Consider the following 72,089-nt stretch of genomic DNA (forward strand, 5'->3'; position numbering starts at 1 on the left):
GTCCAAGGGGCACAGACTTGATCAGATGTGGCAGACAACTGATTTAGCCATTCACCGCTAGATCTGGCTGGACCACATAAAGCATTGTCGGGTCCTACTCTTATCTGTCAAAACTGCTCACTATTCCAGGAATGCAACGATAACCCCCGGCTACTATTCTCTACCGCTAACTGTCTTCTTAAACCCCTCTCTCCTGTCTTTACAACACTCACCTGCAACAACAAGTGAGAGGAGCTCATGGACTCCTTTGTCTCAAAGATTGAGACCATCCAATCAGCTGCCTCTCCCAGTTCCCTTCCTTCCCCTAATCCACTGGGCCAAACTTCCACTGAGGTTCTCCTCTTCCCTAGCCCTGAACTCGCATCTCCCTCCAGTTTCTCTCTGATCTTCCCTCTTGACCTCTCCACGCTCATCTTGTCCAAGAGACCCACTTCCTGCTCCCTCGACCCTATTCCTACTGAATTGCTGACCACCCAACTTCCTTTTCTGGCTCCCATGTTAGCCGACATTGCTAATGGTTCTCTCTCCTCGGGTACTGCCCCCTATCCTGCAAATCTGCCGTCATCTCTCCTCTCAAAAAATCAACTCTTGACCCCACTGTGCTTGCAAGTTAAGACCCCATCTCCAAACTCCCTTTCCTCTCCAAAGTCCTTGAACATGTTGTCACCTCCCAAATCCGTGTCCATCTTTCCCAGAACTCTAGATTTGAATCCCTTCAATCTGGTTTCTGCCCCTGCCACAGTACCAAAACGGCTCTCATCAAAGCCACAACTGGCATTCTTTGTGACTGTGACAAAGGTAAACTATCCTTCCTCATCTTTCTTGATCTGTCTGCAGCCTTTGGCACGGTTGCCCACTCCATCCTCCTCCAACGCATCTCCCCCATCGTCCAGCTGGATGGGAATGCACTCGCCAGGTTCCATTCTTATCTATCTAATCATAGCCAGAAAATCACCTGCAATGGCTTCTCTTCCTATTCCCACATTGTTATCTCAGGTGTCCCTCAAGATCTATCCTTGGACACCTCCTATTTCTCATCTATATGCTGCCCCTTGGCAACATCATCCGAAAACATAGCATCAGTTTCCACATGTACACTGATGACACACAGCTTTACCTCACCATCACTTCTCTCGACCCCTCCACTCTCTCTAAATTGTCAGATTGCTTGTCCGACATCCAGCACTGGATGAGCAAATATTTTTGCCAATTAAATATTGAGAAGACTTTGGTCCCCGCCACAAACTGCGCTCCTGAGCCACTGACTCCATCACTCTCCCTAGCATCTGTCTGATGCTGAACCAGACTGTTCGGAACTTTGGTATCATATTTGACCCTGAAATTAGCTTTTGACCACATATCCACTGCAAAACTAAACCCACCTATTTCCATCTCTGTAACATCGCCCGTCTCCGCCCTTGCTTCAGCTCATCTGCTGCTGAAACCCTCATTCATGACTTTGTTACCTCTAGACTTGACTACTCCAACGCACTTCTGGAATGCCTCCCACATTCCACCCTACCTAAACTTGCGGTCTTCCAAAATTCGGCAGCCCGTGTCCTAACTCACACCAAGCCCCATTAACTCATCACCCCTTTGCTCTCTGACCTACATTGACTCCCGGTTAAGCATAGCCTTGATTTCAAATCCATCCATGGCCTTGCCCCTCCCTATCTCTGTAATCTCGTTCAGCCTCATGAATACGTGGCTTGAGAAGTGGTGCAGAAGGGAGGGATTCAAATTCCTGGGACATTGGAACCGGTTCTGGGAGCTGGGACCAGTACAAACCGGAAGGTCTGCACCTAGGCAGGACTGGAACCAATGTCCTACAAGGAGTGTTTGCGAGTGCTGTTGGGGAGGATGGGGGGGGGGGGTTGGGAACCTATGCAGGGAGACAGAGGGAAATAAAATGGAGGCAGAAGCAAAAGATAGAAAGGAGAATAGTAAAAGTGGAGGGCAGAGAAACCCAATGCAAAAAATAAAAAGGGCCACATTACAGCAAAATTCTAAAGGGGCAAAGTGTGTTAAAAAGGTAAGCCTGAAGGCTCTGTGCCTCAATGCGAGGAGTATTCAGAATAAGGTGGATGAATTAACTGCACAGATAGCAGTTAACGGATATGATGTAATTGGCATCATGGAGACATGGCTCCAGGGTGACCAAGGCTGGGAACTCAACATCTAGGGGTATTCAACATTTAGGAAGGATAGACAGAGAGGAAAAGGAGGCGGGGTGGCATTGCTGGTTAAAGAGGAAATTAATGCAATAGTAAGGAGGGACACTAGCTTGGATGATGTGGAATCGGTATGGGTGGAGCTGCGGAATACCAAAATGCAGAAAACGCAAGTGGGAGTTGTGTACAGACCACCAAACACTAGTAGTGAGGTTGGCGACAGCATCAAACAAGAAATAAGGGATGCGTGCAATAAAGGTACAGCAGTTATCATGGGCGACTTTAATCTCCATATAGATTGGGCTAACCAAACTGGTAGCAATACGGTGGAGGAGGATTTCCTGGAGTGTATTAGGGATGGTTTTCGAGACCAATATGTCGAAGAACCAAATAGAGGGCTGGCCATCCTAGACTGGGTGATGTGTAATGAGAAGGGACTAATTGACAAAATTGTTGTGCGAGGCCCCTTGGGGAAGAGTGACCATAATATGGTAGAATTCTTTATTAAGATGGAGAGTGACACAGTTAAGTCAGAAACTAGGGTCCTGAACTTAAGGAAAGGTAACTTTGACGGTATGAGGCGTGAATTGGCGAGAATAGACTGGCAAATGATACTTAAAGGGTTGATGGTGGATAGGCAATGGCAAACATTTAAAGATCACATGGATGAACTTCAACAATTGTACATCCCTGTCTGGAGTAAAAATAAAATGGGGAAGGTGACTCAACTGTGGCTAACAAGGGAAATTAAGGATAGTGTTAAATCCAAGGAAGAGGCATATAACTTGGCCAGAAAAAGCAGCAAACCTAAGGACTGGGAGAAATTTAGAATTCAGCAGAGGGGACTAAGGGTTTAATTAAGAGGGGTAAAATAGAGTACGAGAGGAAGCTTGCAGGGAACATAAAAACAGACTGCAAAAACTTCTATAGATATGTGAAGAGAAAAGGATTAGTGAAGACAAACGTAGGTCCCTTGCAGTCAGATTCAGGTGAATTTATAATGGGGAACAAAGAAATGTCAGACCAATTGAACAAATACTTTCGTTCTGTCTCCACGAAGGAAGACACAAATAACCTTCCGGATGTACTAGGGGACCGAGGGTCTAGAGAGAAGGAGGAACTGAAGGATATCCTTATTAGACGGGAAATTGTGTTAGGGAAATTGATGGGATTGTAGGCCGATAAATCCCCGGGGCCTGATAGTCTGCATCCCAGAGTACTTAAGGAAGTGATCCTGGAAATAAGGGATGCATTGGTGATCATTTTCCAACAGTCTATCGACTCTGGATCAGTTCCTGTGGACTGGAGGATAGCTAATGTAACACCACTTTGTAAAAAAGGAGGGAGAGAGAAAACGGTTAATTATCAACTGGTTAGCCTGACATCAGTAGTGAGGAAAATGTTGGAATCAATCATTAAGGATGAAATAGCAGCGCATTTGGAAAGCAGTGACAGGATTGGTCCAAGTAAGCATGGATTTATGAAAGGGAAATCATGCTTGACGAATCTTCTGTAAATTTTTGAGGATGTAACTAGCAGAGTGGACAAGGGAAAACCAGTGGATGTGGTGTATGTAGACGCTCAAAAGGCTGTTGACAAGGTCCCACACAAGAGATTGGTGTGCAAAATCAAAGCACATGGTATTGGGGGTAATGTACAGACATGGATAGAGAACTGGCAGACAGGAAGCAGAGAGTCAGGATAAACGGGTCCTTTTCAGAATGGCAGGCAGTGACTAGTGGAGTGTCGCAGGGCTCAGTGCTGGGACCCCAGCACTTTACAATATACATCAATGATTTAGATGAAGGAATTGAGTGCAATATCTCCAAGTTTGCAGATGACACTAAACTTAGTGGCGGTGTGAGCCGTGAGGAGGACGCTAAGAGGCTGCAGGGTGATTTGGACAGGTTAGGTGAGTGGGCAAATGCATGGCAGATGCAGTATAATGTGGATAAATGTGAGGTTATCCACTTTGGGGGCAAAAACTCGAAGGCAGAATTTTATCTGAATGGCGGCAGATTAGGAAAAGGGGAGGTGCAACGAGATCTGGGTGTCATGGTTCATTAGTCATTGAAAGTTGGCATGTAGGTACAGCAGGCAGTGAAGAAGGCAAATGGTATGTATTGTGTTCCTAACTCAGATAAGACTGCACACAGGGAGATTAAAATAACAGTGACCTCAGTCTTTATTAAGACACCCCAGAGTGAAGAACAGGTCTTAGTGGCAGGCTTATATACATTGCTCCCAAGGGATGCTGGGATCCATTGGGACTTCAGGGGATTCGCTCCCTGGTGACAGAACATGAGAGTGCATGCTTTACAGATACACAACATCACTCCCCGCAAAATCAAAGTGAAAATTACTTATAAGGTGAGGCGATCGGGAGCCTTTCTTTCACTGGTGGACCGCCTCGGTACAAATGTCTGTTCTGGTGTGTTGGCTGTGCCCTCGTTGGGCTGGCATGTTGTTGGCCCTGCAGGGCTGCTGGGTGAGCCTGGCCTTGCTGGGCTGTTGGGCGTGATGGGTTCGATTTCCTGGTCCGGGGTGGTGCCGTTGATCCTTTGGGTGTGTGTTGTGGGCTCGAAAAAGGTGGTGTCTGCTGTGGGTTGTTCAGGGCAGTCTGTGAACCGCAGCCTTGTTTGGTCCAGGTGCTTTTTGCAAATTTGTCCATTGTCTAGTTTGACGACAAACACCCTACTCCCTTCTTTAGCTATCATCGTGCCCGTGATCCACTTGGGACCATGTCCATAGTTTAGCACATAAACAGGGTCATTCAGATCAATTTCCCATGACACAGTGGCATGAACATCGTTTACATTTTGTTGCTGCCGCCTGCTCTCTACCTGATCATGCAGGTCGGGGTGAAAGTCTGTTTTTGAGTCTCCTTTTCATGAGTAGCTCAGCTGGGGGCACCCCTGTGAGTGAGTGGGGTCTCGTGCGATAGCTGAGCAGTACTCGGGACAGGCGGGTTTGGAGTGAGCCTTCTGTAACTCGTTTAAGGCTCTCTTTGATTGTTTGTACTGTCCGCTCTGCCTGCCCATTCGATTTAACCGGGGCCGAGGTGACATGTTTGCGGGTCATGAATTCTTTAAATTCGGCACTGGTGAAACATGGCCCGTTGTCACTGACCAGTATGTCAGGCAGGCCGTGGATGGCAAACATGGCCCTCAGGCTTTCAATGGTGGTGGTGGCAGTGCTTCCCGAAATTATTTCACATTCAATCCATTTTGAAAAAGTATCTACCACCACCAGGAACATTTTACCGAGAAACGGGCCCACATAGTCGACATGGATCCTTGACCATGGTCTGGAGGGCCAGGACCACAAACTTAGTGGTGCCTCTCTGGGCGCGTTGCTCAACTGAGCACACACGCTGCATTGCCGTACACAGGACTCTAAGTCAGAGTCGATACCGGGCCACCACACGTGGGATCTGGCTATTGCTTTCGTCATTACTATACCCTGGTGTGCGCTGTGGAGATCCGAGATGAAGGTCTCCCTGCCCTTTTTGGGTAGCACTACGCGATTACCCCACAACAGGCAGTCAGCCTGAATGGACAGCTCGTCCGTTCGCAGCTGGAACGGCTTGATTGGCTCTTGCATTTCAATGGGGATGCTAGCCCAGCTCCCATGCAGTACACAGTTTTTTACGAGGGATAGCAGAAGATCTTGGCTGGTCCAAGTCCTAATCTGGCGGGCCATGACAGGTGATTTATCATTTTCAAACGCTTCCATGACCATCAACAAGTCTGCGGGCTGTGCCACCATCAAAGGTTTGCAGGCTGCGCCATTTCCACCCCCGTGGTGGGCAATGGTAGCCGACTGAGAGCATCCGCACAGCTCTCGGTGCCTGGCCTGTGGCAGATGGTAAAGTTATACGCTGATAGTGCGAGTGCCCACCTTTGTATGCGGGCTGAGGCATTAGTATTTATCCCCTTGTTTTCAGCGAACAGGGATATGAGGGGCTTGTGATTGGTTTCCAGCTCAAATTTGAGGCCAAACAGGTACTGATGCATTTTCTTTACCCCGAACACACACACTAATGCCTCTTTCTCAATCATGTTGTAGGCCCTCTTAGCCTTCGACAAGCTCCTGGAGGCATAGGCGACAGGTTGCAACTTCCCTGCAACATTAGCTTGTTGTAATACACACCCGACTCCGTACGACGACGCATCGCATGCTAGCACAAGTCTTTTACACGGGTTATACAATACAAGCAGCTTGTTGGAGCATAAAATGTTTCTGGCTTTCTCAAAAGCAATTACTTGTTTTTTTCCCCATACCCAGTTCTCACCTTTATGCAATAACACATGTAGGGGCTATAAGAGGATGCTTTACCCCGGTAGGAAGTGACCAAAATAGTTGAGGAGTCCCAGGAACGACCTCAGCTCCATGACGTTCTGTGGCCTGGGCGCATTCCTGATAGCCTCTGTCTTGGCGCCTGTGGGCCGAATGCCGTCCGCCGCAATCTTTCCACCCAAAAACTCCACTTCTGTTGCCATGAGGACGGATTTCGACCTCATCAGGCGCAGCCCTACACGATCCAGTCGCTGGAGGACCTCCTCCAGGCTTTGTCGGTGCTCGACGGTGTCCCGACCCGTGATCAATATGTTGTCCTGAAAAACCACCGTGTGTGGTACCGACTTGAGTAGGCTTTCCATGTTTTACTGGAAGATCGCTGCAGCTGACCGAATTCCAAATGGGCATCTGTTGTAGATGAACAGTCCCTTGTGCGTGTTGATGCAGGTGAGGCCCTTCGAAGACTCTGCCAGCTCCTGCGTCGAAGGCCGAAGTCAGGTCGAGCTTGGTGAACGTCTTGCCTCCTGCCAGTGTCGCAAATAGGTCATCTGCTTTAGGTAGCGGGTCCTGTAGCGAGAAACGATTAATAGTTACTTTATAATCGCCGCAAATCCTAACCGTGCCATCACTTTTGAGTACTGGAAGAATCGGGCTGGCCCACTCGCTGAATTCCACTGGAGAGATGATGCCCTCGCGTTGCCTCACTGTCCAGCTCGATTTCCACTCTCTCCCTCATCATGTGAGATACCGCTCGCACCTTGTGGTGAATGGGTCGTGCCTCTAGGAAGTTTCCAATGCCTGGCTCAAAAAAGGAAGGAAATTTGTTATGAACCTGGGTACATGAGGCCTCATCGACATGTGATAGCGCTCGGATGTCATCCCAGTTCCAGCGGATTTTGCCCAGCCAGCTCCTTCCAAGCAGTGTGGGGCCATCGCCTGGGACAATCCAGAGTGGCAGTTCATGCACCGTGCCCTCGTAGGTGACCTTGACCATGGTGCTGCCCAGGACAGTGATAAGCTCTTTGGTGTATGTTGTCAGTTTCATGTGGATGGGGCTCAGGGCTAATCTGAGTGCCTTGTTGCACAACAGTCTCTCAAACTTCTTTTTATTCATGATGGATTGGCTAGCACCAGTATCCAGTTCCATGGCTACGGGTAAGCCATTCAATTTTACATTTAGCATTATAGGTGGACATTTTGTCAAAAATGTGTGCATCCCGTGTACTTCAGCATCTGCCTCCTCTCTCTGAGACTCAAAATTGCTTTGATCCACCATGGACCGATCTTCCTCTGCCATGTGGTGGTTAGCAGGTTTTGCGGAGCTTGCAGCTCGTATGCAAGCTCATTGGAGGTGCCCCATTGTTCCACAGCTCTTGGAAACATACCCTTTGAAGCAGCATGACTAAGCTGAATGGAAGCCTCAACAATGCCAACAAGGTGTGAATTGCCTGGCATTCATCCTTTGTTGTGGACTCTGAGTCATCTGTGTTACCTGAGGCTTGCTGGCAGTTACAGACTCGTAGTTTCTGCCCTGTACATTTCTGCTCGCAAACACAGCTCCAGTTAATTGATAAACATTGCTAGCACTTGTGTGCTGAGAGATTTGTTTGGTGTTATCACTGGTGAACATAAACGCCTGTGCTATCGCAATGGCCTTACTGAGAGTCGGTGTCTCTACAGTCAAAAGTTTTCGTAGGATGGTCTCATGGCCAATGCCCAGTACAAAAACGTCTCTGAGCATTTGCTCCAGGTAGCCATCAAACTCATATTGGCCTGCAAATCGCCTTAGTTCAGCGACGTAGCTCGCCACTTCCTGACCTTCAGATCGTTGGCACATGTAGAACCGATAACTCGCCATCAGCACGCTCTCCCTCAAGTTAAGATGCTCCCGAACCACTGTACACAGCTCCTCATATGACTCATCTGTGGGTTTCACTGGAGCCAGAAGATTCTTCATGAGGCTGTAGGCCGGTGCCCCACAGACCGTGAGGAGGACCGCTCTCCTTTTTGCAGCACTTCCTTCTCTGTCCAGCTCGTTGGCTACAAAGTACTAGTCTAGCCATTCGACATAGGCTTCCCAGTCCTCACCCTCTGAGAAATTCTCCAGGATGCCCAGTTTGCTGCATGTTTGCGTTGAATTCGTATACTCGTCACCAGTTATTGTGTTCCTAATACAACTGAGACTGCACACAGGGAGGTTAAAGTAACAGTGACCTCAGTCTTTATTAAGACACTCCAAAGTTAGGAACAGGCCTTAGGGGCCGGCTTATATACAGTGCTCCCAAGGGATGCTGGGATCTCTTGGGACTTCAGGGAATGCACTCCCTGGTGGTGGAACATGGGAGTGCATGCTTTACAGATACACAACAGCCTTCATAGCTAGGGGCTTTGAGTATAGAAGCAGGAAGGTCTTACTGCATTTATACAGGGCCTTGGTGAGACCTCACCTGGAATATTGTGTTCAGTTTTGATCTCCTAATCTGAGGAAGGACATTCTTGCTATTGAGGGAGTGCAGCGAAGGTTCACCAAACTGATTCCAGGGATGGCAGTACTGACATATGAGGAGAGACTGGATCAACTGGTCCTTTATACACTGAAGTTTAGAAGAATGAGAGGGTATCTCATAGAAACGTATAAGATTCTGACGGGATTGGACATGTTAGATGCGGGAAGAATGTTCCCGATGTTGGGAAAGTCCAGAACCGGGGACACAGTCTTAGGATAAGGGGTAGGCCATTTAGGACTGAGATGAGGAGAGTTGTTAACCTGTGGAATTCCCTGTCGCAGAGAGTTGTTGATGCCAGTTCATTGGGTATATTCGAGAGGGAATTATATATGGCCCTTATGGCTAAAGGGATCAAGGGGTACGGAGAGAAAGCAGGAAAGAGTTACTGAGGGAATGATCAGCCAAGATCTTATTGAATGGTGGCGCAGGCTCGAAGGGCCGAGTGGCCTACTCCCGTACCTATTTTCTATTTGTGTTCCTCAAATTCTGCCCTCTTGAACTTCCCTGTTTATAATTGCTCAACTATTGGAGGCCGTGCCTTCAGCTGCCTAGGCCCCAAACTTTGGAACTCCATCCTTGAACTTCTCCACCTCTCTACCTCTTGTTCCTCCTTTAAGACTCTCCTTAAAAGCTATCTTTTGGACCAAGCTTTTGGTCATCTGCTATAATGTCTTCTTATGTGGCTCGGTGTCAAATTTATTTGTTTTGTCATAACACTCCTGTGAAGCGCCTTGCGACGTTTTACTATATTAAAGGCGCTATATAAATACAAACTGTTGTTGTTGTAGTACCATAGGATCTTTTCCATCCACCTGAGAGGTCAGACAGGGCCTCAATTGAATATCTCATTCAAAAGACGGCACCTCCTATGATGCAACTCTCCCTCAGTGAAGCCTACTGTGTCTGTACCTTCACTTAAAGGTGTCTTAGGTTACATATGCATTTCACAACATACATTTCATTTCTTTTTTATTTCTCATCTATACTATTTCAAAAAAGTATATTTTTATTTTTTCAGAAACTAAGTGCTTGACTTTGTGGTCAGAGGCTTCCCACGGGCGGATGCCTCGGACCGGCAAAAAATCTACGAACTTACCTTCTACCTCGGGATCCACGGATACTCGTGTTCCTGGGCCTCTATGCATAGGCCTGCATAGAGGCCCATGTATCCCAAGGGCGCATGCAGTTCACAAGCACCCCTGGGATTACGTGGGCCGGCCCAACCAATGAAAGAAGGGGATCCCCATTCAGGCCTTACTCCTGCTTTTACCAGGCTTAAGACTGTCACGGATAGTTGCTGGGCAGAAGATGGGCAAATAGCCCAACTCTCTGGCCTTTTCCCTGGGGATGCAGATGATCTGTCAAGAGGAATCAATAATTTTGACAGATCGCAAGTTCAGGGTTTTAACGCATACGCAGCGCATGGGGCCGCAAATTAGGCCCAATATAAAATGAGGAATGGTTTGTTTTACAAGAACAGTTTTAGTTATTTACTATTTTGCACAGAACCATTACAGGATACCTTTGATTTCTAGTCAGTGTTACACATTACTGTCTGTTTCAGAGTCACCATTAAAACAAGGAGACCAGTTGCTTGCTAGGATTACCTTCTTCATTGAAAACCCACAGTCTTTTTTAAAAAAACTTTTGAAACTGCTTTACTTTTAGGCCTGCCTTTAGACTTTGTCTTTTTTTATCACATAACCTAGCAAGTGCCAATTAGAGGCCACACTCCTTTCACAGAAAAGCTAAAGTTGGAGAGCCAGTCATCTTGGGCCACTTATACCTCTGAACTGTACCCCCCACACAAGTTCCATATCGAGTCTTTCTTAGCAATTGTCATTCTTTGATCCTGGTACATTGTTTTCCTTTCAGGTCTTCTTTCAATCAGTATTATTTGATTTGAAATAACAATCTTTTGTTGCATGTCTTAACCGTGACTTAGTTGGTAGCACTCTCCCTTCTGAGCCAGAAGGCTGTGCAGAGATGTTGAGTGTGTAATCCATATTTTTGTGCAGTCCTGGAGCAGTGATGCACTGTTAGAGGTACGGTCCATTGGATGAGGCATTAAACCGAGTTCACATGATTCCAGATTTTGAAGAAGAGCGGGGGAGTTCGTCCCAGTGTCCTTACCAATATCTAGCCTTAACGATCATCACTAAAAAAAACAGATGATATGGTCATTATCGCATTGCTGTTTGTGGGAACTTGCTGTGCGCAAATTGGCTGTCAAATTTCCTAATTATAATAGTCACTAAACTTCAAAGGCTACATCACAGGCTGTAAAGCGCTTTGGGACATTGTGAGGTTATGACAGGTAAATACAGATCTGTTTTATCTCTTTTTTATTTCTTTAAGTATAGATTATTTGTGCTTTCTATTTCTTTAAGTTTAGATTCTTTGTGCTTTCTACTATATATTAGCATGTGTTTCTATTCTGGCTTCTCTTTACTTGTGTTATTCTACTCATTTATTTTCTTTTCCACTTTTGTTCTTTATATTTTTTATTTGTTCATGGGATGTGAGCGTAACTGACAAGGCCAGCATTTATTGCCCATCCCTAATTGCCCTTGAGAAGGTGGTGGTGAGTTGCTTTCTTGAACTGCTGCAGTCCTTGTGGTGCAGGTACTTCCATAGGGCCATTAGGGAGGGAGTTCCAGAATTTTGATCCAGTGACGATGAAGAAATGGTGATATATTTTGAAGTCAGGATGGTGTGTGACTTGGAGGGAAACTTGGAGGTGATGGCATTCCCATGCACTTGTCCTTCTAGGCCGTAGAGGTCGGGGGTTTGGGAGATGCTGCTGAAGAAGCCTTGGTGAATTGCTGAATTGCATCTTGTGAATGGTACACACTGCATTCATCATTCTTTTGGCCGAGTTTATACTTTCTTTTCTATTTCTTTTTTTTATTCAACATTCATTGAGTAACCTAGGTAAACAGCCAAAGCCTACAGAGCCGGATTTTCAAAACAGTAAAATGGACAACGCAATGATTCAGGAAGCAGCAATTAAGTGGTGTTAAACTCAGGATTGATAAAGTTGTAGATTACAGGAGTGAAGGAAATTTGACAGACGTGTCAGCTTGGCACAGTCGGAAGCCCATTACAGAAGGACACATAATCTAAGCTGGCATTTCTGTGCCTTACCAAGGGAGTGATGTTTTGTCAGAGATGCTGTCTTTTAGAGGAAATGTTAAACCAAGGAAGGCCCATCTACCTACTCAGATGGAGATAAATTATACCATGTGCAGTATTCGAGGAAGAACAGTAAATTCACCTGAAACACTGGTCAATTGACTCCCTGAACCATCACCATCTTATTGTACACAAATTAGCTGCTGTGTTTCCCGATATCAAGTGACTGGACTTCAAATAAGAATGGGTTGTAAAGGGCCTTGGGACATCCTGAGGATGTGTTAAGGTGCTGTATGGATCCAAACTCTTCCATTTGTTTCATAGTTCTAGGAGAGAATGGGTTCGAGTAGGAAACAGTGTGACAAACCTTGGTTCAATCAGGAATGATACAGGTAAGAGAAAGAGAGCAGAATAGAATCATAGAAATTTACACAAGGAATGAGGTCAGTTCAGCCCATCGTGTCCGCGCCGGCCGACAAAGAGCTATCCAGCCCACTTTCCAGATCTTAGTCCGTAGCCCTGTAGTGTTACGGCACTTCAAGTGCACATCCTACATGTGGTGAGGGTTTCTGCCTCTACCACCCTTTCAGGCAGTGAGTTCCAGACCTCCACCACCCTCTGGGTGAAGGAATTTCCTCTCAAATCCCTTCTAAACCTCCTTCCAATTACTTTAAATCTATGCCCCCTAGTTGTTGACCCCTCTGCTAAGGGAAATAAATCCTTCCTATCCACTCTATCTAGGCCTCTCATAATTTTATATAACTCAATACGGTCTGCCCTCAGCCTCCTCTGTTCCAAAGAAAACAACCCCAGCCTATCCAATTTTTCCTCATAGCTAAAATTCTCCAGTCCAAACAACATCCTCCTAAATCTCCTCTGTACTCTCTCTAGTGCAATCACATCTTTCCTGTAATGTGGTGACCAGAACCGCACGCAGTACTCTAGCTGTGGCCAAACGAGTGTTTTATACAGATCTAACATAACCTCTCTTCTCTTGTATTCTATGCCTTGGTTAATAAAGGCAAGCATTCCATATGCCTTCTTAACCACCTTATCTATCTGGCCTGCTACCTTCAGGGGTCTGTGGACCTGCACTGCAAGGTCCCTTTGTTCCTTTAAACTTCTCAGTGTCCTACCATTTAATGTGTACGCCCTTGCCTTGTTAGCCCTCCCCAATTGTATTAACTCACACTTCTCTGATTGAATTCCATTTGCTCCTGTTCTGCCCACCTGACCAATTAATTGATATCTTCCTGCAGTCTACAGTTTTCCTCTTCATTATCAACCACACAGCCGATTTTAGTTTCATCTGCAAACTTCTTAATCATACCCCCTACATTGATGCATACCACAAAAAGCAAGGGACCTTGACTGAGCTCTGTGGAACCCCACTGGTTACAGCCTTCCAGTCTCAAAAACACCCATCAACCATTACCCTTTGCTTCCTGCCTCTTTGCCTTGGATCCCATGGGTCTTTACTTTCATGACCAGTCTGCCATGTGGGGCCTGATCAAAAGACTTGCTAAAATCCATATACACTACATCATATGCACTACCTTCATCGACCCTCCTTGTTACTTCCTCAAAAAATTCAATCAAGTTAGTCAGACACAACCTTCCCTTAAAAAATCCATGTTGACGGCACTTGATTAATCTGTGTCTTTCTAAATGAAGATTTATCCTGTCCTGCAGAATTTTTCCAATAATTTTCCCACCAGCAAGATTATGCTGACTGGCCTGTAATTACTTGGTCTATCCCTTTCTCCCTTTTCCCACAAAGGTACACTGTTAGCCGTCCTCCAGCCCTCCGGCACCACACCTGTTGCCAGAGTGGATTGGAAAATGATGGTCAGAACCTCTGCCATTTCCTCTTTTGCTTCTCTTAACAGCCTAGGATGCATTTCATCTGGGCTTGGGGATTTATCCATTATCAAACTGTATATGACAGTATAAATGCATTTTAGAAAGTAAAAGAAAGGTAATCCCAGAGGAGCAATAACAATAGTGTACAGGTAGAGCATCTGAAATCCGGAAACCTCGGGACCGAGGCCGTTCCGGATTTCCGACGTCTCGAATCTGGAAACGCCTGGGCTGAGGTAAGTGGTGGGGGGGGTGGGGGGGGTTAATAGACTTCAGATCTGTACTCAACACTATGCAGAAGCTACTAGGAAGAATAATCCACCCTTGAAATATCAACGTTTTTCCATGACTTCTCAGGGAAGCAGTTCTCCAACTTTGCAGAGAAGAACAAGCAGAATGCTGTTGCTTGCTTTGGTGTGATTCATCACAAGAGACTGAGGCTGTCTAAGTGATCCCATGGCCCGCAGCCAGACCACTTGGTGGATATTCGAGAGATGATGAACCAGGCTGAAGGGCAACACAAGGAGCCGGTGCGAACCACTGAAGGACTTCCTCCCATTGGAGAATAAATATCAGCACTAGACCAAGATCTGCTTATGCTCATAGCCATCACGTTGGCAACAATGAACTGTTTGGCAGTGCGGAGTGGGGGTGGGTGGGGGTGGGGGTTCCGGGCAGCGGCGGAGGGGGGGGGGGAGAGGTCCAGGCGGCGGCGGCGGTGGAGGAATCCGTCGACGGAGCGGGCGGGGGACGGCGGCAGTTCCAGATTTCAGAACATTTTCCGGATTCTGGACCACCCCACCAAGGATCGGCCCAGTGTCCGGATTCCGGAACATTCCAAATTTCGGAACTCCAGATTTCAGACGCTCAACCTGTATAGATAAAAAAACACAAAGAAATAACAAAGGTTACCATGGAGAGAGAGAGAAGCCGAAAACTGGAGGTGAGGGAAGCAGTACCTATGAGGTGACAAGATTTGACATCTATCCTATCTACAACTGTGAAAAAGGAGCAGGCATCCTCCCCAGATATGAAGCAGTATTGAAATTTTGGAAGGATTTGGGATTCATAGAGAATTTAAAGTTGCTGATGGTAAAATAAGTACCTCGCATGAAAGAAGAAACCAAGCTTCTTGGACCATCTTTAGTGGATGAGATGTAGGGGTTTCATCTGAGGTCAGAGAAGATAATAGGAACATAAGAACATAAGAAATAGGAACAGGAGTAGGCCATACGGCCCCTCGAGCCTGCTCCGCCATTCATTAAGATCATGGCTGATCTGATCATGGACTCAGCTCCACTTCCCTGCCCGCTCCCCATAACCGCTTATCCCCTTATCATTTAAGAAACTGTCTATTTCTGTCTTAAATTTATTCAATGTCCCAGCTTCCACAGCTCTCAACCCTCTGAGAGAAGAAATTTCTCCTCATCTCAGTTTTAAATGGGTGGCCCCTTATTCTAAGATCATGCCCTCTAGTTCTAGTCTCCCCCATCAATGTAAACATCCTCTCTGCCTCCACCTTTTCAAGCCCCCTCATAATCTTATACGTTTCGATAAGATCACCTCTCGTTCTTCTGAATTCCAATGAGGAGAGGCCCAACCTACTCAACCTTTCCTCAAATTCAACCCCCTCATCTCCGGAATCAACCTAGTGAACCTTCTCTGAACTGTCTCCAAAGCAAATATATCCTTTCGTAAATATGGAAACCAAAACTGCACGCAGTATTCCAGGTGTGGCCTCATCAATACCCTGTATAACTGTAGCAAGACTTCCCTGCTTTTATACTCAATCCGCTTTGCAATAAAGGCCAAGATTCCATTGGCCTTCCTGATCACTTGCTGTACCTGCATACTAACCTTTTGTGTTTCATGCACAAGTACCCCCAGGTCCCACTGTACTGCAGCACTTTACAATCTTTCTCCATTTAAATAATAACTTGCTCTTTGATAATGAAGCTAAGAATATTCATAGATGAAAGATGACTAGGGTGGAGGCACCAAAGTTTTTCAGTGATTTCAATCTTTACCTCAGCTCCCATTGACCTCTCTCTTCCAAATGTACCATCTCTTGACATTGCTAAACCTCTCCCTCCATTTAAACTGCCTTCCACCTCACAATCTCCTGATCTCCTATGGCCCCTCCTACTACTGTGGTATTAATCATCAAAAAGGCAATCCCCGACCACTTTTTGTATTCATTACCACCTACATCCCCCAAGCCTCGTTCAACTACCCTTCTTTCAGATTGTATCTAATAGTATGATAATGCAATCCGCGCTGCAACAATAGTACTAACCCTTGTAATCTGATGTGGATGTTGTGTCTTTTGCACATGCCCTCCTCACGTGCAATTTTCCAGCCTTTAGTCGATGCACTGAGAAACATTGAGTGAGACAAAGCCTGATGCGAATCATTCAGCCACTTTGTTTTAAAAGCAGCAAGTGTGAATACAGATGGGGCCAAAATGGTCCCCCCCGTCTGAAATGGGGCACACGCACCACATTTGACCGTCCGTTACCGCCGATATGGATGCGGTGTTAATAAGATAGAAATTGCCTATTTTCATGGCCAAAACGGAGCGGAATGTTAATTCCCGGTGGTAAATGCTGGTTTCAGCGGTGTGCCTGTGGAGTAGAGTCTGGAACTCAAAATTCCCCTCCTGTCCATTGGATGCAAACCATCAAGCTAACGATGCAGCTGCTCCCTGGCCTTCTTAAAGGGCATGTTTTGCAGTTGTGCCTTCAGTTCGTCTTGACCTTTCTTTGCACAGGATGGCCGCTGTCCTGGAAGCTCAGAATGCTCTCATGCACTCTGGGCAACAGGGCACGGAGGATCTGACTGCTGTCATCAATGATGGCTTCCAGAGTGTGGCTGCTCTCAAGCAGTGTCAGCTGGAGGCTAAGCGACATCTGATTGCTGCCATTGCAGCTGGATCTCACCACGGTGCACCGGGGGCCGAACGATGCCAGCACACCCCGCCAACCAGTACTCCAGCAGCTTGGTGGGGGAGGTGGGGTGCTGCCCCGGGGGACTGGCGCTGGCTCATCAGAGCAGGATACTGATGGTGCCTCTCTGGTTCACATCAGCACTGAGCCGAGAGCTGCCACTGCGCAATTGCTACCAACCATGGCTTCGCCCCAGACACTTCCTCCTGAAGGCACGCAGGAGGATGCGGCCCAGTTTTCAGCCGGCTCTTCCAGGGCCAGAGCTGGTCGAGGGCGTCCGAGAAGGACATCTGTAGCTTCCTCGACAGACACACAGCAGCCATCCCAAAGCCATGAGACAGCCACAGGGGAGACACTGCGGCGTACTGTAAGGATAGGTTTGCATAAGAGGGGTAATAAGGAGTTGGACAAGGGCGATAATGGATTACATGAGTGTTTTTGAGACCCATTGTTTGGCTTGTAATAAATTTTTATTTAGTTTTTGGAATTTGTGACCAGATCTCTCATTGCAGTGTGCAGGAATGATGTGAGAGGGCTCACAGGTTGGCCCACCATAATGGGCAGATGCAGGCTCAACTGGGCATTGAGTTATGTGAATAGGGCAGCTTTGAGACGGCTGTGTGCTTCCTTTGCAGGGTTAGAATGGGGACGCCGCCTCCTGCGTGGCTGCCCTCCCGCTTCAAGCTCCTCCTCATGGGCCTCCTCTTCCTGTGCCTCATCCTTCTCCTCCTCCTGCACAGGTGCCACTGCTGCCTCGTCCTCCAATGGCTGTGCCCTCATGATGGCCAGGTTGTGGTGCATGCAGCACAACACCACGAATATGGAGACACACTCAAGCGAGCACTGCAGCACAACCCCTGAACAGTCCAGGCAACGGAACCTCTGTTGAGAATGACAATTGTGTGTTCGATGATGGCCCTGGTGGCCATCAGATTCTCATTGTACGCGACCTTCCCATCAGTTTTCGAGTTGCGCAGAGGAGTTATGAGCCAAGTGCTCAGTGCGTAGCCCTTATCATCCAGGAGCCAGCCGCAATCTTCATCGGGCCAGTGAAAAGGCGTGGCGCACCACTCTGGCGCAGTATGAATGAGTCGTGGCTGCTGCCAGGATACCAGGCATCCTCGTGCAGAATCTTGCGGTTGTGGTCGCAAACGAGTTGTACGTTGAGGGACAGGAAGTCCTTGCGGTATCTGAATTGCTCTGCAGCCTGGTGGGGTGCCCTGAGACCGACATGGGTGCAGTCAATGACCCCCTGGGCCCTGGGGAAGTGCGCAATGTGCATGAATGCAGTCTGGTGCTCCAATTGCTTCTCCCTGGTCATGGAGAAGGAGATGTAATCGGCCCTCCTCCTATAAAGAGCATGTGTGACCTCCCGTATTGCTGTGTGGGCTGCAAACTGCGAAATTCACCGGAGTTTAGAAGAATGAGAGGAGATCTCATTGAAACATATAAAATTCTGACGGGATTGGACAGGTTAGATGCAGGAAGTTTTTGTTTTACATACCGCGCCTTTAATCATCGCCCCGGTTGCATCTGGCCACCCGATCCACGCCTCCTGCAGCTACCAGTGTTTTCGCCCGGTGCGCTAATGGGGCCGATGCGCACACCAATGACATCACGATCTCCGGACGCAGGAGTTTGGGGCACAACGCTGTAGTACTGTCGTTAAACTCCCACCCAATATGGAGGGAGTCGATGTCAGCACTGCTCCCAGTCACAGAGGCATTTGCACCCAATTTCGAGCCCCGTATGTCAGAACACGACGAAAGGTCATTGACCTGAAACGTTAACTCTGTTTCTTTCTCCACAAATGCTGCCTGACCTGCTGAGTATTTTGAGCATTTTCTGTTTCTATTTCAGATTACCAGCATCCGCAGTATTATGCTTTTATATTATAAACCATACTCCCTGCCCCTATTGTTCAGTCATTTACTTGATTTTGACATTACCTTTCTTTCTACACAACTAAACTGCAAAAAGTGGCCTTCTGCATTTTAGCCTCCAGCTCTGGGCTCCAGTCAACAACAATCAGTTTGTTTAAACCTGACTACCCAAGTGTCTCTTTTATTTTACACTCTGAGTATGCACTGGAAGTAGCGGACAGGGCCTCTGACTCCTTCACCATTCAATGATTTGTGAATAGGCCTGTCAACCACACTGACTACCTCATCTACCAAGTTTATATTCACAGCACACACATCATGCTAGGCTCACATAGCTCTTTCAAAGAGCCGGCATGATGGGCCTCCTTCTCCAAGTGCTGTATGATTCCATGATTCTACATGAAAAGAATTATCAACATCTTAATGGGTATATTTGGTTTGTTATGTCATTGAATACAGAATGACAAATTGCTTGATGTTCCCAATTGTCGTACACAATAAAAAGGATAATTGCTCAATTAACACATCAAATTCCCCTGTCTTAGTACTACAACCTGCGGTTTTCTTCATACGGCTGTGCTAATTAACTTTGTTTTCAACCACAACCCTTAAATATATATCATTACTAAATGATCAAAATTTCCAAAATTTGTTAGTCTTGTTTGACCCCAGGCTATGTTTCTGATCCTATATCCCCTCCAAGTCCCACTCTTGTCCTTTCTAAACCTGTCCCTCCATATAAACTGCCTTCCACCTCACAGTCTCCTGATCTCCTTTGGTCCCCCTATTACTGTGGTATTGGTCCCAAGTGTCAGCTGTGGCTCTGTTGACAGCACCCTCGCCGTTGAGTGGGTTCAAATCCCACTCCAGAGACTAGAGCGGGTAAATCTAGGTTGGCACTCCCAGTGCAATACTGAGGGAGTGCTGCACTGTCAGAGGTGCCATCTTTCAGATGAGATCTTAAACCGATGCCCCGTCTGCTTTCTCGGGTGGATGTAAAAGATCTCATTGCATTATTTTGAAGAAGAGAAGAGTTATCCCTGCCAATGTTTATCCCTCCATCAACATTACTAAAACAGATTATTTGGTCATTATCACATTGCTGTTTGTGGGACCTTACTATGCGCAAATTGGCTGCTGCATTTCTTACATTACAACATGACTACACTTCAAAAGTAAATCATTGGCTGTAAAGCATTTGGAACGTTTAGTGGTTGTGAAAGGTGCTATATAAATGCAAGTCTTTTTTTTCTTTCACTCACCCTCTGTTCTCACTGACCTATATTAGCTCCCAGTCCCCCAAAGCATCAAACTTAAAATTCTTGTCCTTATCTTTAAATCTCTCAATTACCTCCACACAACTCCACACCTTCCTTTAGAACTATAGCTGTCCACCCAACCTTTATGTTTCTCTGACTCTTGTGCATTCCTCCTTTCTTCACCCCAGCACTGAAGGCCATCAGCCACATAGGTCATACTCTCTGAAATTACCTCCCAAAACCTCGCCACTTTTCTCTCTTCCTTTCAGACCCTACTTTAAAACCAATTTTTTGACCAAGCTTTTGGTCACTCCTCTTAATAGCTTCTTCTTTGGCATGGTCCATTTTCTTCCCTTCTCTGTGAATCAACATGTTAAAGTGGCTGTATAAATTCAAGTTGTCAATGTTGTATTCATTCTTCTTTATTAATGTAGTGCTTTACCATTATATTATCTCTTTTTACAACTCACCCGTTATATTTTTATTATAGATTCGCTTATTTGTATGAACAAAATGGTCACTGCTACTCTGATTGGCTCTCCATTATCACATGACCTATTGCTGATTGGTCCCCTTGGAGGATAAGCCACACCCTGAATTTTCTCTGGAATGTGTAACTGGAACCGCCCAGCCCAAGTTCTGACTGACCTTGCAAATTATAATTTGATCCATTCTGACTTCAGAAACCAGAGAGGACAGATCGCGAACCAGGTTCTAGCCGAAGTCCCTTATCCCAGCGCAAGTGCAAGACCTTACCCCCCACCCCCCCGCCACCCTCCACCCCCACCATAGGTGGAGCATTGTGTGTGGTTCATGGATTGTTAACAGGTTTAATGGTTATGAAGTGAATAGTGAGTGTAGTGACTTCTGGATTTCATCCATTCCAACGATGTCCCTTGTAACACACGCACCGAGCTTTCCGAGAAATCGGGTGTGGGTGTAAAAGGGGTTGGAAGAACGTGATCCGTCTTCCCTGAGTTTCCTGTCTCCCCATCCTCCCCGTGTCTCTTTCTGCCCCCCCCCCCCCACCACTGCCGTGTTCCTCTCTCCCTCCCTGTGTCCCTCTCTTTCCCCCCTCCCATGTCCCTCTCTTCCCCCGTGGCCCTCTCTCCTCCCATCCCCCCCACCTCGTGTCTCCCTTTCTCCCCGGCTGCCGCCCGCCGACTCTCTCCCCCCGCCGACTCTCTCCCCCCGCCTCCGCCACCCGCCGGCTCGCTCTCCTCGTCACCCGTAGGCTCAGAGGAACAAACGTGGTCAATTGCGGGGCCCCACTTCTAGTTCCGGGCACGGGGGGGAGGCAGAGTCCAGAGGACGCAGGCGCAGTAGGAACAGAAAAGCGTTAGTACAACTAGTCAGTCCGTTTTATTATATACCTTGGGGCTGGATTTTCGGTGGGCTTGCACCTCTGTTAGCGCCCTGAAGGGTGTCTAAAGGGTGTAAAGGGTGACGAAAAGCTCACCGCCAGGCGGCCAGCTTTTACCACCTGACCGGCAAATTAGGCTCAGGATTTCTGGCGGCGCAGAAACTTACCGCCCCGCCCTGTAGTTTCATTCAGATCATGATGTCATTCGTCATGCAACATTCTGCTAGTGCACCGGTTGCAAGATTAGGTGCTAACGCCGCATTGAACATCCACCCCAAGTGATGCCTGAAAAACCACGCGGTCCCACGGTCGAGTAGGTGCTATTTGCTGCGTGTTTAAATTGGGGGAGGAGGATCCTAAATTGGAGGTCACATTGACTGCAATGTTTGCACACAGCATGCTGCGTGAAGCTCAGACTTTAAAGCTTTATCTGCCATTACAGTGTCCTTACAACTTCAGTGAAATAATTTAATGGGGACATTACGAGTAAGTCAACATATCCTGCTCCATGCTATGGCAAGATAGAGATAGAAGGGCTCTTGGCCATGTCGGCCCATGGATGAGGAGAGGCCGAAGACGTCTGGGGAGGAGGGCTTAACCCCCACGGGTTTACAGGCACCAAAGCTCATACCTCCAGATCTCTGAGGAGCAATGTGTGAGAAGGCTGCGCATCTGAAAGGAAGTGCTGACAGGGATATGCCATCTCCTACAGGCAGACCTGCAGCCTTACAGCGACAACAGCACTGCACTGCCATCGCAGTGAGGTTGACTGTGGCTTTGGCCTTCTATGCCTTCGGCTCTTTCCAGGCAGCAGCAGGTGACATATGCAGCATCTCTCAACACGCTGCACATCTCTATTTTCGCCACATCAAAAAGACTCTGTATGCCTGCAGAATGCACTTCATTATGTTCCCAATGAGCAGGGAGAGCCAGAATGAGCGAGCATGTGGGGGGGGGATTGCAGGCTGCCCGAGGGTTCAATGAGCCATTTATTGCAAACACGTGGCCCTGCGAGCACCATTACACAACGCAAAGATATTCAGAAATCGAAAGGGATACCACTCCCTAAATGTGCAACTGATGTGTGACCACACACCATGCATCCTCACAGTCAATGCTCGCTTTCTAGGGAGCACACATGATGCTTTCATCCTGCGTGAGAGCACTGTGTCATGATTGTTTCGGCCAACATGGGAACAGCATGATTAACTGCTCGGGGACAAAGATACGGCCTAGCAACCTGGTTTATGACCCCACTCTGCAACCCCACCACAGAAGCCGAGCAGCGCTACATTGAGAGCCATGCAGCCACCCGCAACCTCATCAAAAATTGCGGTGCTCAAGCTGCATGCTACACAACTTGGCCCGTGTGGATTGTAGTCCCACTTCAGGAGGAGGGGGACAAGGAACAGGAGCCTGGTGAGGCCCCGAATGGCCAGCCACATCATCCATGGGGTAGGCAGTATGGAGATGCTGCCAGACCAAGAGCCGCTTATCAGCAGCTCATAATGGATCAGTTCTCTTGAATGGAGGAAGTTGAGAGATGCAGCTAATACTGGCCGCGCTATGTGCTACCATAATGGCACATCTCCGGTGAAGATTGCAATGATACAGAAGACGACAATGGCAAATGTTTAAAGTAACATTTTACTGAAACAAAGAAACAACCTCCCCCAAAAAAAAACAAAATACAACGTACTGTTGCAACGCACTCAAGAACAATGAAAGACAGCAATGTACCTTAACTATTGCATGTTCCCAAAATAGTCATTAATCCGATTTGACCTGAGCTTTCCCCATCTTTACCCCCCCATCCCCCCGCCCCCTTCCATGCCTACTGTTCCTCCTCAATGAGGCCTCAGTGCCTACAGAAAGGCTGCTTGAGGGCTGCCGTGTGTGTGGGCCAGACAGTACGGACGGCCTACAAGGGCGCCCTGGACCAACTCTAGGCCTGGAAGGCTCGGCTGCGGACTCCTCTGCCTCAGCATCGGTGGTGGCAGTCTGTGATGGCTTGGGTGTGGATCGCGTTAGGTGCAAGGTCGAAGTGGTAGTTGTGGGAGCCAGAATGCTATCTTTTTGAGGAAGGACCACACCTTCCATTTCCAGGGGACCACTGTCAGTCACTCGGGGCTGAGCCTCAGCATCTGGAGTACGATGTATGACCACAACCTGCGGGCCTGCTTCGGACCTATCACTTGCCCTTTGGACAATGGGGACCACAGAGTGGACGGCAGCAGTCAGTGATCACATGGCATCACTTAGCTGTTGCATGGCTTGTGCCTGCGATGCAATCGCTGCTGCCACATCACCCACACCATGTGCCATCCCCTCTGGGGCTCCACTATCGCTGCTAGAGCCCATCTGCCTCTGTGAGTGGCCAAGGATGGGCTCGCTGGATTCCTCAGATGCACGGGCAATGTGTGAGGCTGCCTCTGTCACACTCACAGCAAGTGCGTCGATGCTCTGCGGGACCCTACCCAATGCACCATGAATATGCCACCAAGTTCAGGTCCATGTCTGCCTGTCTCTGAGCAGGACTACTGGGCTGACTCATGCTCTAGGGAGCCGGCCTCCGCTGGGTGTTGCTCTAGGTCACTGGGGCCAGGAGCCTCAGAGTCATCAAAGCCATCAAATGAGACGTTGTCCCCCGATGTTGTGCCCCCACTCGGTGGGACCCCACTCAGGGACCACACTGTCGCCCCCTCTCTCATCATCTCCCCCGTCCCCAACTGTCAATGGCTCATGGGAAGGCTGCTGTGCTTCTGCTGGTCATCTGTAAGCACAAAGCAACAGACATGTGGTTAGCAGCAGGGGAGGGGGCAGGCTGATAAGAGGAAGGTGGCTATGGACATCTATATGTAAAGGGACTAGGCCACTTGGTATTAGGGGTCAAGGAACTCACATGTATTGTAAAAGCCATTCACATACCGTCATTACCTGTAGGGGGCTCGGCCTCACCACTGGCCACTGCGTGAACTGGGGTTCCCATGAGATGTGACACTCACCGCTCCACCTTGGTGAGGTTCTGCACATCAGGCTCTCTGCCTCCAGTCTGCTGCTGCTCCCAGTGATTATGCGATAACTTGGCCTACAATAAGAGCAAGAAGAAGGGTTGGTGGGGGGCCTGCCCCGTCCACCTCCATGGCACGAACCTGGTATTGCAGTACTTCCAGGAACGGTGCAGCTTTGGCTCTCGGCCTTTTGGCTAAGAGCAAAATCATTGGCGCAGAGTGATCCTTGTTTGGGCCCAAGGTGACCTTTGGCATTTATGATCTGACAAGTTGATCTGACAAAGAATTGGAAAGATTGGCAACGAATAAAACATTAAAAAAAAAGAAGGGTTGAGTAAGTGTGCAGCTCCTCTTGTGCCACATGTGCCTTCCATAGTAGAATAATTGCTACTGTCTGGAAGTGCAAATGTATTGATGATCATCTGCATGGCTGCGGACTGAGCATGTGGAAAAACTGTGAGGAGGTGAAAGCCAGGGAACATTATGGCTCAGGGTGATGTTTGGGTAATGCATATTAAACAGTGGAAGAGGAGTGCGTGGAGGGGTCACAATGATTAGGGGACAAGCGGGTCCGCACCACCCTAATGCGCAGGGCATGGATGATGAACTGAGCCTCTAGCTCTCAGGTGGCTTCACCAACCCACACCATGGCCTGGAACACATAGAGAAGGGGCAGCTCTGTCAAAGACTTTACATTGTATGATACAGTGATCTTGCAACCATGGCAGGGGCCCATAAATGTAAAGAGTCGTCACTCTAACAACACTCATGGGGTTGTTAAACTTCTTGCGGCATTAGGTGGCAGTTCCAGCCACTGTGTCTGCCGCTGACACCTCCAGCGCTATCTCCCTCCAAATGCTTCTGAACATCCTTGAACATCCTTCCTCCCACTAGATGCAGTGCAGGCCATCTCCTGTCAATGGTCTGAACTAAGGCCTCAGCTGCCATTGCAGAGAAGCTGCGTGCTCTCCGGCGTCCCTCCTGCTGCGCCATGTTTCCACTCTGAGCAAAGTGGGCCGGTGGATCTGCGCATGCACAAACAAAATCGACGCGCCCTAAAATTTTGTCTGGGCCCGGGAAGCTTTGAGCGCGGCTGCGCATGCGCAAAGTCTAGAGCGTTTTTTGCGCCACAGTTTTTGGCTGGGACGGCCAAACACAGGTGTGTAACGCCTGATTTAGTACCCCCAATTATTGAACCTCAGTTTTGGACTAATTTTACGGATGGAGGCGCAAACTTTTTCCAGGCGCTATCTGGACGTTAAAAGTTGTATCCTTTGTATGGTGTGACTATGTATTGAAATGCTGGTAGTTATTTTTCTTAAATTGAAAATAAACCAGTAAAATTTCATTAAACTGGCTTGATTCCAAAGCCATGCAGGGAATTCTTAAGTGGAACTGACTTCATAAGACTTCCATTTTATTCTTCTTTTCATCCACAATGTTTGGAGGACAGAGCTTCTCTCAGTTTTAGGTTGCATTTAGTATTTAGCAGTTGTTGAGCTTGTCAGATTGTGGCTTTCTTTCAGTGCTTTATTAATATTCACAGATGTGGATTTATTCACAGTAATGAGGAGATAGCTCCTAATTTGACAGGTGGGCATTAGCCTTGCGTTAGACCCCTCAAGGCTGACTCAAGGGGGTCTGAATTCACTTTACAGGAAGGAGAGCCAAAAGACAGGCTCTGACAGATGCAGATTTATGTAATCCTCGCTCTGCAATATTTTTCTGGCAGTGCAGTCATGAAATTGTATCCCAGACAATAAATTTCTTCCAAATAAATATTGAATATACCTTTTTGACAAATGAACTCGACTCAAATAAATGCTGTTACCAAGGTCAGGTGTTTTATTCTAAGGCCTGTATTAAGCTTAGGGCTCTACAGCTCAGAGTTTGAGAAGACCTGACAGTAATGCCTGTAGTTCATTTAATTATAAAATCCCTTTCAGCGTTACTTTCATTTTTGTATTTTCATTTATTTCACAGAATATATTTAAATGTAAATTTGGTGCATTTACTGTCAATATAGCTACAGCGCAGATTCAGGCAGACACTGTTCTGCAGCAGTGGACAGAGAGCTGATATAAAACACGAGGCAATATCTGTCCCTTTCTAAAGGTGACTTATTCCTGCTGAGACCTGCAGGATAACCATTAGTGGCAGGGTATGCAGTACAGAATCTGTTACCATGCAGCCTATAAGAACATGTAAAATGCATAACCCATCGAGCATCTGTTTATATCTAGCAGATGCCTATAATCAATGGGGCCGACTTTCGCCGCTGTCCCGCCTGCAGCTGCCGAGGTCCCGCCAGAAATGATTGTTTTCTGGGCAATTCCTCTGGAACCGTCCATCTGCTGTCGAGGTTCCGCCCGGTGGGAACTTGATGTGGAAGGGTTCCGCCCATGTCACACCATCCCGCCCACTAATGCCGGATGTCTGTAAACGGCCATTTTGATGCTTTTTCTTGACCTCCCATCAACCTGCCGCCCGCCAGAAGGACCACTCTGGAAAAGCAGGTCTGAGCTGGGCAGCAGTCGGCCAGCAATCGCATATCGGGCGGGAGGGAGGGAGAAAGAGGTGCAGTGCAATGGGGCAGCACTCGCACATCAGGTGGGAGGGAGGGAGAGGGAGAGCGGTGGAGTATATTGGGACAGCTCTGGCACATCAGCTGGGAGGGAGTGCTGGTGGCCATCACATCATGCCAGCCAGTCGGATTCTGCACCATATCAGTGGGACTGCTGGAAAGAAGTTAGGTCAATGTAGCATTGCTTTCTTGCTGATGGTGATGTTTAAATTGGATGTGATAAAACCGACTGAAATGTGTCTAAGCTAATGGAGGCTTTTTTGTTGCACCTTGTTAAAAGTCCTCCATTGAGAAGGCCAATGGTGAAGGGAAAATTATTATGAGTGACTGAAAAGTGTTCAGCATCTCACATGTTGTACATCCAAGCTGATTCATTAATTGCCTCGCACAATGTACTGCAATGTAACTGATGACCATGTCATCTCAGGAGTGGCACTCCTCCATGTTTGTCCTCGCAAAAAGAGGGTTGAAGTGCAAGTCTTAAGGTCTGCCCTGCAACTTGGTAAACTAGAGTAATTGAATGGCAGCCTTCCTGCATTCATTGTCGTCTTGCGATGGCCTGATGACAGGACCCATCATACACTGCAGTCAGATGTGGATGGGAAGATATTCCTGATGAAGCAGATGATCTGAGGGACAGATGTGTGGTTGGCGCAACGCACCACACTTGACTTTAAAATAACACACGCACAAACAGAGGGTCAACAATGTAAGCGTATTTACAAGTGCACAATGACAATTTTACATAACATTATGACATCTACAGACATTTACACGAAGAAACAACACCGACTCCTCCAACTGGCACCAGCACCGCTCTTTCCCACCCTTGCAGCGATGCCTCTTCCTCCCCACGCCTACACAACGGCGTGGCACTCCCTGCCCTTCACCACCTCATGAGGTTGTGCAGGAGAGCAGCAGGATGTGTGTAGACATGTGCATATCGGTGAGAACATAGGGTGCGGGACCGAAGACGGCGGGATCTCCTGCTCCTCCACACCTGTCTGCCTTGAGGGTGTGAGGTCGGAGGCTTGCACCATATGTGCAGAAGCCATCTCCTGCCTTATGGCCTCAACACTTTCTGATGTGCGCTCCAATACAGTGAGGAGGCACTCCATTCTTGGATCATGCTGCTGATTGATTGTAGCAATGCTGGCAACTATCCCAGCCATGGTCTGTTGCATCTCATGACATACCTCCATGCTGGTGGTTGATAGCTGCACCATTTGGCTCAATAGAGTGAACCGTCCTGCATCCGCAGATGGTTGTTCGCTGCTGGGGCCTTGCTTCCCTTTGAGTCACGGACTCTGTGCTTGCTTGAGTGGAGTCTGTTGGAAACCCCAGGAAATATGAGCCTGATGCCGAGGTTCTGCAAACACTTGGCTGACTTGGCAGAGGGCTGATGTCAGGCGCTTCCGGATCCTCCAAGGGAAGGGGCACAAATATGGGCCCTTCTCCTTCCTCTCTCTCCTGTTCAGCTTGGTGCTGGGTAGCGAAGGTGAGAGCAACGGGCATGGGTGATGTGGGCTGGGGGTGCAGGAAGTATCCGGTGTCCTCGGATGTGGAGAACATCGGGGTGGGAGATGCTGGGGTGTGACAGCTTCTGTGAAGGCCAGAGGTTGATGGTCTCCCATGATCCGTGGTGTCCAAGTCGGCATCTGCAAGTAAAGAACAACATTTCAGTCTGTGGCAGAGAGGGGGGTGGGCTGGGAAGAGGTGGTAGTGTAAGTGAGTTGTGAGCCGTTCCATCTCACATTATGCCAGCAAGGAGTTCCATCTCTACATGTCCACACCAACAAAGTCTGCGTTCAACCGCGAGTGCCTTAACATTGCAAGTATCTTAACATTGCAAGTACTTACATACCATGACCGTCACTGATACCAGAGATGAATGTAGCCTTACCCTGCAGTAGCACCAGATCTGCAGAAACGTTTGTGGTTGGAATGCGGCGATGACCCACCAATGCCAACGCACGCTCCTCCAGCCTGGTCAATCCACCACATCTTGTGGGCCCCCTCCGGTCGCACTCAGGCTTGCCTGTTTGGCTGCTTGTTTTCTCTGCTCAAAGAAACACTGCAGCCTTTATCCCCTTTGCTCATGCCCCCCACACACACTCCCGCACACACACACATCTGGCGTACAACTTTTTTGGCCTTGGAAAGGAGGGACGAATACATTTGCGCTCACTTTAGCTGCCGCCACTAAATCGTTCCAACATTTGCGGCATTGATCCCCATCCCACTCGACGTTGCCCAAAATGCACTGACCATCTGACCTACGTCCATCCAAAGATGTTGGAATTGGGTTGGTGGAGGCTTGCCACACCCATCCCGGGTGAGTTCACTGTACCTGCGCTCCACCTCTGTCACTAGTTCCTCCAACTGCTGTTCATTGAACCACGGAGCTTGGGCCAGGTTCTGCCAGTCTTCATTGACGATTTCTGCCCACTCATCCTCTATGATGAGAGGAATGGCTGCTTAAGAGTCTGGGTATAAATTTGTCACACTGCCCCCTCTGCAACTCAGACTGGCCCCTCTCCAATGCCACCTCTGCTCTCTAACCTCCAACTCTCTCTCCTCTCTCCTCTTTTCTCTCTCCTCTCTCATTCCTCCTCTCCCCTCCCTTCTCTTTCCTCTCTCTCCTCTCCCCTCACAGGTGCAATTAAGTGCTCTCCAAATATGACCATGAGCACTTCCACAATTTGCCTGTAAGGGCCACAAAAAGTCTCATCAACTAAAATACAAAAAAAAGGCCGAAATCCCACGCATGCGCAGTGGAGGCCCTCCGAAAATACCCGAGTGGAGAGACCTCCACCTGACACATTCTAATGATGTTTGCTGCTGAGTCCCACTCACGCCCACTCCCACCCGCTCCTGCCCACCGACTGACGCCTGCTGCCACTCCCACTGTCACCCACACGTCGATGAAATCGGCTCCCAATGGGACCCGGCGGCAGCGGGCACCAAAAACGGACCACCCGCCCAGTGGCCGCTGGGAAATGGGCGGTCACCAAAGTCGGCACCCATGTGTACATGTTTAAATGACATAGCATCCTGGCAGAGTGGAACATTTTATTTCTTGTCACTTTATTTGAAGGCTAAGACATTTATATCAAGGTAGGTAGTATCTCACACGTTTTACTTTGGGGACGAATAATATATCACATAAAAAGTTTAATGGAAGCACTCCCAAAATTTATCAGAAACGAGTTTCAATGGTGCACTTCTTATTTCTGTTTTGGTCTTTTTCTTCTCAATTTTCTTTCCATTGCACCTTATTTAATCTCTATGGCAGCTTAGTGTTCACGCTATTTCACGTGCCATTGGAAGTTCATAGATTACAACAATACTCTTGAGCACATCATGCGTTCTGAATCCAAACAATCTTGGCTCCAGTGATATTCTAATGGATCTGAAGAAGACAGAGGCCTTTCTATCCATACTGAGGTTGGATGGAAGGGAACATTAAGACTGAATTCAGCAAGAACTGTTAATATAAAACAATATTTAGTGTTAATTATAATGTCACAAAATATGATATGAGTGTAGAATAAACTGTCCCTCCTAATCCTTGGTCATTTGCTCTGAGTGCAGTGTTGTTCCATCATGATTTTTTATTAAATTGCACCAAGCAGCTGCATATAAAGACTAAACAAACAATTAGTCAAGAATATTGCAAGAAGAAGGAACTTGGATTCATATAGCAATTTTCAAGTCCACAGCATATCCTGACACAATTTAAAACCAATAGATTATTTTTGAAGTGTAGTCAAATGAAGTTATACAGGCAAATGCAGCTGCCAATTTGTGCACAGCAAGACTCCAAAAGCAGCAGTGAGGTGAGTGACCAGGTAATCTATTTTTGGTGGTGTTGGTTAAGGGAGGTATATTGGCCAAGACATTGGGAAAACACACCACTGTTCTTCAAGAATGGCAGATAGGACCTTGGTTTAATGTTTCATCAGAAAGACTGCACTACCAACAACACAGCACCTTCTCAGAATTGGACTTAAGTGCCACCCTAGGTTATGTGCCTAAGTCTGCAGTAGGGCTTGAACTCATAAGCTTCTAACTCAGAAGTAAGAGTGCCACCAACTGAGCCAATCAACTGATGATCTAAATAATCTCGCTTTGTGGACTGATTGCCTTGTCAGCATCAACTCATCGAAATAACTTTATGTTGGATGTGAATTTCAGATGTTTAACCATTATCTAGTATACTGTCAGCATAATGAATGGTGTGATTAATGCTACAGAGGTTAATTAGAGATTATTTTATATAACCATGGTGAATATCAATTTTTAGTGGACTGTAGAGTTATGTAATTTTGAAACTGAACATTAATAGTTAATAACTTATATTAACACTAATTATATTCAATAGTTTTCATGTAATCATCTTTACGTGAGCATTATTTAATATTTCAGTATGGTTACAATGGAGATACTGTTCATCAATATATAATTTAATTATTTACTTATTGTGTAAAGAGTAATTACAACAAAATATTGCCCCTTTTCATTAATAAAAATGTTATAACCAATCAAGAACAATGCAATGTTTGCAAATAACTGAATTCCAATTATTAATCTTTTCTCTTCAGTGAAAGCCGATTTCCTTTTTTATTAGACAAAATATTTATGAGACTAATCAAATTTTATATATCTACTAGTTGGTCTGCTGGGATGTTAGGCGCAGACACTTTTTAAAAATGACACTTGCCTTCCTGTAATTCTGTCAAAGCTTGTCTCACTTTAATTCTTCTTGTCTCCCTCTCTCAGTAGCACAAGCTTCCACTCTTTTTGCCTCTCTTTTCAACTCTCTCTCAATTTTTCTCAGTGTTATCTCTGCATCTCTCAATGTTTCTTTCTCTCCCATTCTCTGTACGACTCTTCTTCATTGGTGGCTTTCTCTTCAGTGTATCTCCAACTTTCCCCAACACGTTACCTTTTTTCTGTGAACTGAACTAGGTTTAGCGACCAAATAGGAAGTTTTGACAACGCTCTCAGAGTGAGCAATTTTGCTATCAATCTTAAAAAAATAGTATTTAATTGCCACGCCCCAAATATGTGGGACACTTCAAAAAATGTTTGGGGTAATTGTACTGGGATAGTCTTTGCGATTGACAGCAAAACTTTCAGATGCGACGTTAAGGCCCCATCTGCTCTCTCAAATGGACAAAAAAGATCCCATAGTATTATTTTGAGGAAGAGAAGGGGAGATATCCCGGTGTTCTGGTCAATATTTATCCCTAATCCAACATCACTAAAACAGATTATCTCGTTATTATCACATTGCTGCTTGCTATGTGCAAAGTGGCTGCAGCTTTTCCGACATTACAACGGTGACTACACTTCAAAAAGTACTTCATTGCTGTAAAGTGCTTTGGGATGTCCTGTGGTCATGAAAGGTACTATATAAATGCAAGTATTTCTTTCTTTCTAAGACTAGCCATTCACAAAGCAAGATATGACTTCCTATTTGCAAGCCTTGCCCCTTCCCCCATTTAGTTTCTGCCTTAATCCTATATCCATAATCTTTCCTAGTGATCTCCCATGTGGTACCCTGTTAAAGGCTTTCCAAAACTCCACATATACTACATCCACATGTACTACATCCACTGCATTTTCCCAACCTACCACTCTGTTGGTTCCTCAAATAATTATCTGAGGTTTGTCAAACACAATTATCGTTTTACAAATCCATGCTGGCTACTTCTCAGTTTTCTCTTTGTCTTGATACATGATAATTGCATCCTTAAAGACACTAAGATTTTTCTTAACACAACTGTTAAGCTGACTGGCTTGTAAATATTCATATTAGTTATTTTCTAGTTCTGTTTCCTTGGCACTCTCATATCCTCTGGCACTCAATAGAGCCCTGAAATATAATTTCTAGGGCCTTTGCAATTTACTTCCTTATCTGCCTCAGGATCTGAGGAAGTATGCATCATTTGTAGAACTTTGGTCATTTCTCCACTCAGATAGAGACTTAACTATTTCTCAGAAAGTGATTTATGCTTTTACGCTTCATCAAGTATTTCTCTCATGCTCAGCGCCAAGATCACTCCCATACGTGAACCTTCTTGAAATCTGGAAAAAGCTGTTGAAATAAAGAAAGACTTGCATTTATATAGTGCCTTTCATGACCACTGGACATCTCAAAGTGCTTTGCAGCCAATGAAGTACTTCTTGGAGTGCAGTTACTGTTGTAATGTGGAAAACGCAGCAGCCCATTTTCGCACAGCAAGCTCCCACAAACAGCAATGTGATAATAACCAGATCATCTATTTTTGTTATGTTGATTGAGGGATAAAATATTGGGCAGGACACCAGGGATAACTCCCGTGCTCTTCTTCAAAATAATGCCATGGAATCTTTTACATCCACCTGAGAGAGCAGACGGGTCTCGGTTTAACATCTCATCCGACAATGCAGCACTCCCTCAATACTGCACTGGAGTGTCAACCTAAATTTATGTACTTAAGTCACTGGAATGGGACTTGAACCCACAACCTTCTGGCACAGAGGTGAGTGCGCTACCCACTGAGCCACAGCTGACACTTGAGGCTGTCAAAGCTGAGATTAATAGTTTTTTGTGCAGTAAGAGCTATGGTAGATGTTAAGATACAGATCAGCCATCATCTAATTGAATGGTGGAACAGACTTGAGGGATTGAACAGCCTACTCCTGTTATTATGTTGCTATGTTCCTCACTCACTACAAACCAAAATATGACTTCTGACACACAATATCTGATAATATAGCACTGCTCAAACATAAACCCTTGTTATTTAATGACTGAACTGACACAACACCTCACCTGGTTCCAAATCTTCAGACAGTGGCAGAATAGACACTCTATCAAACCATATGACCAAGGCTAAACTGAAAACCATATATATAAAAATTAAAATATCGACCCTAGTGTAAAATAAAAGCAGCAGGAGTTACTGGATTCCAGGGGGCCGAAATTCAGCCCCTCCAAAACTTTTTCGTGGTTCGGCCGCCCCATTTTCAGCTCCAAAAGTGAAAAAATGTGTCCCAGCACCAAGGAACCCTTCCAAAGTGGATTTTTCAGTGGTGTGATTGCCTTAAGTGGAGCGTAATGACCACAGAGAAATTCAGCATACAGATAAGGGTTTCTAACGAGCCAATTGCCAGGGTTTGCAGCAAGCCCCTGAGGGGGGGAAGGAGTTTGAAAAGAATTGGGAAGGATTTTGGAAGGAGTTTGGAAGGATGGCTGGTGTAAGAGATGCAATAAGAACCAACAAGTTCACTGATCTGGAGCTGGAGATACTGATAGATGGTGTGGAGGACAGAAGAAGAATACTGTTCCTGACGTGGAGAGACCTGGCAGACAGGCAGTACATAATGCATGGTGGGAGATTGCAGGAGAGGTGCCAGGCCCCTCTATATATCAGAGGACACCCGTGCAGTGCAGTAAGAGGTTCAATGACATCATCCGGCTTATGAAAGTGAGTACCTCTTCCATCAACTACTGACCTTGCATCTGCAAGACTCTCCTTCAACATGCTCTTAATTCCCATGCTCACTGTTTAGTCACTCAAGCTGCATCTCATTGTTCACGCCTCTATACATATATGTGTGTGTTCTCGCAATCGATGCTCCCTTTCATCTCACACTTAAAGCTATATGTCACATACAAACACTTGTGCACTCATTTCTCATGCGTCATCACAGTGGTACTCACCAAACATGCTTTCTTTTGCAGGACAAGCTGGCTCACAATAGAGCTGAGAAAATGATGACCGGGGGTGGAGAAGCGGAGACACAGGTGCTCACAACTGCAGAGTGGTCAGGCATTGGTCGGCGGCCATGCTGCATTCCCTGTGGCTAACGGTCATGCTGATGCTGATGTGGGTAAGTGAAGGCCCTCCTTGAATGACTCTGTAATTCAATGCGTCAGCACCTACTGTTCCTTATCTTCATGGAAGACTGCAAGTTGCATCCTCCATGCCTTCGTCCCCCACTTTCCCCTTACGGCAGCCCTTCTCCCATTTATGCTTGCAGATGAAACACTACCAAGACACACACCTGTGAAACCACATACAGATCTAAACGTAGGCTGTCTGATATCTCCCCAAGCAGTGATGAGGACACTGAGGTCTCCAGTGATGAAGGGATGATATTCAGCACTTCCCGGCTCATGCCAAGAGATAATGAGGAAGAGGACGATGAGGAAGAGACAGATAGCACAAGCACATCGCTGCTTCCACCCACACGCAACAGCTCAGATACTGGTGGGTGGTAAGTGGGGTGGCACTGGTTATTGCACCGGTGCCTAGTGGGCGGCAGCATGGTGAGGTGTCTAGGCAACCTCAGGTGCCACCTCTCCGGGGAGCGAGTCCACACCAGAGTTCTGTGGAGTTCTATTGCCCATTGATATTGCGGCTTTTGAGATAAGGGTGGAGGCCATGCATTCGGAGATGTTGGGGGCACTGACAAGGGTGCCAGAGAACCTGTGGCAAGTGGTCACGAGTGTGGCGGAATCCACCTCCCGAATACTCGACAGCTCTGCACACACCATGGAGTCCATCATTGCCAGTGTACAGGCGATGGTGGACTCCCAGAGCGTCCATGCAGATCCACCTGTGAAGCAACCTGCAGGTGATGTGGCAGCTGCCAGGTTGGCACAGGCACGAGGGAACGAGCGCATCGGTGCTGCATTGGAGAGGATGGCCACGGCACCGGAAGTGGAGAATGCTTTTATGCACTCTGGCCAATAGGCCACGGAACGCCTTAGTGCTGCCATGGAACGTCAAGCCGCTGCCATCACTGGTGGATTTGAGACTCTGGTTACTCTCAGGCAGTCTCAGCTCGATGCCACCAGACAGCTCAGTGTTGCGTTTGCAGCTGGGTCCATCAGGGGCCACGGGGGACCCTCAAGTCTTGCGCCACAACACTGACCTGACCTCCCTCAGCTTGGTGGTGGTCACCATGTGCCACCCCCCGAGCAGTGGTGCAGGCTCCTTGGACCAGGATCCTGATGATGTGCTCTCTCAGGATCACAACATTCCTGGCCCCAGACCTCCCACTCCGCGAGTGCCTCTACGCACGGTTCCACCCGAGCCAAGCCAGACTGCAGCCTCCCAGCTGTAGGTCCCAGACAACAACCACAGCAGCCACCCTGGACCCATGATGCAGCCATGGGGATGATACTCAGGCATAGTATTAAGGTAGTCACGTGTTAGAGGTAAAAAATGATGAGAGTATTATTATATTGTTTATGTTCTGTTTTTGCACTGATTTGGATAATTTGATAATTTTTTATTTTTGGCACATAGATCTGGCCAGGTGTTTAAGTTGGGAGTGGGCAATTGTGCGTGAAGGTACTCATTGCGTTGGCCATTGAAAGTGGGACCTGAAGGGTCATGTGTGGATGGGATTATCTGAAGTGAGCAGCTATGAGATGCAGCTGCACCTCCCTTCCAAGGTTTCGATGGGGATGACGCCTCCTAGCTCTGGGGCAATGGGGATCCTCCTCCTCCTCCTATCCCTCCTCCTCAGGTGGTACTGCTGGTTTGACCTCCAGCGGCTGTCCCCTCATGATGGCCAGATGGTGCAGCATGCAGCAAACCACGATGATTATGGAGGCCCATTGAGGAAAATACTGCAAGGCGCCACCAGAGCAGTCCAGGCACCGGAAACTCTGCTTAAGGAAAACTATGCAGTGCTCGATGATGCACCTGGTGGCAGAATGAGTGTCATTGTAGGCATTTTAGGACACAAAAGGACATAGACAGGCTAAGTGAGTGGGCACAAATTTGGCAGATGGAGTATAATGTTGGAAAGTGTGAGGTCATGCACTTTGGCAGAAAAAAATCAAAGAGCAAGTTATTATTTAAATGGAGAAAGATTGCAAAGTAAAGCGGGACCTGGGGGTCCTTGTGCATGAAACACAAAAGGTTAGTATGCAGGTACAGCAAGTGATCAGGAAGGCTAATGGAATCTGAGCCTTTATTGCAAAGGGGTTGGAGTATAAAAGCTGGGAAGTCTTGCTACAGTCATACAGGGTATTGATGAGGCCACACCAGTAATATTGCGTACAGTTTTGGTTTCCATATTTACGAAAGGATATACTTGCTATGGAGGCAGTTCAGAGAAGGTTCAGTAGGTTGATTCCAGAGATGAGGGGGTTGACCTATGAGGAAAATTTGAGTAGGTTGGGCCTCTACTCATTGGAATTCAGAAGATTGAGAGGTGATCTTATCAAAACGTATAAGATTATGAAGGGGCTTGACAAGATGGATGCAGAGAGAATGTTTCCACTGATGGGAGAGACTAGAACTAGGGGGCATAATCTTAGAATAAGGGGCCATCCATTTAAAACTGAGATGAGGAGAAATTTATTTTCTCAGAGGGTTGTACATCTGTGGAATTCGCTGCCTCAGAGAGCTGTGGAAGCTGGGACATTGAATAAATTTAAGATAGAGATAGACAGTTTCTTAACCGATAAGGGAATAAGGGGTTATGGGGAATGGGCAGGGAAATGGAGCTGAGTCCATGATTGGATCATCCAAGATCGTATTAAATGGCAGAGCAGGCTCGAGGGGCCGTATGGCCTACTCCTGCTCCTATTTCTTATGTTTTTATGTTCCTATGCTCTGACGCTGCCCTGGGGTTCCGCAGTGGAGTGAGCAGCCAAGTTGACAGGGGATATCCCTTGTCCCCAAACAACCAACTACAATCCTGATTTGGGTCAGTGAAGATGGCAGGCACACTGGTCTGCCACAGAATAATGAATCATGGCTGCTGCCTGAGTGCCTCGCATCAACTGCCAGGATCTGACACTGGTGATCACACACGAGCTGCACTTTCAGTGAGTGGAAGGCTTTGGGGTTGACAAAGATCCTGGGATGATGATGTGGCGCCCTCCGCCCAACGTGTGTGCAGTCAATGGCACCCTGCACCCTCAGGAAGCCGGCAATTCGGGAAAACCGGCCTGCCGCTCCACCTGTTTCTCTCTTATCATCGGGAAGGAGATGTACTTGACCCTTCTCCTGTACAGTGCATCTGTGACTTGCTGGATACACCGATGTGCCGAGAATTGGGAGATGCTGCCAATGTCTGCAGTGGCAGACTGGAAAGACTCCGTCGCATAAAAATCCAAAGCGATGGTGAACTTGGTCTCCATGGTGAAGGCGGTCCTGAGGTGTGTTTGAGGTTGCAGATCTTCGCTTAGGGCAGTGCAGAGTTCCCTCCGTACTTCCGTCCGAATTCATAGCCGTCGCAGACATTGCTCATCAGTGAACTGGAGGAAGGAGAACTGAGGTCGGTAGACCCTTTAAGGGTATGGCCTCCTTCCCCCATGTCTGCATTGGTCACCTCGTTTGGCAGCTACCTGCTGGCCATCTCCCTGGTCCTCTTCATTATCAGGCCCCTCTGGAGGCTCTTGCTGGAAAGACTCCTCTCCCAGTATTTGAAGGGGGGGAGTTGCAGCATCCCTCACCCTCCTCCTGATGCCACCTCCCTCCTGGCCACCCTCTCTAGCTGCAGGTCTGCACACATCTGCACGTCCTTCTCTCTGTTGCGCAGCCATGGCTGCTGCCTCCCTTGCGTGCTGCCTCTCTAGACGATGCTGATGACAACACCTTGTCCTGCGTGCCACCCTGCATTTGACCAGGTGTAACAGGTGTTGCCCTCCCAACATTCCTCCAATCCTCAGGGCGAACCCTGCCAAGCAGGTCTCTGGAGCCCAGAATGAGGCCTGCAGGCCTCCACTGAAGAGTCAGACCTGATAGTCCTCCAAAAGTCTGTCAAAACCTGTGAGCAGCACTCAGTAAGTTTAATGGAGCCAAATAAATAACAACCTGTATTACCGAAGAAACGGAACCGATCGCGGCAATGCTCCAGCAGTGTCACGTTTCTGCACCGAGTGAAAAACGTTATGGGAGCACTGCCTGAAAAAATCCTGGCTTTTTGTAGCTCAAATATCGCTGGCGTGGCCGTTTTTGAGTGGCCCGCCCGCTGATGAGGTCACCACGGCACAAATGCCTTTACCACGGCTTCACCCCGTCGATTCCGGCGAAAGTGTGCACTGCTGAAATCCACCCCGAGCCACAGAACGTGGCAGCCGATCAAACCCCGCTGTAACGGTCCCCTCAAGGACATTGAATTTCGGCCCCTAGAATTTTTAACATATCGCTTTGGGTGCAAAAATTGTAAAAAGCGCAACACTGCTAGTTCTTTTAGTGATACTAAACCTGAAGTAGTGTCTGTCACATAACTTGTCTGAGAAGTTTCATCGAGCAATGTGAAGACTCTAACCTCAAGAGGGTGAGAAGAATCAAAGTGCTGGAAGCAAACTGCCTCAGATGTATCTCTTTTACCTTTTGAAGTTCAAAACTGGGACACAGGAAATCAAATAGTTGAACAAAGCTTGACTAAAGTTAAATTAATAAGATGGTTTCCTGAATTCCACTCAAATGTTATACCCAAGTCCATTTGGATGTATTTAAAAGCCCTTTCCTTGAATTCATTTTCTGCTTTGTCATGAAAACAGTCTGTGCTCGGTGGTTGCTATATGCGTTACAGTCAAAATATATTTGCATATGAATAATGCTTGCCTTATGAAAAATCATGGATATCATCTATCTGGACAACTGACAAACAACGGGGGAGAATTTGCGGTTGGCGACATAGCTAAGGAGTATACTGCCGACATCCGAATGAAACCCGCACTTAACTCGTGCAAATTCCTCGCCCCTCCCTTTGAGAAGTTGCTGTCAAACGCTGCAGGATTGTGCGCAGCATAGTACCCCACCGATCCCACGGGCACAGCGTTGAGTGTATGCAAACCTGGGATCACGTGTCGGGGTGCTCCTTTCACTTCCTGACTCTTAGACAGTCAGGAAACAGATGAAATTGCTGATTTGTCCACAAACTCATTTTAAATAATTTAGCAGCCAGAAATGCTATTTTATTAATAAATTATGACCATTGCAATAATATTTAATGCACAAATCAAAATTTGAACATTAATAGAATTCGATCAAACACTCAGAAGTCTTGAGATACATTTTACTGAAGATGTCCTTAAAACCATAAAACTCGATTAGGATGCTTTTTATACAAAGCATGCAGCAGAATTAACATTGGTCCTTTAATTCTGGGCCATGACAACTGTGATATATTCACAATGCACAACACACACAGCTCCTAACATGGCAGGCAGCTTTCTCAGAAGGCACGGAGATCTGCCTGTTTCTGTTTAATTATTAACTCTGCAATTGCAGTACACAATATGTCCACATCCATAGTGTGGAGCTACAAACATTACAAGCTTACAGACATTACACTTCTCCCTCCTTAATGAAGAAGTTATTATAACAAACATCATACATAACTTTCATGTTTATACATAACCACAGGATATAGACTTATTTTTGTCCATATTTACAAATTTAACTTTACCAATTGTTTTCTGTTTTGAAGAGGATATCTTCACTCTTGAACAGAACCTTCCAAACATGGTGTTGAATCTAAACTCATTCGAGGCTCATCCTGAGGAATGTTTTCCTCCACGGAATTTCCTTGATTTTCATTTGAACTCACTCTAACTTCAGGCTCTTTGTTTTCCTGACTCGGACTCAGACTTTCATTCTGATTCTCTCCTGGATTTGTTTCCAGTACCTTGGATTTAGGATTTGCTACTGGTATATCAAAACTATCTGATGAGTCAGAAATAATTGAATCATTCCCAACTTCAACTTCTTCCATGTCTGCAGGTAAAATATGATCAATATGAACAAACCTAACCTGTCCATTATCAAACATCTTTACAAATATGTGCGAGGACCACATATCTTCACCATTCTTCCGAGTAACCACTTTAACCATTTATGATGATGGTTCTTTACTCTCACCTTCTGGTTTAATTTCACACTTCTCTCTTTTACTCTACCTCTATCCTGATTCTCTTTCTGTCTTAATTGTATCTCTTCTATGGACTGTGCCAAATTTGGCTTTAACAACAAAAATCTGGTTCGTGGCTGTCGTTTGAGAAACAACTCTGCTGGTGTTCTACCAGTGGTTGTATGAGGAGTATTTCGATATGCAATCAAAAAATTAGCCAATTTGTGATCCAATGACAACTGTCGTTTCCTTCGATTTGGATCTAACAATTGTTTTATGAGGGCACGTTTTACACTTTGGACAGTGCGCTCTGCTGCACCATTCGAAGCAGGATGGTATGGTGGAACCTCGGTATGTTTCATACCATTTTTGCTCGTGAATTGTGCAAATTCTTCTGAACGAAATTGTGATCCATTATCCAAAACAATTTCTTCAGAGAGGCCAAATGAAGAAAATAATTTTTGTAAAATGTCCAATGTTTTACTTGTTGTTATTTTCCACATTGGAAACTCCTCAACCCACTTGAATGGCTATCAATCACAATGAACAATTGTTGTCCTTCTAACTCAGCAAAATCAATATGTAGCCTTTGCCAAACCCTGGGAGGCCATTTTCATAGCTGTAATAGTACTGGTGGTGGTTGCTTGCTTACCGATTGACATGTCGTACACTGACTCACGATGTACTATATATCTTTATCAAGACCTGGCCACAATAAATAACTGCATGCAAAACTCTTGGTCAAGCACATTTCCAGGTGCTGGTCATGGAGGTCTCCTAATAATTTGAACCTGAATTTATTTGGTATAACCACTCTTGCACCCCACATGATACAATCTTTATCGACTGAGAATTCATTCCTACGAATGAAGAACGGATGTGTATCATTGTCTGTTACCTGGTTTGGCCATCCATTTGCAATATATTCATACACCTTTGACATCACTGGGTCACGTTTGGTTGCCCTACCAATCTCTTCATCTATGACTGGCAGTTCATCAATGAATGAAAAATAAAACACTTCTTCCCTATCCGGTGTAACTTGTGATGTGGAAGGCAATCTAGACATTGCATAAGCATTACTGTGATCAGCTGATCATCTGTATTAATATATCATATGTATATGCTGACAAAATCAAAGCCCATCTCTGCATTCGGGATGCAGCTAATGTTGGAACTGGGAACTTTGGATGGAGGATTGCTGTTAGTGGCTTATGGTCCGTAACGATGGCAAACTTATGACCATGCAAGTATTTGTGAAACTTCTTGACCCCAAAAATTAATGCCAAAGCTTCCTTTTCAATTTGTGCATAATTACTCTCACTGGCACTGAGAGTGCGTGAAGCAAACGCAATTCGTCTCTCCTCCTCACTACTTGATACATAAGAGATTACTGCCCCAACTCCATATGGAGAGGCATCACATGCTGGCTTAATCTCCTTAGATACGTCATAGCGAACTAACATAGTGCTCTCTACCAATTTGCTTTTACACTCCTTGAATGCTGTGTCGCATTATTTTGACCACTTCCAATGGACCTGTTTTTTCAAAAGTTCATTCAGTGGTTGTAATACTGTAGCCAAATTGGGTAGGAACTTCCCATAATAGTTCAAAAAACCCAAGAATGAATGAAGTTCAGTGACATTCCTGGGAGTGGGTGCATTTCTGATTGCATCCAGTTTTTCCTTGGTTGGATGTAAACCACCTTTGTCTACTCTGTACCCTAAGTACTCCACTGAGTTTTGAAATAACTCACACTTATGAGCAGACACTCGTACTCTGTGCTTCTCTAGCCGTTTGAGGACTTCATTCAATATGTTATTATGAATTTGCCTATTTGGTGCTGAAATTAGTATGTCATTTAAACAACATACTACCCCTTCAATACCTTGCAAAATCTGGTTCATCACCCCTTGGAATATGGCAGGGGCGGAAGACACACCAAACGGTAGCCTATTAAATTGATATAGGCCTAGATGAGTATTTATACATAACTTGGATTCCTCATCTAGTTCAAACTGTAAGTAGGCATTCGTAAGATCCAGTTTTGAGAAGATCTGACCACCTGTCAGTGTTGTGAACAAATCTTCTATATTCGGCACTGTATTGGGGAAATTACCCTCTAGAACCTGGTTTACGCTTACTTTATAATCACCACACAATCTTACCTTACCATCAGACTTGGGTACAAGAACAATGGGTGTAGCCCAATTACATCGATCTATCTTACAAATAATGTTCTCAGTTTCTAGTCTTTTGAGTTCTTGCTCAATTTTCTCCTTGAGTGCATATGGTACAGAACGTGGCTTGTAGTAAACCGATCTAGCGTCCTCCTGTACCCTGACATTCGCCTTGAAGCCTTGGATCAGACTGCCCGTTTTGCAGAACAGCTTCGCATACTTCTTGATAACCTCATCCGTTGATGAAAATCTCGCTTCCACACAGAAAATCTTACTCCAATCCAGCTTCAGTGAGCTCAACCAATTTCTTCCAAGTAAGGCAGGCTTGTCTCCTTTCACTACTATTAGAGGCAAGTTCTGAAATTGATCTTTATATTTCACCGGTACGGTGATGCGACCTACCACAGGAATTTTCTCTCCCGAGTAGCCTCGCAGATCTTGGATTTCTCCAGTAGGAAATCACACAATTTGTCGCGGTATAGTGACTCAGCTACTACACTCACGGATGCACCCATGTCAATTTCCATTGATATCTTGAATCCCGCAACATCTTTGTGGATTTTGATGCTTTCCGAATCGCTGTCCGTTAACCTTGTGCTCCTGATGACGTGTAACTCTAACATCTCCTTGTTCTGTTGTTGTTCTTCCATGCTATGTAGTCTCTTGGGATTTCTACTCATAGCTTTGAACGCTGGACTCATAGATTTGAAAGCTGGTTTATCCTTCAGTCAGCATGCCTTCGCAAGATGCCCAGTCTTCCTGCAGAAGAAACACTCTGCCTTCACGTATGGACAACTTTGAGCAATGTGTTGTCCCATGTACCTATAGCACGACTTCGATGCTCTGTTAGAATTTCCAGTTTCCGAGACTTTGGGCCCCCACTGTCTTTTACTTTGAACCTGCAGGTGAATTATCTCGGTTGACTGATGACCGTAATTATTATTTAATTCTCAGGAATATTGTTCGGCCATGCCCATCGACCTCGCTGTCTGACAAGCAATCTCAAAAGTCAAGTCATCTGTCGTCAATAACTTCCTTCTGATCGCATCATTTTTCACCCCACAAACAAAACGATCCTGTAATGCTCGGTTTTGAAAGTTTCCAAAATTACAGTGCATCGACAGCTTTTTTAATGCTACGCTGTAATCACTGATACTTCATCAGTCTTTTGATTCCAAATCCCGAAACGATAGCTTTCAGCAATTTTTAACGGTTTGGGGTTATAGTGCTGCTCCAGCTTCATTAAAATCTCTTTAAGCATTGTGTCCTTTGGCTTGTCAGGCACAAGCAGATTTACAAGGATTTCGTACAATGCCGGACCCGCCTCCGATAAGAAGATCGCTTTCTTACGTTTCAACATAGCCCGGTTCTGGACTGCATTGTCTGGAACTTCTATTATGTTATTTGCAGTGAAATACATTTCTAGCCGATTCACATACGCTTTAAAACGTTCCCAGCCGTGTCTATATTCCCCCAAATATCCGATTATACCTGCCATTTTAATCTCTAGCTGTTCACACCGTGTGCTGAATTTTACCTCAGATTTTGTAGCTTTTTTCCAAAGACAGAAACTTCCAAAGTCTCTCTGTCGGCTGGCTGAATCCTTCATCAACAAAATTTAAGCTTTAAATCATCCGAAAAATCCCATCTCATCGCCAAATGTGATATATTCACAGAGTACAGCACACACAGCTACTAACATGGCAGGCAGCTCTCTCAGAAGGCACCGGAATCTGCCTGGTTCTGTTTAATTATTAACTCTGCAATTGCAGTACACAATACTTCCATATCCATAGTGTGGAGCTACAAACATTACAAGCTTACAGACATTACAACAACATAAACCTATAATTATAGTTTTACAGTCCTACATAACAACATAAGAAATAAGAGCAGGAGGAAGCCATTTGGCCCCTTGAGACAATAATATTATGCCTGATCGGATCCTGGCCTCAATTCCCCGCCCGCTCCCCATATCCCTTAACTTCCTTATCATTCAAAAACCTGTCTATCTCCCCCTTAAATATATTCAATGACCCAGCCTCCACAGCTCTCTAGGGTAGAGAATTACAAAGATTCACCACCCGCTGAGAGAAGAAATTCACCCTCATTTCTGTTTTAAATGGGCGACCCCTTCTTCTGAAACTATGCACCCTATTCTGAAACTATGTTCTAGATTCCCCCATGAGAGGAAACATCCTCTCTGCACCTATCCTGTCAAGCCCCCTCAGAATCTAATACATTTCAATAAGATCACCTCACAGTCTTCTAAACTCCAATGAGTATAGGCCCAACCTGCTCAACCTTTCTTCATATGACAACACCTTCATCTCAGCAATCAACCGAGTGAACCTTCTCTGAACTGCCTGCAATGCAAGTATATCCTTCCTTAAATTAGGAGACCAAAACTGTATGCAGTACTCCAGGTGTGGTCTTACCAATGCCCTGTACATTGTAGCAGGACTTCCCTACTCTTATACTCCATCCCCTTGCAATAAAGGCCAACATTCCATTTGCCTTCCTAATTACTTGCTGTACTTGCATACTAACTTTTTGTGTTTAATGTACAAGGACCCCCAGAGTCCCCTGTACCACAGCATTTTGTAATCTCTCCCTATTTAAATAATAATTTGCTTTTTTATTTTTCCTACCAAAGTGGATAATCTCACATTTTCCCACATTATACTCCATCTGCCAAGTTTTTGCCCATTCACTTAGCCTATCTATATCCCTATGCAGATTCTTTGTGCCCTCCTCACAACTTGTCCTATCGAATTTGTTGCTCCTCTATCAGACTAATTAACTTTTGATTAATTTAAATAATCCAAAATCGAGTGTTTACTTGCCGGATAACATGGGGAAATCAGGAAAGTAAATTAAATTCCATCTAAGTAGAAGTTGGGAAATAAGTAAACCAAAATTACAAAAGGATTTTGGGCATCAAAGATGGTGACACAAGAAGGCCCCGTTTTCAAACTCGAACAAATGAACGTTTCTTTCAAAGTTCATATCCACTCAGACATGAACCAATGCCTCATTGATATGGGCTGTAGTGTAAACTAATACAATTTTCTCATCCCACCTTCCCCTTACACTGTGCAAAAGGCTCCTGTGCCTGTTTGCACCAAAAAAAACATTTTCATGGTAATTAATGCGCAGTAGATGGGCAATTAGCCCAACTTTTGAATGAGGAGGTGAAATGTGCATCAAAGCCTATGTGCAGTCAAAACTTGACAGATTGCAAGTTTGTGATTTAGCGCATGCGCTGGAAATCCTGAACTTGCGGACAATTTCAAAGACAGTATGATGGCGTACTCTGAGAGTACACCATCATACGGACCACAAATCCAGGGCCAACACTTTGTTCACCATTAATGTGTATCCTTTCCAACATTGATCAAGCACGTCTGCAGAGAGACTCAGGCAACTGATTCTCTCGCAACATGCAGTAACCAGATTTCAAGTGACCAGCAACATTTCATTAATAGATATTAGAAATAAATAAGCCAGGAATTTCCTCGGAGCTGTTCCTGCTCTACCAAGTTTACCTATGTAAACTTTCGGTAATGTGATGGCAACAAAGCAGAAGCAGTGCCAAGGAAATTCCTGGCCGTAAATTTAGGATTCAAAATAATGATACCACAGTGGTACCATTAGCAGACAGAGCAATGGGGCTGAATTTGCAGTCCCTACGGGCGTGGACGAGATGTGCACATGCCCTTTGGGGCACCGCAAGTTCCGGGTTTAGGCATGCATTGAGCATGCGCTGAAACCCGAAATTTGAGATCTGTCAAGAATCTTCGTGACAGATCGTATGAATCTGACAGAAATAGGCATTCACTGGCGGTGAGTTGGGCTATTTGCCCAACTTCTGCCCAGTGAATGCCTGTGAAATTCTTACGCCTGATAAAAGCATTTATCAGCATAAGACTTTTAATGGACAGAAAAATAAATTTTTTCAATAATTAAAATTTAAAAAACCTGTGAAATAAGGTAGGCTTATTTGTAGACATGTAGACCTTTTAAAATATGTAAATTTATTTTTCAAAAAAAATATTTTTTTATTTTAAATAATTAATTAATTCCATTTTGATTAATTTTAAATATGTGATGATTGTTAAAATTTATTTTAAGTGTTTGTGTAATTTGGGGGATATTCCCATTCATACTGATCGTGATTCTGTACATACAGAACTCACCACAAGTATGAATAAGTATGAATGGGAATACCACTACTTTGGTTGGTTGGGCTGGCCCACATGATCCCAGAGACGCTTGTGAAACACCTGAGCTGCTGAATTATGTGGGCCACTACGCAAGCCTACGCTTAGAAGCCCAAGACCACAACTCGCCGAACCTTCTGGACCACCAGGCAAGTTCGTAGACATTTTTCAGGTCAGAGCCTTCCGCCTGTGGGTAGCCTCCGACTGCAATTTCTGCACCATCATCAATTTTGATTACATCCATTAGATCATTGATGAAGACAAGAACAGTTTGGACCAATCATACCCTCAACGACCTCTGTGTAGGTCAACAGTTCCAGTTCATCCATCGCCTCATCCGCTTTAACAAAAAAAAGTTTTTCTTCCTTTCAGGCGTCAAGGATTGCAAGCTTCAACAATTCTTAGATACCAATGTCCCTCCGGATCCTTCTTCCCCCTCACTTTCCTCTGACTCCATCCCTCCTTCCAATCTAACTCTTTGCTGTGTTTTCACGATTCTCTCTGACCTTCCCCTCTCTTTCCCCGAACGATCATTCCTGAACAATAGCCTCAGCTTGATCCCCTCATGGCCCCATCTCAATTAATTTCGAGCTCGGCATGATGCTGAGCTCTTCTTCCATCGCCTTCGCCTCCGTGCCCACTTCTTTGGCCAAGAGTCTTCCCCCCTGGACAGTGGACCCTTTCTCCCATCTTTAGCATTCTCGTTCCACCTGGAACCCCAATGGAAGCTTCAGGAACAGCACCTCATCTTTCGATTAGGCACTCCAGATTCATCATCGAGTTCAATAATTTCAGATCATAGCCACTGCGTTACTTTTTCGGTCAGCAGGTGCTGCTAATGGTTCTGCAATTCCCATTTCCAGCTCCTCTAGACCCATCTTTTGTTTCCTTACTTGTCCCATTACCAGCCCCCTTTGCCTTGCATCATCATCCCTTTTGTCATTTCGTCTCTCCTACCTTCCATCTATCACAGACCTTCCTTTTTTTGCTTACTCCCCTCTCCCTTTTTCTTGCATCTGTATTTGCTTAAAAACAATTAAATCTCTAACTTTTTCCAGTTCTGATGGAACATCAATGACCTGAAACGTTAACTCTGTCTCTCTCTCCACAGATGCTGCCTGACCTGCTGAGTATTTCCAACATTTTCTGTTTTTATTTCTGTGTTGGTGTTTTAATGAGAATACGAGCATCTGTTCACTATGAACCAGTGTTTCTGCATCCTCTGAAGGAGTCACATATCCAGTTCTAGAGCTCAGCTGATATGCCACAAAGCTTCACAATTAGGTTGGAGTTGCAAATATCTCCTGGAGATGGTATTTGAAATCAATTTACAAAAATGGAACAGTACATCAAAATTTCACATGAAAGTTTTCAGAGAACATCAATTGTAAGCGAATATAACTCCCTCTGACTCAAAGTATTAAATTACTGTCAAGTCAAAACACTTGATCAATATTTTTCAGATAAAGTAAAGAATACTGCAGTAAGCGATTTCCACAACTCCACAGCATAAGAGTCTACAACATTTCAAACCATCAATGATTCTTTAATGTCATTTGCAACTATAACATTAAAAGGGCTGTGTGTTATACCTATAATACCATTCTGAAAGCTTTTATCAGTCTCTTCTGCAAGCTTCGGGGAATGAAAGGATTTGTGCATGCACCAGAGGACAGGGGGTTTTTGTGAGGTAATACTGCAACTGATGTGGTTGAAGTGATATGAGATGGATTCACACGTAACTCCAAATCCCAAAGTTTTACTCCATTTCTTGTGTTAAACAAGTCTATCAATGAATTCAAATATTTAGCCTTTTAAGGACATTACGTGCTAAAACCAGCAGCCTCGGACTTTGCTGCAAATTTTAAATTAAAATGTTTGAAAAAGGATAAAACTATTACTTGTGCACTGCAATTATTATTATCTTTAAAGATCTGCATAATAGTTATATAATCAAATATTAGTGACTGTTTTTCTTCCATTATATATATGCATTGGCATATCTAATGGTTGCAGATGCGATGTTAAACTGAGAGTCCATCTGCCTGTTTATTGTGGATGTAAGAGATATCAAAGCACTGTCCAAAAAGCAAGGGATTTCTCCCACTGGTTTATCCTTCAACCAACACCACCAGAGCAGATTAACTGTTCTTTCATGTCATTACTGCTTGTAGCACCTTATTCTGCACATATTGCCTACTGCATTTGCCTACAAAACAGTGACTACACTTCAAAAGCAATTCATTGTCTGTGGAGCACTTTGGAATGTACTGAGGAAGTTAAAGGTGCTATATAAATGCAAATTATTTCTTTCTATGATATGTTGATTGGTAGCAAATGTTTATGCATTGAAAATTATATAACACCCTTATCTTAAGTAGCATTTTTTATAGCAATCATAAATACAGGTGGAACCGTTATGACTTCAGGATTTTGCCTCAGGTGTAATTCCAGATCAAGGAGGTAGCCCTGAATCACATCAGGTTCACCCCAGCTGCATTACAATCTCCATTGAAGTCATCCTCGACTCCGAGGGACTGCCTAAGAGAAGAAACAATCTCCATGCAAAGCTGGGTTAAAGTTTAAAAAGAACACAAGGGGCTGAATCTTAACTCGAAATCACGGGTGGGTTGGGGTCGTGTCAGAGATTAAAATGCAAAAGATGTGGAACAGGAACTGAAACCGCCTCGAAGCCACGCACTTCCGGTTTTAACAGAAGCGGGGGAGGGGGGAACCAATCCGCTCGCGGAAAACAGATTGATCATTTAAATATTATAACGAGAATGCCTGCCTTCATTTTAACAGACATTCTATTTTTAACTACAGGTTTCACAGGCATCGAGAAACCAGGCAGCTGAAAGGAGGTGAGAAGGTCTGAATCCATAAGCTAATTGCCTTTACAGGACTGCTTGTGGGCCAGGAGGAGTAGGAGTGTTTTCTCCTTGCCCAGCAAGTTACCCACCTGTTTTCGTAGGCTTGTGAAGCAGGCTTCCCGCCTGAAAGGCCTTGTAAGGATTCAGCGAAAACATCGACAGCAAAAGCATAAACTTTTGGGGCTAGACTTTCCAGTTTTGTGCAGATCGGCCAAAAATGGGTGTTATTTCCAGCGTGGGTGATAAAAATGGGTTTTGATGTCGCCCGAGTATGGGCTATAACGTGAGCGATCTGAAATGGGCGATAGCGCTAAATTTTTTTGACCTTCTGCCATAAAGTGTCACTGACCATAGCAACGGCATGGCAACGCTCATTTCCCGCATTTCAGGAGGTCAGGGGTCATCATTACATGCGCATAAGAGGAGACAGAGAGAGAGGGAGCAGAGAGGGACTGAATGCGTGTGTGGATGTGGTGTTTGCTTCTTTGGCTATTGTGGGAGGCAGGAGGGAGATTCACTAGCAGCAAAAAGCCTACTAAGCACAAAGAAGGTAGTTTGCACCAAGTTTTTAGTGGAAAAAATAATATTTAAAATGGAAGGGGTGGAGGAGACGACCCAACATGCTGTGGAGACTGATGACGCTGGCGAAAGCAGTGAGCTGGGAGAGGAACAATTGGGAGGACTCAAAAGAGCAAGGAGGTTCTGGGACGAGGCAAATGCCTCCCTCATGCAGGAGGTCGAGTCACGCTGGGGTCAACTGACCCAGGGAGAGCGTGGGAAGCCCACCCTAAAGGCCTACCAGAAGATATGGGCCGAGATAGCAGAGGTGGTCTCGTCGGCGACCAATGAGGTGCGTGAGGGCAACCAATGCCACAAGCGATGGAACGACCTTGTTGGATCCGTCAGAATAAGTAATACATTTATTTACATGTACTTATATTTTTATATAATTGGAACTGTAAGTGTAAAGCGTGATTAAAATCAGATGTGATGTCTTGCACTTATACCGGGAAGGTTGAACTCAAAGCCTGCGGTCACGGTGTACGTCTTTAGGTCAAGAATTATCATTTTCATTATAATCATGATTACATCTGTCGGTTATGGTGTTGTATCAGTCTCTGTGACAGTACCTAGCAAGATATCACGCAATGATCTCATGCCATGTCGTGCTGTTGTTACCTTTAACAGAAGAAGCTTTCGAGGAATAGGGCCGAGCAGAGGCGAATGGGTGGGGGGCCACCAGTCATCATCGACCTCACCGTCGTCGAGGAGCAGATGCTGACACTAATGGGGACCCACCCCCGGTCGGCCACGCAAGTAGCAGCAGAGCCTGATGTGATGCCACGTCAGTAAAGTATACACCATTGCATGTTGTAAAGTCAATAGATGCCACAACCACTCATATCAGACCAGTATTATATGATAGATGAATCATAAAATTCTTCTCTAAGTAATGATGTCCTCAAGAGAATCATTGCAATGCAGAATTTGTTGATGGTCATGAAATGTGATGTCTGTGATGATCTTGATAGCGGTATTGCTTTTGTCGTGCATATGCTGTGTGTAGCGCGGGACTCACCTTTGTGACCCTAGCACCCCATTCCCCTCCAATAACCTCATTTATGTTTTGCAGCTCAGCCAGCAGCGTGGCCCCAGGCAAGAACACTGAGCCCCGAAGCTGGGTGCTCGGGGACGGACTCGCTGGACTCTCCTCCATCTGGTGCTGAGGAGCACCCATTCTCACCCGTGCATCTGCTGGGTCCCTTCTCAACAGATGTCAGTGCCGACTTCGAGGAACCTGTATCCCCAATCTCCATAATCCATTCGACACCGATGACATCTAGTGCTCCTGCATCTCACATCCAGCATGGAGATACCGGGCCCAAGCACCTTGCCACAGGGAACCCCAGGTGTCTCCAGGACGGCGGCGACCTGTTGGTTCAACACGGCAGGTCTGCTCCATGAGCAGCAGATCTGAGCGGGGACATGGTACACTTGTCCAGGAGGAGTGTTGACATAGGTCAGCAGATCCAACAGACAATGGGAGGCATATCCCTCCAGCTGGCCAGCATGTCTGCCAGCATGACGGAGTACGTGCCCTGGAGCTGATAGCCAGGAACACTGGTGGCAGAGGCCTCCCAGTGGTCCCGGAGCACAGCACTGCACCTCAAGGTGCCGCACCCCCATTGCCAACGACACATGAGAGCCAGGAGGAAGATCTTGCTTCTGGCTCGGAGCACATTCCCACCTCGAGACTGTCCTCTCCCATATCCGTCCAAGCAGCAGTTCTGCCATCATCCCCTTCAATGAAGCAGCGCCTGAGGAGCTCGTCGGCCAGGCGGCTTGGAGTCAGGAGGGGAAGGGGGGGGGAGGAAGGAAAGTGAGGTGCATGGCCGCAGGTGTTGAATTGGGCATATTTTTATATTGTTGGTGCTATTTTGGTGGGAGGGTCGGGGGAAGGGGCAAGGGGGCTACATTGTTGGTTTGCATTTGTGTTCTGTGTTGCTGGAAATGGTGACCAATCGAATGATGTAAATGTGATAAATTTGTTGCGGGGTGGGGCGGGGATGGGGTGGTGGGTTTTTTACAGTTATAATTATGAGTTCACATAAATGGTTGGATTAAATGTTTTTTATTTAACATAACCTTGTTGCGCATTGTCTCAATAGCTGCACTGTTACACACTGGTGATTCTTTAACATGAAAGAGTATAATTACAGTTAACTTCAATCAACTTAAACTTTAACTGTCACCAAAGTGATGTACACCATTGATGTATGACCTGCACACCCAACAGTGTTGCAGCTTTGTAAATAACAACAACGTTCTTTCAAGCAAAGCGCTCATTTATGAGTTGCTGACGTAAGAGTCTTGCAGCTATGTAGCTACCACGGGTCCTTTCCTGCAGACCAGAGGGGGCTGGGGGCATGTTTCAGCGTCAGTCTGATTGTCTGGCCCAAGGTCAGCGTCCACCTCCTCGTCCTCCTCTTCCTCTCTCTTCCTATTCCCCAGCTATTTACAATATACATTAATGATTTAGACGGAGGAATTGAATGTAATATCTCCAAGTTTGCAGATGACACTAAGCAGCGTGGCAGTGTGAGCTATGAGGAGGATGCTAAGAGGCTGCAGGGTGACTTGGACAGGTTACGTGAATGGGCAAATGCATGGCAGATGCAGTACAATGCAGATAAATGTGAGGTTATCCACTTTGGTGGCAAAAACAACAAGGCGGAATATTATCTGAATGGTGATAGATTAGGAAAAGGGGAGGTGCAACGAGACCTGGGTGTCATGGTATAACAGTCATTGAAAGTTGGCATGCAGGTACAGCAGGCGGTGAAAAAGGCAAATGGCATGTTGGCCTTCATAGCGAGAGTTTGAGTATAGGAGCAGGGAGGTCTTGCTGCAGTTGTACAATGCCTTGGTGAGGCCTCACCTGGAATATTGTGTACAGTTTTGGTCTCCTAATCTGAGGAAGGACATTCTTGCTATTGAGGGAGTGCAGCAAAGGTTCACCAGACTGATTCCTGCGATGGCAGGAATGACATATGAAGAAAGACTGGATCAACTAGGCTTATATTCACTGGAATTTTTGAAGAATGAGAGAGGATCTCATAGAAACATAAAATTCTGATGGGATTGGACAGGTTAGATGCAGGAAGAATGTTCCCGATGTTGGGGAAGTCCAGAACCAGGGCTCACAGTCTAAGGGTAAGGGATAAGCCATTTAGGACCAAGATGAGGAGAAACTTCTTCACTCAGAGAATTGTGAACCTATGGAATTCTCTACCACAGAAAGTTGTTGAGGCCAGTTCGTTAGATATATTCAAAAGGGAGTTAGATGTGGCCCTTACGGCTAAAGGGATCAAGGGGTATGGAGAGAAAGCAGGAATTCGGTACTAAAGTTGCATGATCAGCCAAGATCATATTGAATGGTGGTGCAGGCTCGAAGGGCCGAATGGTCTTCTCCTGCACCTATTTTCTATGTTCTATGTTTCTATATTTCCTGAGGTGGACCGTCAGTCCCTTCTGGCAATTCTTGTCTCCTCCTGATAGCCAAGTTGTGCAGCATTGAGCACAGCACCACGAATTGAGCTACCTGCTCAGGGTGGTATTGGAGCTCTCCTCCTGAGTGGTCTAGGCATCTAAAGCGCTGCTTAAGCACTCCAATGGTTTTCTCGATGATAATGCGAGTGGCTCTGTGGCTCTCGTTGTATCGCTCCTCGGCTTTGGGTGTCATGCATAGGGGTCATCAGCCAGGTGACGAGGCCATATCCTTTGTCACCAAGCATCCAGCATTGACCTTATGGCTGACTGGTAAACATGTCAGATACAGCGCTGTAACGCAGAATGTGAGCATCATGGATGCTGCCCGGAAATTTGGCATTCACTGCCATAATTATTTGCTGGTGGTCAACAACGAGTTGCACATTTAGGGAGTGGAATCCCTTGCGGTTCTTAAAAACCTCTGCATCCTGAAAAGGTGCCCGCATCGCGATGTACATACAGTCTATTGCTCCCTGCACCTTGGGGAAGTTAGCAATTCGGTCGAATCCTATAGCCTTCTCAGTCTGAGCCTCCCTGGTCATGGGGAAGCTGATAAAGTCCCTCCTGCATGCGTAAAGGGCTTCAGTGACCTGTCTAATGCAGCAGTGTGTGGCATGCTGAGATATAACGCAAATGTCGCCAGCTGAGGCCTGAAAGGAACCTGACGCATAGAACGAAAGTGCCGTGGTGACCTAGACCTCAACAGGCAGTGCGGTACTGATGGTGCTGACAGGCTGCTGATCTCCCCTGATGAACTGGCATATCTCACTGATAACCTCCTTGTGGAAGCGCAGTCTCCTAATGCAGATGTTATCGGAGAAGTTGAGGTAAGACCGCTTTTCCCTGTAAGTGTGGGGCGTGTAAGGTCTGGTCCTCCTCATCAGTCTGGCACATCTTAGATTGGGCACATAATGCTGTACCTTCTGCCATCTTTGGTCTACAGCATGTGTGTACTCATCAAGACAGGCTGTAAAATCACAGGCCCCATTCCAATAACTATCAGTATTACACCAATTGTTCACAAAAAATAAATGCCTCCACTAAGATACCTAAAGTAAATTCCAATCATCCACAGTATGAAAAGATGTTTGTTCAGATGTTCACATCACCTTAAAAGACCTCCAGAGTACATCCAAATCTCTCCAATGTTGAAGCAGAGCAGCCTTTTAAATGAAGCGACCTGCGCTTTAGAAAATGGCGTCCATACCGCTGTGATTAGTTCCGGTCAGAGTAAGTTTTTCACAGTGGTTTTTTCGGCGAGCAATATTGTTGTCGATTTTCTGGGCGTTAGTTTCAGAAAATGTGATCTTTACGACAAAAAACAGTGGCTGAGCAGTATTATTAAATCTCGGTGTTAATTATGTGCCGAAAGTAACGCTTGCCGATATTATGGCCGTTGGTTTCACCCATTCTGATCTTTGTGCTCAAAAAAGTGGGTGGGCGGTATTATTTTTTATCGGCATTACGTACATTTCAGCGTTAAAATGGACGTTAAGTGAGCGGTTTGCATGCAAAAATAATGGAAAATCTAGCCCTTGGACTGTAAGTTTTGGACATTGCTTTTAACTTTGCTATTACTGCAGAGAAGCAGACAGCATGACTTGGGACAGGTCCAAGCATGTTCCACAGGAATACACATCAGGTGGGCAGGGAGGTATCAATGGCTGAAAGCGCAGGAAGATGGTTGATGGAGGGCTCTTTGTCATGTAATGGGAACCCATCAGGAAGATTGGTCGGTGCTCAAGACACAAAGGAAGCTTTTCAGCCACCCAGACTTGTAGGAGCCTTATCCTCAGGGACAGCCCAGTTGACAAAGTCACCGACCAAAAAGGTGTTTCATTTGTTTTTTAGTTGTACTGCCTCAGGCAAAAGACTAACTTTTGGCACGAGAAGAAGCATTTTTGCAGATATACGAGTGGCAGTTTTGCCTGCCATCTCTATCTCTCTCCTCTTCTATGCTTGCTTGCTTCATTCAATGCACTCAAAGACTGAGCACTTCATCTGGGACGGAGAGAAGAAACACCATCTACGAGCAAAGAGAGCCTCGCTCATCGGGAGAAGCAGCGAGTAAGTCAGAGGGGTAACTGGTGAGCATTATCCCAGCCCACACATTCTTAAGACCACTGCAAAGTGTGAAGGGGTGTTGTGTGTCCCAACCAAGCCTTAGGAATTTAGTGGGGAGGTTTCTGCACGGATAATAGGCGTACGCACAATCTTTTGGACAGATTCGGTGGTGCCCTATTGAGCCAAGCAGGGGTGTTTTAGTCATGGGTACTTTGTGATAGGGACCTATTTAGTTGGGCCAGTGTTGTGTGTTGTACTGTGTATTTTTTTTTGTTTCACACCAACAGGGTGTGTTTTACTCGAAGCAGATGTGTGCTTTAACATGAATAAAAGCATTGTGACGGTTGAGGCCGAAAGATTTGTCTATAACTGTGTATTCTGTTCACCGCTATAATTCCGGGTCTAGAACTGTTGTAAGGGGGGTGATTTGAAACCACCAAGAGCAAAACCACTTGCAGCCTCCAGCGTGTCAATCTGATTGTCCATCCTAATACAAGGTCCCCACATGGTCCATTCCCCAATATTAACATCCTTCAACTTGAACACAGAAAAATACATTTTGGAAACAATCAATTCATCTTATTCAGCTCAAAAGAAAAATTGGGATCGTTATCAGAAGTTCAGTTCAGTTTGTTTTCATGGGTCATTCAGATTATCCAGGGGTACATTCGCATTCAAATGTTAGATCGTGCCAGTTTATTATTGGTAACCAAAATGAAAATCCCAAAGAATTTGACTTCTATCCTTCAAATGACATCTGATCAAAGGTTAACATTTCAAAAGCTTGACCCGAAAAAAAACGCACTCAAGTTATGCACAATGTGGTTCTCCCCTGGTCACTTTACCCTCTGTTTGAGAGGAGGTAAAGATGACCAGCTAGCTGACTACCATCTAAACATGAAAGTTGGTTGAGACTGGGCTTCTAACTTTGCTTTTTCAGTGAAGTCTCCAATGTTCTAGCTATTAGGCTGCATTACTCATTTGTATTCTTAACTCACCTTTTAACAGACCCAAGAATGGTTTACATCCATCAATGTCAGTTTTAATAGATTTCTTTCACATTCATTTTTTTGATAGTTAGTTCTGCTCTTCAAAAAATTGTAATGCCTCTTGGCTTATCTTTTCAAACAGGAGAACGTGTTCAAAGTATGTATAGTTAATAGGTGTTGAGTGAAGGGCATCAGATAATTGTGGAGCAACGTGACCTTTCTGATGTCATGTTTAACACTGATTTATTTATTTAACATTTGTAATCAGAGTAGTCTACTGAGATGAAATATCTTGTATTTTACCAATCCCTGGTGACAGTGCAGTGAATAGATCTGATGAACAAATGTAGAAAGCTTTTTTTTCCCCTCTGAAGACCATTTTCACAATAGTCATGACTAGCTGTTCCATCACAAATCACGTTTTCTGTGAATGTCTAAAGAAAATGGTATATTGCTGCTGTTCTCTACTGAAGTTAATGGTAAATATTTACCTCCCCAAATAGCAAAATTCAACCAATCTACTCTGATACACGTCTGTAACCCCTCACTAGAAAGTGAACAGAAGAGTCCCAGGTTGAAATACATCTTCGATTTTCCCTTTTTTAATGAAATGTTGAAATTCAGACCTCAAGATATGTGGCTTTGTATGCAGAAGCTTACATCCTACAATTTTGTAACACATTGGTAAACAAATGGACTGTTACTGGAGTCCTCTGGGCTACTAATAATGTGCTTTGCCAAGGGCACAAAGGCTAAATCTTTTTGTAAATAATAAATAAACAAATAATTTAATTAGCACAGCAAAATTGTTCTTTGGTACTTTCAGGTTTGGATTTTCTTCCCATTGGCAGTTAAATGGTGGGGTGGAAATAAGACCCAGAAGAGAAGGATTGCTGGGGACTGAGAACAGGAAGGCCCATAAGAGGATAGTGCAAGTATTATGGAGGTAAATTGCTGAAGCAGTGAGTGTGACTCCCAGAAACTGCCACACAGCGCAGGAAGAGGTGTAACCACCTCACAAGGTTGGCCAAGGTAAGTAAAGGCACTATTCCACATGCACATGCTTTAAGAACAGCAGGGAACAGCACCAACCTTTGTACATGGCCTTCTTTGACCTCACAAAGGCATTTGACACTGTTAACCATAAGGGACTATGTAGTGTCCTCCTCCATTTCAGCTGCTTCCAAAAGTTTGTCACCATCCTCCGCCTGCTCCACGACAACATGCAAGCCATGATCCTGACCAACAGATTCACCACACACCCAATCCACGTCCGGACCGGGGTCAAGCAGGGCTGCATCATTGGCCAACCCTCTTCTCGATCTTCCTCGCTGCAATGCTCAATCTCACGCTCAACAAGCTCCCCACTGGAATGGAACTAAACTATAGAACCAGTGGAAACCTGTTCAACCTTCGTCGCCTCCAGGCTAGATTCAAGACCATCCCATCCTCTGTCGTTGAACTACAGTATGTGGACGATGCCTGCGCCTGTGCACATTCAGAGGCTGAACTCCAAGCCATTGTCAACATCTTCACTGAGGCATATGAAAGCATGGGCCTTACACTTAACATCCGTAAGACAAAGGTCCTCCACCAACTTAACCCCGCCACATAGCACTGCCTCACGGTCAACAAAACCCATGCGCAGCCTTGGATAAGGTGAACCACTTTCCATACCTCGGGAGCCTACTATCAGCAAGTGCAGACATCGACGACGCGGTCCAACACCGCCTCCAGTGCACCAGCGCAGCCTTCGGTCGCCTGAGGAAGAGAGTGTTCGAGGATCAGGCCTTCAAATCTGGCATCAAGCTTACTGTCTACAGGGCTGTAGTGATACCCACACTCCTGTATGGCTCAGAGACGTGGACCATATACAGCAGACACCTGAAATCTCTGGAGAAATACCACCAACGATGTTACCGCAAGATCCTGCAAATCCCCTGGGAGGATAGACACACCAACGTCAGTGTTCTTGATCAAGCCAACATCACTGATCACACTTGACCAGCTCCATTGAGCGGGGCCACATTGTCTGCATGCCGGACACAAGACTCCCAAAGCAAGCGCTCTACTTGGAACTCCTACAAGGCAAGCGAGCCCCAGATGCACAGAGGAAATGTTTCAAGGACACCCTCAAAGCCTGGGAATCCCTTGCCAAAGACCACCCTAAGTGGTGGAAGAGCATCCGTGAGGGAGCTGAGCACCTCGAGTCTCGTTGACGAGAGCATGCAGAAAACAAGCGCAGGCAGTGGAAGGAGCATGCGGCAAACCAGACTTCCCACTCACCCTTTCCTTCAACGACTGTCTGTCCCACCTATGACATAGTCTGTAATTCCCGTATTGGACTGTACAGCCATGTGAGAACTCACTTTTAGAGTGGAAGCAAGTCTTCCTCGATTTCGAGGGACTGCCTATGCTTTAAGAATGACAGAGACATGACCCTTTCCCCTTATCTACTGTGCTGTCTGTGCCATTAACTGGGTAAAATCAAACCCGCATTATTCACAAGACATCTCTAGAACCAATAATGCCCTTGTTAATGCCATACCACCATCTAAACTCACATTGTGTTATAAGGGGGGGTAGTCTTGAAGGAGATAATTATAAAAGGGGCCAGCAGTTGCAAGCATTATCATTATGGGATGGATGCAGATACTTCATTTAAGTTAAATATAAGTTAAATGTCACTGGGCGCTGGACAATTTCCACCGCAGGGTGGAAAGGGCCCGCCACAGGGCGATGACGTCATCATCGCTGGTGTAGTGGCCCGAGGCGCAACCAGCGGGCGCAGCACTACTGCCTTCGCGCCTCTGTTAACTCCCACACAATGTTGCGGGAGCCAGTAGTGCTCCACCCCTGTCCCTGGGCAGAAACACTTTTACGGCCCATTAGTGCCCCCTGGAGGCGCTAACAGGAGCCGCACAACAGGGATATTTCAGCCCTGGTCTTCAAAGTTTGATGACACGAGGAGGAAGCTTTACAGTTCATTGCAAAGGACACAGGAAATGCTGTGGAGTTGAAGAAGTAGGAGGCAAAGTGCTAAGAGCAGGTTGATAAAGGCAGGGCAAGAGTTACAGTTAGACAGTTAGTTACAGCTTCTTGTGGAATGTCAAACTATTTAAATATGCATTGATTCAGCTGCTATTTCTACAAAGAGACATGTCATTCTTTGCACAGCTGAAGAAGCTTTAGTGTTTTTAACTTGTTATGGGATGGCTTAGAAGAGGAGAAGAACAGGTCAGAGTAGCAGTGTTTCAAGCTTCCCAGCTCTTGCTTCATCCTCACCAACATTATCTGACATCTTTCATGCTCCAGCGCCAGCCCAGGGACATCACTTAGGAGGAAGTGGTTAGCGATTCAGAAGGGTTTTCACAGGTGAAGCACCAAGCACTACTGAGCACGAAGGCACAAACCTTTCTTCCACAAAGGACAGAGAATGCCTACCCTTGGTTTAGCAGCCTTGGCACCCACACCTCAAGGGCTCAGTCTTTAAAAGAACAATGATTCAGGAGCACCAATCCCATGTGCAGGCAGTGGAAATGGTTTCCCACGTATATTGTTGAGATGATCGATTAGTGAGAAGAATCCACTACGCACATCTGTAGCGCAATACAGGAAGTTTTTCATGCTATGCAGAACACCTTGGAGTGTGTCCAGGAGATATCTGCAGCAGCAGGGAGAGGTACTACGGATATTGGTGGCTTCCAGAGTAGTTGCTTCTACTGCAGGAGAGTTAACCTCAAAATAATACTTTCACTGATCTTAGAAGACTTATCTGAGAATATTCAGTTTGTTTTCGCACTGACCAGTAGTGCATCTGAGCCTGCATCAGTGGGTTCCAAGGATTGAAAATACATGTTGCTGTCTCTCAAGAGAGTGACAATGTGCCTACTTCCTTAAGACCCCCTCCTATACAAACTAAGGGAGCTTAAGTCCTGTGCTGTCATCCCTCGATATTACAAAAGAAAGACTACTAAAAGCAGGACTTTCAGGGACAGCAGCTTCACTGAGACATGAGTCACCTCAGTCCTCAAAGGCTCGAACGGGAACCTTCCCAGGCACCCATTCCTCAGCCTATCATTCAGGGACTGCTGTGTAGAAGTAGAAGTTGGAATAAGTCAGCTGTCATCATAGATAATCACAGTGGTAACTAGTAGTTATAGTTCGTTTGTGAAATTACAGGAATCACTTGGAAAATTTTACACTGGATAAGTAAAAATTGATTGACCATATAGATTTCGGAGTTTATTTCCCTGGATTTGTATGCAACTTAGTGAACTGAGATGATGAAATGTGAAATGTGAGATTTTTATTCCTGAAGCAAGGTTCAGATGCCTCTGGAGATGATTCAGTCCAAACAGCAGAAACATGTTTTTTTATTCACAGATTCAGGTACAACCACATAGTGCTTTGCTTGTTTATATCCTCAGCATTTGATCTGTACCAGACAATTTTACACTGCTCTCTTTTTGTCTTTATACTTCCTCAAGTGCTTCTTATTGATTTTGCCAGCAACATCAAAACACTGTGCTCCTTCTGCTGTGTCTGTTTTATTCCCTGTCTTGTAACATCACCCCCAGGATCCATAAGGATTTATCTTTGCCCCACCTCCTCTTCCTTATCTATATGCTACCCTTCAGTGGCACTCACGTACAGTCGTGGAATCAGCATCCACGTGTATGCTGAGGACATCCAGCTCTACCTCTTCACCACCTCACTCAACCTCCTTTGTGCTGTCAGACCAACATAGATTATTAATTCAATTTCATTTTCAGAAGACAGGCGTAGATTTTCAACTTGTCGGCCTGGTGTAAAGCTGGCACTGCAGATCGTCCATCCATTATAGAAACCGTGCAATTTTTGTTTCCACTAGAATCAATGGAAATGAGAATTGGGTGTTTTCTATAACAGGCAGCAAGTTGAAAATCTACCCCATCTTCCTAAAGATGACTGATGTTGGCCAAACACATTTGTATGATGAACCTATATGCACCTCACCTCATGTTGAGTTTAAACTATGTACAATTTGAGCCATTACAAGGAGTGATTGATGTGTAGATCACCAAAATGTTGGACTTAAAAAATTCAGAATACTGAGCAATCATTGCTTAAATCATTGAGAACCATTTTATGCTTGGATCATGACTGCACGTTAAATTATTATGTATCATGAGACTAAATTGAAAGTTATTTAATACTTTAGAATCTGATACTTATCAAGATATGTGTTGATCTGTAATCAACTATATCAGTGTATTTCCGTATGTTTGGTGTCACTGTTTTATGAAGCAAACATGATGTATGTTCTGAAAATCACAATCATCAATTAACGAGAGAGTGAAAAAGATTATTATATCAGTCCAGCTTATGTCATATAATACAGTATTTGTATTTATTATGAAATGCAATGTTAAACCGAAAGATTCTTTCAAGACCAGTTAAAGCAAAAGTCATTGATAAAATCATAAATCATATCAGTTACATGAAGAAAAGGGAAGTAAAATTGAATCCTATAGTCCTATGTAAATAATCTGCTCAATCCAATATATTCATAACAATGGAAAGGAGGTAATGCACCAGTGGGCCATGCCTGTAGGTTATATCTTATGGCTTTGATAGAGTAAATAAGGAGAAACTGTTTCCAGTCGCAGGAGGGTAGATAACCAGAGGACATAGATGTAAAGTGATTGGCAAAAAGAACCCAGAGGCGACATGAGGAAACATTTTTTAGTGAGTTGTAATCTGAAATGCACTGCTTAAAAGGGTGGTGGAAACAAATTCAAAAGAGAATTGGATAAATACTTGAAGGAAAAAAAAATACAGGGCTATGAGGAAAGAGCAGGGGAGTGGGATTAATTGGATAGCTCTACCAAAGAGCTGGCACAAGCTCAATGGTCTGAATGGCCTCCTCCTAGTTTGTATCATTCTGCCTAGAAATTGGATATGGCCACAAAACAGGCAGTGATAAGGCCCAATGATGTTAAGCAATGCCAGGTCAAAATGGTCGAGGTAGCAGGCAAAATTTGTGCTCAGTCCTCATTAACATGATTGTAGTCTTGATCTCAACGCTAAAACAACTGCGCATTGGCTTACCGCTCAACAGGTGAGCCAATATCTTGTCTAGTTAAATTCCCTGTCATGTTTGGCATAGGCTTTATTCAGCTTAAAGGAGCGGTGCATTGATGCTATAGCACTTCATTGTCAATCCGGTTCCAACTTCACCTGGAAGCAGACAGCAGTGGAAGCAGATGTCTAAGCCTCAGCACAGGGAGAGGGCCAGCAGATTCTCAGAGGCACTAGTAGTGGCCATGGAAGGGAGGCAGGCTGTCCTCTTCCTGCAGACTGGCAGGAAGCCCTCACCACATACATCACAAAGGCACCTATGTGACAGCCAGCACATAGACAAAGTGCGTGAAGGCTTCACCAAATGCCATTTCCCACCATCTGCACCACATCCTCTCACACTGCTCAATGCACCACATCCCCATCATTCACCTACTAACAGTCTCTACCTCTCACCACTCAGACCTCAAAATCAAAGCTTCATTTCATCCTCTCAACCTTCCCACTGCTGCAACACTCACACCTCACATTGCACACACTGAAAGCTATTCAACTATGCCAGGCACATCATCCAAACACATTGCATCATAATCTCTCACACACTTCCCTTTCTCTTGCAGGCCAAGGTCACACATAACAGGAGGGAGCAGCGGCAGACAGACGCGGCGGGGGTGGGGTGGGGGTGGCAGGACCTCAGCCAACTGGAGGAGCGAATGCTGGAGCTAATTGGGTGGTAAATCATGGAGGCCATGGCAATGGTGAGTTTGAAGCCCTTAGGGACAACAATGGTATGCCCATTTCTAATCCACCTTCTCATGTCCCACTTCCCCCTCATCCCACAATCTCTTGTCACTTTCAAGCTGCTGATGCTGTATGTGTAAAGTCCTGTCCCCTCAGTACAGATTCACATGAGGCATGTAGTGAAGTCAAGGTCACTCTGGACCTGCACCTTTATTTCACAGCTCTGGAATGCTGCATGTCCCTGAGATCTGTCCTTATATACCTGTCTCTTGCAAGTGCACCCCTGGTGGTAAGGTATGCTGGTGGTTACAGGTCATATCTTATTACAGTCATGTATAGCATGTTAGGATACAGTTATATATAATAATGTAAGATACATGATATCACTCTCCCCCAAGATCTTATTGTCTTTATAGGTTCAGTCTCTCAGGTGGTCTACGCTCTCGCGTGGAGCGTTTGAGTTGTGGTTCAGTTGTTTGCCTTGGTGTCTGTTTTTCTTTGGGTGTGGTTGCTGGTATCTCGCCTGGGCTGTCTGTTTCAATGGTGTGATTGTTGTTGACTCGCCTGGGCTGTCTGTTGGGATTGTCCTTTCCTCAGGTTGTTCCCTCTGTCTGTCCACCAGGTGTGGTGCGAGTTCCACATTGTAGTCTGCCTCTGGTTCCACAGTGTTGTTGGTAAATCTGCTTTTGACTTGGTGTACATGCCTCCGGCAGGTTTGGCCATTGTCCATTTGTACTACCAGTAGCCTGTTTCCTTCCTTGCCCATTACTGTCCCTGCAAGCCATTTGGGACCCCTGCCATAGTTTAGTACAAACACTTTGTCCCCTATCTCATTCCATCTTCCCCTCGAATTTCTATCATGGTACTCAGTCAGCTTACGGCGCTTTGCCTCAACGATTTCGTGCATGTCTGGGAGGATTAATGAGAGCCTTGTTTTTAAAGTCCTTTTCATCAACAGTTGCGCGGGGGGGGATCCCAGTCAATGAGTGCGGACGAGATCTGTATGCCAGCAGCAGTCGCGACAGGAGACCCTGCAGCGTGGGACCTTGGATTTTAAGCATGCCTTGTTTAATGATTTGCAGTGCTCTCTCCGCCTGGCCATTGGAGGCCAGCTTCAACGGTGCCGTCTTGACGTGATTTATGCCGTGGTCAATTATAATGTCTTGGAATTCTGCGCTGGTGAAGCACGGACCATTGTCATTGACCAATATGTCAGGAATTCCGTGCGTTGTAAACATGGTTGCAAGGCTCTCCACAGTGGTGGAGGTTGTGCTCGAGTTTAAAATGGTGCATTCGATCCACTTTGAAAATGCATCTACAACTACGAGGAACATTTTGCCCATGAATGGGCCCGCATAGTCTACGTGCACCCGCGACCACGGTTTGGTAGGCCAGGGCCAGGGGCTCAGTGGAGCCTCCCTGGGGGCATTGCTGAGTTGGGCACAAATGGTGCACCTTCGGACGCAGAGCTCCAAGTCCGCGTCAATACCAGGCCACCAGACGTGGGATCTGGCTATGGCCTTCATGAGAACAATCCCCGGGTGCTTGCGGTGGAGCTCCCAGACAAATGCCTCTCTGCCTCGCAGAGGCATGACTACATGGCTGCCCCACATCAGGCAGTCTGCTTGTAGTGATAGCTCATGCATGCGCCTATGAAAGGGTTTTAATTCCTCGGGGCAGGCATCGCGAGCCTCTACCCAGTCACCGGTTAGAACTAAGGATAACGTGGGGTCGCTGGCCGTCCAGGCTCTGATTTGGCAAGCCATCATGGGCGAACCTGTGGACTCAAAGGCATTGATTGCCATGACTATCTCACAGTCCTGTTCGTCAGACCCTTCCGTGGTCGCCAGAGGTAGCCTGCTGAGCGCGTCGGCACAATTGTCTGTGCCTGGTCTGTGCCTTATGGTATAGTCGTAGGACGCCAGCATGAGTGCCCACCGTTGAATTCGGGCACAGGCGTTGGCATTTATTGCCTTGCTCTCGGATAGGAGGGACGTGAGGGGCTTGTGGTCGGTTTCTAACGGGAATTTGGCCCCGAAAAGGTATTCGTGCATCTTTTTGACACCGTACACGCACGCGAGCGCCTCCTTCTCTACCATTCCGTACCCGCGCTCCGCCCGCGAAAGTGACCTGGAGGCATAAGCTATGGGTTGTAATTTGCCCGCACTATTGACATGTTGCAAAACGCACCCGACCCCATACGCTGACGCATTGCATGTGAGAACTAGCTTTTTACCTGAATCAAAGAAAGTCAAAACACTGTTGGAACACAGAAGGTTGTGTGCCTTATTGAAGGCGCGTTCCTGGGCGTCCCCCCAAAACCAATCGCACCCCTTCCTGAGTAGCACGTGGAGAGGCTCCAGCAGCGTGCTTAAGTTCTGCATAAAGTTCCCAAAGTAATTGAGTAGCCCGAGAAAGGCGCGCGGTTCTGAGAAATTCCGGGGCCTGGGTGCCAGGCGAATTGCTTCTGTTTTGGACTCTGTTGGGCGGATTCCATCAGCGGCAATCCTTCTGCCCAAAAATTCAACTTCGGGTGCGAGAAACAGGCACTTGGATTTCTTGACTCGTCGGACTACCCGATCCAACCGCTTTATTACTTCCTCCAAATTACGGAGATGGGAGTCGGTGTCCCTGCCCGTGATAAGTATGTCGTCTTGAAATACAACCGTCCCCGGGATGGACTTGAGCAGACTCTCCATGTTGCGCTGGAATATGGCAGCTGCCGACCTGATGCCGAATGGGCATCGATTGTACATGAAAAGGCCTCTATGTGTTGATGGTGGTGAGTAGCTTGGATTCCTCGTCAATTCTTGCATCATATACGCAGATGTGAGGTCTAATTTTGAGAAAAGTTTACCTCCAGCCAATGTGGCAAATAAGTCCTCCGCTCTGGGCAGCGGGTACTTAGTCCTGTAGGGAGACTCTGTTTATGGTAGATTTTTAGACCCCACAGATTCGTACGGATCCATCAGGCTTCATGACTGGGACGATGGAACTTGCCCAGTCGCTAAATTCCACAGGTGATAAAATGCCTTCCCGCAGGAGCCTGTCTAGTTCGTGTTCAATCTTTTCCCTCATCACATAGGGTACAGCTCTGGCCTTGTGATGGACCGGTCTAGCATCCTGTGTGATGTAGATTTTGACTTTGGCCCCTTTGAAAGTGCCCACACCTGGCTGAAAGAGATGTTCAAATCGCTTTATAACTGTTGAGAAGGAGGTCCGTTCCTCTCATGACATGGCATGGACATCATCCCATTTCCAGTTTAGTTTTTCAGCCAGCTTCTCCCCAGCAATGCTGGGGGGTCTCCGGGGACAATCCACAAGGGAAGTCGGTTCACTGTCCCTTTGTGTGTGACAGAGAGCATGGCGCTGCTGAGGACTGGTACAATTTCTTTGGTATAGGTCCTTAGTTTGGTGTCGACCCTTGTGAGTTTTGATCTGTCTCTTTTATGCGGCCACAGTTGTTCAAATTGTTGAGCGCCCATGAGAGATTGACTCGCTCCCGTATCGAGCTCCATATTGACAGATATCCCATTGAGTAGGACCCTCATCATTATAGGAGGCATCCTGTTGTAGGAGCAACGGCCATTGATCGTGTTGACCCGCTGTACATCAGTGTCCCGGGTACTGTCCCCACCATCTTCTGGTCCGCTTTCCGACCTATCCGATTCGTATACCAACCGAGCTGCCGTTTTTTTGCACATGCGGGCCAAATGCCCTGTATATTCACAATTTCTGCAAACAGCCTGCTTAAATCGACATCCCCTTGACGAGTGCCCACCCCCACATCTCCAGCACAGACCTGTTGCATTGTTCCAAGTGTTCCCAAAGAATGAGTTGCGTCTGGCTGATCTCTCTTGAGCTTCTCTCAGTTTGTAGTTGATTGCTTGCATTGTGGGTTGATGAGATGTGAACGGCCGTTCCTGTGGCCCTTGATGGCTTCTGCCTGCTGTCGAGAGCCTGGTCTCCTGGTTTTGTCTGTGTGTGGGGGTAGCAGCTTGTTTAGTGATGTGAACTTCTTGTTGCGATATTTCGTTAGTTGTCATACCTGCATTGTAAATCAACCTCGTTTCTTCTTCCCCTACCAAGAATGTCTGTGCAACTAGTGCTGCTGCCTCTCAGGTCAGGTTCTTGATCTCTATGAGCTTTTGGAATATGCCTGCGTGGCCTATTCCTTCAATGAAAACATCTCTCAGCATCTCTCTCCTCAGTTCATCGGAGAACTCACATAAACTAGCCAACCTCCGAAGTTCTGCCACGAAGTCGGCTATGCTCTGGCCCACACAGCGTCTGTAGTTGTAGAACCTGTGTCTGTCATGTGTAGGCTGCTCGCTGGCTTCAGGTGGTCTCTTACCAGTGTGCTCAATTTTTCAAACGACTTGCTTGCTGGTTTCTCGGGTGCCAACAGATCCTTCATTAAAGCATATGTTTTCGAGCCACAGCTGATCAAGAGATGGGCTCTTCTCTTGTCTGCCTTATCGTCGCCTAACCAGTCTTTGGTTACAAAGCTTTGCTGGCGCCTTTCTATAAAATCCTCCCAATTGTCTCCCACATTGTACTTTTCATCTGATCCATTGTTCGCCATTCTATGGATTCTGTAATCCCGTAACTCGTCGCCACTATAAAGTCCTGTCCCCTCAGTACAGATTCACACGAGGCATGTAGTGAAGTCAAGGTCACTCTGGACCTGCACCTTTATTTCACAGCTCTGGAATGCTGCACTTGCCTGAGACCTGTCCTTATATACCTGTCTCTTGCAAGTGCACCCCTGGTGGTAAGGTATGCTGGTGGTTACAGGTCATATCTTATTACAGTCATGTATAGCATGTTAGGATACAGTTATATATAATAATGTAAGATACATGACAGTATGCATGCATATCTTGCTTCCCCCATCTTCCCCCCCCCCCACCCCACTCCCCCACCACTATAATGCAACTTTTGTCCTTTTCTGCTTTCAGCTCAGCAAGAAGAAGCACCCGAGCAGCCTGAGGTGATACAGGAGAGCGAAGGGGGAGAAGACACAGCGTCGCTGCATCTGTCACTCACAGACACCAGCTCAGAAGTTGGCACTGCACGTACTGTAGAGGCTCATATAGGAGCAGGGTCTGCACAGGGTGAGGTGCCAAGCACAAGTGGGCTGTAGCAAGGCCGGGGGAAAGGGTTGCTCGGGGCCAGCTCCCCGGAGGACATGTTTGCACGCAAGTTCTGTTACACAGGACTCTGATGAGGATATCGATGGGGCGGCTGTCAGAACAAGGTTGATGGCCATGCACACTGAATTCTAGGTGCAATGGCAAGCCTGCCAGTGAGCCCCTTGGCAATGTCAAGGAGCATGGAGGAATCCGTTTCCAACATTGCGCGGGGCTCTGGCACAGAGCTTGGAGCCCAGGATTTCCAGGCTGAAAATGATGGAAAACTGATGGAAAGCTCCCGGAGAGACCTTGTCAGCCCAGACACTGTGCTGTTTGTGATTGGCGATGTTGCAACTGTCATTGCAGCACAGGCAGAAGTGACCCAACTCTCATGAAATTTCAGCTTTCTGTCACCCAAGCTCAGACTGTTGTCATCGTGGCAGTGTTTCCCACTGTCGACCGGGGCTTGCAGGGTGTCGCAGCAGCCCATAAATCTATGCTCCAAGAGATTGCGAGAAATGTTGAAGTGCTGCCCCAGAGGAGTATCAGTGGGTCAGTGGAACCGGACCCTTCTGTCCTCTTTCAGGATGACAGCATTCCTTTTTGTTCCCACCACTGCCACTCCGCCAGTGCCCTTGCCGCTGCAGAAGTGGTGCAGTCCACAGCCAGGCTTTCGAGGGCCAGAGGGACCCACCGGCAGCAGGCGGAAGAGCGGCGGCCACCATTTTATGCCTCGAATCTGGCGGCAACAGGTGGCACTAAACCCTTGAATTTCTCGGCCTATGATTCCATAAAGAATTACGGGGGAAAAATTTGTGGCTGCCACAAGAGTTGCAACTCAGTAACGCCCCTATTTAAAAAAGGAGGCAGACAAAAAACAGGAAACTATAGACCAGTTAGCCTAACTTCTGTCATTGGGAAAATGCTGGAGTCCATTATTAAGGAAGCAGTAGCAGGACATTTGGAAAAGCATGATTCAATCAAGCAGAGTCAGCATGGTTTTATGAAAGGGAAATCATGTTTGACAAATTTGCTGCAGAACTTTGAGGATGTAGCGACCAGGATGGATAAGGGGGAAACCAGTGGATGTGGTGTATTTGGATTTCCAGAAGACATTCGATTAGGTGCCACATAAGAGGTTACTGCACAAGATAAAAGCTCACGGGGTTCGGGGTAATGTAATAGCATGGATAGAGGATTGGCCAACTAACAGAAAACAGAGCGTCGTGATAAATGGGTCATTTTCCGGTTGGCAAAAAGTGACTAGTAGGGTGCCGCAGGGATCGGTGCTGGGTCCTCAACTATTTACAATCTATATTAATGACTTGGATGAAGGGACCAAGTGTAATGTAGCCAAGTTTGCTGATGATACAAAGATGGGTGGGAAAGAAAATTGTGAGGCGGACACAAAAAATCTGCAAAGGGATATAGACAGGCTAATGAGTGGGCAAAAAATTGGCAGATGGAGTACAATGTGGGAAAATATAAGGTTATCCACTTTGGCAGAAAGAATAGAAAAGCAAATTATAATTTAAATGGAGAAAAATTGCAAAGTGCTGCAGTACAAAGAGACCTGGGAGTCCTTGTGCATGAAACACAAAAAGTTAGTATTCAGATACAGCAAGTAATCAGGAAGGCAAATGGAATGTTGGCCTTTATTGCAAGGGGGATAGAGTATAAAAGCAGAGAAGTCCTGCTACAACTGTACAGGGTACTGGTGAGGCTACATCTAGAATATTGCGTACAGTTTTGGTCTCTGTATTTAAGGAAGGATATACTTGCATTGGAGGCATTGGTTCAGAGAAGGTTCACTAGGTAGATTTCGGAGATGAGGGGGTTGAATTATGAGGATAGGTTGAGTATGTTGGGCCTATACACAATGGAGTTCAGAAGAATGAGAGATCTTATTGAAACATATAAGATAATGAGGGGACTCGACAAGATGGATGCAGAGAGGATATTTCCACTCATAGGGGAAACTAAAACTAGGAGACATAGTCTTAGAATAAGGGGCTGTCCATTTAAAACTGACATGAGGAGACATTTCTTCTCTCAGAGGGTTGTAAATTTATGAAATTCTCTGCCCAGAGAGCTGTGGAGACTGGGTCATTGGATATATTTAAAGCGGAGATAGACAGATTTTTGAGTGATAAGGGAGTAAAGGATTATGGGGATTGGGCAGGGAAGTGGAGCTGAGTCCTTGATCAGATCAGCCATGATCTTATTAAATGGCGGTGCAGGCTCGAGGGACCAAATGGCCTACTCCTGCTCCTATTTCTTATGTTCTTATGTTCTTAACTAGGGTTAACTGGCGCTGAAAATGGATGAAGTGCTACCATAGAAAAATTTGCGCTGGGGGCTGAAGATTTTTAGCCCAGCACTACTTTACTGTGTAACATCCTCCTAGTGGGGTTAGTGCAGGCATGGGAGTCGAAGTTTCCATCCAGGATCGGTGTTCCAGCTTCTAACAGCCTCTGGAAGCGAGACTATGGAGTTTTCAAGGAATTGTGGGTACTTAAAAGGGCATTCCGTTCAGAACTAATAAAGATTTAAATCAAGTGAAAGAAAGACGGTTTTCAGTCTTTACTGTCTTTCTAAAAAAAATTATGTTAAAAAGAAGTCCAAAATGGGAGGTTTCAGCACATAAAACTGAATTCCCTTCCGAACCTCAAAAATGGGAAAAGTGCTTCAGTACTAACACAAATGGCTCAGCAAACCAGGGAAGGGGCACCTTGGATCTTGCACGCAGCACTCCAGCTTTGTGCAGAGGGTCAACAGTGCGAGAGGTCCTCTACCCACGGGGGCCAGGAGGCCATCCAGAAAGAATGATGTGGGACCAGATCACTGAGGCTATCACTGTGAGCAGTGTCACCCCC

At 46.1% G+C, this 72,089-nt stretch overlaps 1 long non-coding RNA gene across 1 annotated transcript; it reads right to left on the minus strand.

The window, feature by feature from the left end:
• Positions 1–27,720: 27,720 nt before the first annotated feature.
• On the minus strand, positions 27,721–39,050 carry LOC139262976 (uncharacterized). Its single transcript, XR_011593014.1, has 2 exons — positions 38,861–39,050; positions 27,721–28,675 (listed from the first exon to the last, which is right to left on the minus strand). It is a non-coding gene; the product is annotated as an uncharacterized lncRNA (long non-coding RNA).
• Between the last annotated feature and the right edge of the window lie 33,039 nt (positions 39,051–72,089).

This window comes from Pristiophorus japonicus, chromosome 4, assembly GCF_044704955.1.
Source record: "Pristiophorus japonicus isolate sPriJap1 chromosome 4, sPriJap1.hap1, whole genome shotgun sequence".
NCBI classification, from domain to species: Eukaryota; Metazoa; Chordata; class Chondrichthyes; family Pristiophoridae; genus Pristiophorus; species Pristiophorus japonicus.